Consider the following 72089-nt stretch of genomic DNA (forward strand, 5'->3'; position numbering starts at 1 on the left):
CGACTCTTGAAAGGTCAAAGAGCTAATACGCCAATTATGAATTTTACAGGAGAACCGTTTAAAGTTTGAAATTTTAGAAAAAAATTCATAATTTTTGTTGTATCTTGACAAATCTTAGGAATATAAATGTTATTTAGTAGAATGCTTTCAGGGTCTAAATTTCTAAAAGAAATATTATCTAGTTTTAAAATTAATGGCGCATTATACAAAGTTATTCTTGAATGCAAACAGGAGAAATGTAATATAAGCATAATGCATTATATAAATACTCTGGGCTAATTAGCAAAATACAAGGAAAAGTTATTTACCAGCAATTTTATTGCTGGAATCGAATCTTATTATTGTACGTATTAATAATATAGGTATGCAAAGTCCGCAGATAGTGTGCTATTATAAACAAAATGGCGCTCGAAAATCGTGTTTTTTTCAATTTTTGCTCTATAACTCCAAAGATTTTAACTTTACACCAAAAACACTTAAATAAAAGTTCACCGCAATTAAATTCTGCATAGAGACCTGTTTTTCCCGATTCATTTTGACGAAAACTTTCCCCGGAAAAAGCGGGGTTTTCCAACAAAATCTTTAATTTTCAACTAAAATTTTAGATAAGTAATTGTTAATTAATAATTAAATAACTTGGTAATGTAAAAGCCCACTTCATATAGATTATAATTCCAGAAGCCGATGGAAAGTGAATGAACAGTTTACCAACAATTGAATTGCTACTTAAAAATTTACGGTCGCTATAATAACGACAATAATTATGGTGCATAAGAATAACTATGATTTTTTCATAAAAATGCACTATACCTATCTAATGTACTTTACAGAATTAAATGTAGAATATTTAAGCGGCCTCAGGAATATTTTAAAATTATAAACAATTTTTTGGCTTATAAACAAATAGAATATCTCGGAAAATATTAAACTGAACTAAACTATGAAAACGGCATTCGAAAATCAGGGCAGGACGCTTCTTTTAAAAGAAAAAACGTTTAATTATTACGAGTGGTTCCTGAGATACAACCGGTCAAAGTTGACCGGAATTTACGGCAAAGATATAGATAATAGGATCATAATTTTTAAACCATCACCTTTTTATTTTGGTCCTCTTTCTCCACACCAACTTTCATATCTTTAAAATACTTATAACATATATTATTATAATAAAAACTATCGATAATACGTGTGAAAATTGCCAAAAATAGCAAAATTCCAATCAAAAATTAGGTTGGAGAAAATGTAATCCTCAAAGTTCAAAATCGGTATACGTTAAAAAAATGCATTTTTTAGGCTGCCCATGGAGCAATTTCCTTCATTCTTTTTTTGTTCCCTAATAACTCGAGTAGAGCCATAGAACTAACTCATTATTAAATGTCAAACTTGCTTTTGTTTTGTTATAATAGATTAATTTATTTATAAGAACAGAAAACTACATATTTTTTCCAGTTGTAGGCTTTTTTTTTAGATAAACTTACTACAAGTGTACCTTTTAAAGTTAAAAACATAAATATTCTCGTTTGAAAGCTGTATAATCATTTAAACAATTTTTATTTTAACAAATTAAAATTTTGTGTTATAATAAATAAATTAATTTATTATAACAAAACAAAAGCAAGTTTACTACTCGAGTTACTTGGGAACAAAAAAAGAATGAAGGAAATTGCTCACTGGGAAGCCGAGAAAATGCATTTTTTTAACGTATACCGATTTTGAACTTTGAGTGTTACATTTTCTCCAACCTAATTTTTGATTGTAATTTTGCTATTTTTGGCAATTCTCACACGTATTATCGATAGTTTTTATTATAATTATATATGTTATAAGTATTTTAAAGATATGAAAATTGGTGTGGAAAAAAAGGACAAAAACAAAAATATGATGGTTTAAAAATTATGATCTTATTGTTTATATCTTTGTCGTAAATTCCGGTCAAATTTGTCCGGTCGTATCTCAGGAACTACTCATCATAATTAAACGTTTTTCTTTTAGAAGAAGCACTCTGCCGCTGTTTTTCGAAAACCGTTCTTACAATTTAATTTAGTTTAATATTTCACGAGATATTTTATTTGTTTATAAGCCAAACAATTATTTATAACTTTAAAATATTCCTGAGGCCGCTTAGATAGTCCAATTTCAATTCTGTAAAGTACATTAGATAGGTATAGTCTCTTTTTATGAAAAAATCATAGTTATTCTTATGCACTATAATTATTGTCGTTATTATAGCGACCGTAAATTTTTAATTAATAATTCAATTGTTGCTAAACGGTTCATTCAATTTCCATAGACTTCTGGAATTATAATCTATATGAAGTGGGCTTTTACATTACCAAGTAATTTAATTATTGATTAACAATTACTTATCTAAAATGTTAGTTGAAAATTAAAGATTTTGTTGGAAAAACCTGCTTTTTCCGGGGAAAGTTTTCATCGAAGTGAATCGGGAAAAACACGTCTCTATGCAGAATTTAATTGCGGCGAATTTTTATTTGAGTTTTTTTTGTGTAGAATTAAAATCTTCGGAGTTATAGAGCAATAATTGAAAAAAATACGATTTGTCGGCGCCATTTTGTTTATAAAAAAAGTAGCACACTATCTGCGAACTTTGCATACCTATATTATTAATATATACCATCATAAGATTCGATTCCAGCAATAAAATTGCTGGTAAATAACTTTTCCCAAAAATGGCCTATTCTCCGATAATCAGCCCAGACTATTATATAACCATAGGTAACTCAAAACGGCTAATTCACCAAATATGAGCAATTTTATGAGAAGCTGAAATGATTTATTATGTATTTATCTTATAAGAGTATGTATGCTATTAGAAATGTCTTTCGTGAAAATTACAAGATTATAAGTCATTCTTGGTTCTAAATTCTAATATTATTTTATTATATTTATTGAATCATTACTAGATATTATAGACATTTTACATCAAAAAAACAAAAAGAAATAGTTCAAGTTACTGGAAAATACTTTATTTCTACGAAAAAACAAGTGAGGTTTATGACAAAAACAATAAAAAACACATCAGCAATATCAAACTTGAACTCCACCTTCTTCGTCAGTTTCTAAAAGGACATAATTTACAGTATTACCTCTAGGTAGATTTGAATATTCATTAAATCATTATGATATTGCAAGGGTATGACATTCGAATGGCACAATTTATTCAGATCGTTATATTTTTCTTTGGAAATTGACATAGGGGTTGGATATAATTGGAAATTTGGCGGATTCTTTATTTTACCGCTGATTTGTATGATCTCTTCTTGAGCATCTGAAGCCATCGAAAACTTTGCATACATCTTTGGATGTTGGATCACACTTCCTAAATGTAGCGGCTCTAATTTTACTTATCTTTCCTGCAAGATTTCCTTTAAACTATTTGTCTGATATATCATCCCATGACGTGAAATCTTTATGAAGCATGGGGTGAGCTGCATAAAGTTCAGGAATGTTACGAGCTAATTCAAAAACAGTTTAATCTTTGGGAAAACCGTCTTCAAAGGGATAGTGTAGCAAGCGTGATATTATTTTAAACAGATAAAATGTATAATACGCCACCTGTACCCGTAACTGATGCAAACAAAACTGTTTTAAGCACCACTATGCAAAAATATATAAGTCATATGATATGACTAACACGGCTTTAAGGCTCTAAGACCTGAAGGTAAAATTGACTTACTTGCTAGAAGCAGACTTAGTGAGTGTATTATACGACAGATAACAGCCTAAATCTCCTTTTTACATACATAGAAAAATTCACTGAATCGAATGGTATATAAAGTCTATTTTACAAAAAGTGGCGTTTTATACATTTTACCTTTCAAGCGTCGATGCAGTAGTGCCAATAACAAGATTGAATCATAACGAATATATTTGGTATATATTAGAGCCAAAAAGGGGTTACACATGGAGGTCGCCTTTAAACCACGACAAATTTGAAACAGTCTCTATACAAAATAAAGATCAAAAGTTTCTACTTTTACTAGAATCTATGAAAATGAATAAATTATAAAATTCAGGTAGGTACTAAAATTCTGAGTGACCAACTTGAGAACAACTACAGTGAAATTAAATTGTAATTAATTTTCTGAAAGAATTAGAAACAAAATTATTGTTCAGTGTGTTATCCTTAGATACAATGAACTGCCATGAATGAAGTAAGTTTCGAATCCAGCACGTTTATAAATGTTTTTTATTATCACCATTTCTCTCATCCTATTTTTTGATATCTTTCCGCTATTTGTATAACTTACCCTGTAATGATCGAAGTTAGTGGCAACATAGGCACAGCTTCCTAGTGTAAGTATCCAACTTTTGGAAAGAACCACTCCAGCACATTGTGGATAACATACTGGAAAATTGCATGATTCTACTGCTACGATCAATGGATATTCATTTTGATCAGCGTCTCGACCCAAGGTTGGAGGAAAGGCTAAATATTATAATTGAAAATAAAACACTAAAATAGCAATTACTTATATAAAGAAGATAGAAAAAATAAATAAGAAAATATAGAAAATAGAGTTTTTCTATGAATGCTATACAATACGCAACTTCTCTCACTACTTACATACATACATTCAAAACGAATAATTCCTCACGCAGTGAGAAAAGTTGCCCATTGCAGTAAGAAATATTTTTTCTCACGGGTTCTCCTCGTTCTCCTACGGTCTTCCATACTATGGTCGCCGTTTCCATGGTAACATGCACAATACAAACACAATTACAGTCGGAAAAATTAAAGAATACCCATGAACGATCATATCAAGCACATATTTTGAATTTGCTGCCTTTGTCTATAAATAACAAACGAGAGAGATGGATTATTAAGTGTTGTCTACAAAGCAAAAAGGTTATCCACGACATACGCAGTTACATATTTATAATTGACAGAGTGAGACGGCGATACAATAATTGGTTAACGTAGTTATATTAATTTAGTAGGAAATTTAAACTCACACTTGACTATTTCTATACTTCTAATGCAGCGTTTCTCAACCGGTGGGGCGCGCCCCCCTAGGGGGGCGCGCTTTTAGTAATGGGGGGGCGTGAGCATATAAAAAAATACACTATCATTAACTAATTTACTAAAATCGAAGCAAAACAAAACTCTGACAAAATAAAAAATAAAATACACATGAACACTGAATAGGAGTTATAATCTTAAAGAGCGCTCAATACTAAAAAGTAAGATTTTACTGTTTTTTGTCAAAATTATTGAACGAGGGGGGGCGCGGCGAAAATAATTATGGAATATTGGGTCGCAAAGGGTAAAACGTTGAGAAACGCTGTTCTAATGCCATTCTTAGAAAAACATTCAGCATGAGTAGAGATAATGATTGTATAAACTATTATTCGAGTAATCGTGCTGGTCAACTATAATCTGACTGATTCGTTTTCTGTCAATTTGACAGTGAAACTGGGTTAGGTTCGGTAGAGTTTATAAATTTTAATAATCAATCATATTTACTTGAATAAATTCAGTTTTTTGAATTTACACTTCTTTAGACACGGGTGAATTTTTATTTTGCCGGGCGCATGCGCACACCGACAGTATGTGGTATTAGTCGCTCAAACGTTATACGGGATCTGATTGGGTGTTAAAATCATCTGTCAATATTTGTTCAAATGGATATTATGCATAAACAAATGTTGTGTATAATAGATTTTATTTTTGTGAGGACCAGGGACGCGCCAAGTAACTTCGGCGCCGTCGTGCAAAATATTGATAAGCGCCTTGATCAAAATTACCAGGGTAGAAATATCAATCACTCCTTCACATTTCAACGTGGAAAACTATGAAATTTTTCTACGTCTACCCAGATTTTTTTTTAAGGAAATAATAAGTACACAGTACTGTTATAAAAAATAATATATTCTTCTTCCTTCTTGTATGGAGACTTTAAAGCATGTTTATTCTTCAATATTTGCCTCCTAAATTGTTTAGATTATCGCACCATCTTTTTCTTGGTCTGCCAATAATTCTTCGTCAATTTGGTGACTTATCTCGTGCTATTCGTACTATCCTATCCTCTGCTATTCTACTAATGTGTTCGTTTCACTCCTGTTTCCGTTTTGTCACCCATCCATTTTATGTCTTCTACATTGCATGATCTTCTTAGGTTTTCGCTTCTCTCCCTATCCAACAGACTTTTGCCTGATATTCGTCGAAGTATTTTCATCTCTGTTGTTTCTAGTAGTCTAGTAGTTGTTAAAAATAATTTTTTAAAACTATATTGCATAATAAAAGAGAACAGAATAAAAACTATGTTAAAGTTATACAGCATTACTTAAAATTATTAAAAAAGATTGAAGATCAAAAAACGAAACATATTTATATTGCGATTTTTTAAACAAATGTACTTATTATGATGAAAACCAGCGGATATTTCTTATAGAAATTTAACTTTACTTGTTTACCTTTGACAAATTCATTAATTAGATTTTCATTATTCAGGTCGTTTAAAAACTCAGATTCTGTAGAAATAATAGTAAGATTTTCTAGCCGTTCCTGACCTATTCTAGATCTTAAGTAATTGAAGCGTTTATTTGAAACACAACACTTTGTCCAAAAATGAAAATTTTGGAAAATCAAGTAAAACTGCCCAGCTTTAATTTATTTCAAATCTTACTTTTATTAAGACATTCATTGGAAGGAATGTGAATATCAAAATAATTGTACAAACTTACCAAAATATATTCGAAAATAGAGAGGTATTGTGTTGTACATATAGTTTCTGTTATGCTGAACTATTTCTAATACAAAAGAAACAAACATCACATTATTACTATCAAAGAATGCACACAACTAATAAATTTAAGGATAAGATCATACACACTTACAACTACCGTTGACTAGGATGGGACAAGTGTTGTTTTTACAAAAAAACGCATGGACATCTGTTGTTTTTCTAAAACTTTCAAAATTTTCTATGCAATGTGAACCAAATGTGTGAACTGGAGAAATAAACTACTATTCTATAAGAACAACAAATAAAGTCGAATTTTCGAAAAATGGAATATGTTGTTTTTCAAATAAACGCTTAGCTAGAACGGCTGAAGCTACAGAAATCGGTACCTATAGTTAATAATATACGTAACGAAATAGTAATATTTGGAAATGAGTGGACGAAGTTATTTTTTGCAATGTTTTTTTTGCTTCAAAAAATATTTAGTTTTGAATTGGATATTTATTTAACTTTCCCGAGTCAAAGGGCGCCTTTAACGCCTTGGCGCCATCGTGCACCGCACGACCTTGCCCATATGGACGGCGCGTCCCTGGTGAGGACAGAGACAAAAAGCAAGTTTTTAATTATTGCAGTGACTTTTTAAATAGTTTTTAAAGCAACAGGTACGTACCTTATTGTAAACGTTTCAGTATTGTAATAAAAAATTACAAATTAAATACAAATTTGGAAAATATACCTACCTAGCTAACCTAGCTACTTACCTACCTAGGTAATGCTTTGATTTATCAACAAAAATTTCCATCTAATATATTGCTTTTTTAGTCTATATTTTGTTGTATTTTAATTCCACAAAGTACAAACTTATTTGATTAAACTAAGAGAATAAGCAACTGTCAAAAATTTTTAAAACGTTTAGATGCTATATCTTCCCATTTCATTCACGTGTATCGGTAGTTAAATTCTGCGTGGGGTGAGTTCAAAATAATCTAACAACCTGATAGACGCAGGTTCAATTCCCAATGCAAATTATTTTTTTTATACATTTTATGATTCTAAGTATATTTATTATATTTTTTTTCAGAAAATAACTATTTAGTTAAAATTTTCTCAACAATTGTTCAGAAATCATTTCTTTGTTTCATGTTTCAATGTGTTTGCGTGTGTTTTATTCTTTTATTTTTTAATTTTTGGTAGGTACTGTTTTAATAAAAAAATTTGGAAAGTAGTATTAAAATAAGCTTAATATTTAAATAAAATATAAATAAACTGTTTAAAGTATATTGGTTTCGTTGAAATCATATAATAGAAGTATAACTTCTTACGTGCGTACAAAGTACACACACTACATTATTTTTGTAAGAGCTATTTTGATATTATATTTTATTATTGGTTTGGTAAGTATTTATTTAATTAAAATACGTCAATAAAATTTGTAAGTAATCATCTGTCAATATTGTTAACTTCTGTCTATGACAGTGGCGGTTATCCCTTTAGGTCAATTGGTCAATGACTTCCATGTAATAATTGTACAATGAAACGATTATAATGTAATTATTTCCTTAAAAAAAGAAAATTTTCTGTATTAAAAATGTTCGGAATACAATAGTATCGTTCAAAGTTAAATTTTGCTTTTATTGTGTTGACTTTTTAGTCATTTTGTTGTTGTAAAATATAGCGACAAAGGTGCCGCCAAAAGATTACCGATAAATAAACATGAAATACGAGCTGTTTGACGGTACCGAATAGCCAAATTTATCTTTGACTGAAACTACCGCAATATTACTCTTAAACAGCTAAATACGAACATTCACGATGGTCAAGAAATTTATTTGACCTCACTGTGAGAATACAGCACTTTGAATCCGAACGTTCACGAAAATACGCACTTATATGCAAGTTGGTACTAAATCGTGGTCATTGACCGTAGACCGTAGGTATCGTTTTCGTTGTTGAGCGGTAGGTATTCGAACGATCACAAATTTCAACGAGCAAGTGATCGATCATTTCTCAAAATCTAAGGCCAGAAGAATCGATTTACTTTTTAAATCCGCATAAAAATGTAAGTTTTTATTTATTTTAGGTTTTGATTTTAAGTAGTTTGTTGATATTCTGGCTGTTATAATTACGTATTATATCATACTATTTATCTGATTTATTTGACAATTAGTAATGAAGACTTGTTCCTTTTACTTATTTCATATTTACTTGTCAAATAAAGATCCGATTAAATTTAAACAACATATTGCAAAATAAGTTATAAGAAACTAATACAGATGATGGAATAAGAAATTATTTAAAATGGGATTTGTAGGTCTTGTTTTTCCAAAAAAATCTTGAACCTCTGGATATGACATCCCCCTTCACTTACAGACCAGCCGCCACTGGTCTATGAGTTCGCCAAACGTGTACGTACATATTACTCTGACTTTTCAATCATAGTGTATAAAATTACAGATTAGTATATTTTTACGAATGTACAGTTATTTGCAGATAATGTCTGGAAAATGATCTAGATATCTAATGATCTGAATTCATTAAGTTAACTTTAATTTTATTCACTTAATGCAGCTGACATAAACGACAGTTTTTAAATTCCTGTTACTATTCACGTCCATTATAGCTTGTTCTTTAACCAAGAGGAGTCATTCAAATTTACCGCGCCGTAATGCTTGTTTCTAATTGGTCCAACCACAGGCAAGTTTACTCCCAGAGATATGTCAAGAATAGATCTGGCTAGGGATATGCTAAACAATGCATCGGGGTGTAACGTCGATATCAAGTATGGTGGTCTAGCTATCTTTGTCTGTCGTGTGAGTGTGAACGTCAGGCGGCAGCCATCATATGCTAGAGAGAGAAAGCTAAGTGCCAGTAGAGAGAGATAGATAGACCACCGACCCGAACTGCTCCGCGTTACGCTATTTTTCGGAGTTGGCCAAATCTATGTGTATAAGATCTTTGTTTACTTCACTGTTATTTAATTTTGACACTAATGACATTTATGAAATTTTGGCACTTCTGTCATTTTATAGGTTAATTAAGTATATCAGCGATTTTTGTGTTTTCTGCATTATTCCTTTCATTTCTAGATTTTTAGTCTACTTTTATATAAAAACAGTCGTTTTTAGAACTCTTTAGCGATGTGTTAGTATAATATATTATGTATGGATTATCATCGAAAGCTGATATGATCAACGAAAAAAGAAGATGAATTTGGTGACTTTTCTAGTAACTTTCTTGGGTGTATCTGTCTTTTTAGTTTACTCATCTTGGTTAAAAAATCAACTATAGCAACTTTAATATGGAGAAATTGATAATACTATATTTGCTTACTCATTATTTTTGTATTATTAATCTATATCAAATAATTAATTACTGTAATAATAGTAACATTTATCACCAATAAATATATGTATATTTTCAGAAGAAGAATAACATCACAAAAATTTTTTGAGGCATTCTTACGTAGCGAAAAATCGTACGGTTGGGTAGTAGTCACATCCGTTTATTTTCAGTATTAACTTAGCTTAGACTTTGTTTTGACTAGAAATTTCTGATTTAATTCGTATGCATATCAGGGCTTTGCATGGATTGTCATTTGTTTCGAGCTTGTGTCATGTGTCAAATAATATTAATATATCTACGTCAAACGCCTTTGGTTTGTATCATTGGTTATATCAATAACGTATGACGTAGATATATTAGTATTATATGACACATGACAGAAGCTCGAAACAAATGACTGTGAATGAAAAGACCTATTGATAACGCATGGGTATTCTTTCATTTTTCCGACGGTAATGTTGTCAAATAAATGTGTTAAAGCAAAACTTACCAGGAATTACCTTTCAAAACTGTTCAAAAATAACTGTTAGTTACAATTTTAAAAGATAAGGTATGTAAATTTTAAGACCATTAAATACCTACATGTATATGTATTTTATTTTAATTTATGCATATAATATACCTAAAAGCACCTAAATTATTTAATTTTGAAGTTTGCACTCTTACATCCATAGAAAAAGTACAGTGTACAACACATGAGAAAATGACATATTTCTCCCTCGCTTGATTTGCGGCCTTGAGACATCTGCGCTCGTGAGGAATATGTCTTTTTTCTCACTTGTTTTACAATATACTATTTCTATATGCCAATCCGTTAAAAATGTTATTAATCTATGTAAAACAATTAAAATATAGTAAGCTAGTTATTATTAATTTTATGTACAACTTACTTAAAGTTTGTAGAAGTAAACACAAGAATATGAAGGCGAACATGTTGTATACTGGCAAGGTATAAAACCAATACGTTGCTGTTTGGAATTTATATAAATATTAATCTAGAGTGGAATATGTTTTTACTATTGATAAGATTTTATAAACACCTTAAAAAAAGTACACTTTTAAATATCTGGAGGATGCATGTGATATTTTTAAATTAGATTTAGAAATTTTTACAATATAGGTCTGGATCCCGCGTATGAAAAAAAAGGAATGTGTGTGTACTTTGTACGCACGTAAGAAGTTATACTTCTATTATATAATTTTAACGAAGTAATTGTATTCTATTTAAATATTAAACTATCTTATCTACCACTTTCAAAAAATTTTTATTAAAACAACTAAAAAAAAATGAATCGTAGAGGATTGGAATCCGGGACGTTTCGAACTCTGACCGAACGCTCAACAACTAGACCACCGAGGTCATGTGATTGACACGTACGTTTCGGATATAATTATGAGTGCAGCTGATCTCACTACTACCAACTTTGTTAAATTTCGAAACAGTAATTTCACTTTTATTTAATAATGGTACGGTAAACAATCCTCATTTTTTAAAATGTTATTCCTTACAAAAATACCTTTAATTTAAGCACAAATAATTAAAAATCGTAAAATTGGGTCAAAAGTTATTAACTTTTTAAGAATTCGCATAAGAGCCCATGATAAAACTTAACTTTGACCCTTAATAGTAATTAAACGGCACGGTAAAACATTTTTTTTAAAATCAAGTCTTAGTTTTTTTAAGTAAACTATAACATACTAAAATTTCATGCAAATCCTTAATTCTTTGCCGAAGGTGTAGAACGTCATTAAACTTGTGATATTTTGAAAATTGATCAAATTATTTTAATTTTGAATTGAAATGATTTAAGTGCACTTTACATCAACAATAAATTGAACAAGAAATTGTCAAAGTTATTCAAGGCCAAATTTGACGAGTACAAAATGTATGGTTTGTAAAAGAAAATGAAGGAATTTGATGAAATAGAACAATTGGATATGTTTTATTTTGTCAAATTTCTTTATGTTCTTTTTATTCACGGCAAAATTGGATGTAGAATTGTGTTTTGTATAAGCCAAATTTGACCTTGAATAACTTGTTGTCAATTTCTTATTCAATTATTGTTGATGTAAAGTGGACTTTAGAATTGAAAAAAAAATACAACAAAACATATAGTAAGAAAACAATATATTAGGTGAATGTTGATGGTAATCAAATTATATAAATAAAAGTATTACATTATTACATACTATGTATTTTGGCAGATCAAACAGGTAGGTTTATACTCATGATACATTAACAATTATTACGTACCTGTTGCTTTTAAAAACTATTTAAAAGTCACTACAATATTATAAACTGTTTTGTTTCTGTCCTCACAACAATAAAACTAATATATTATACATTTGTTTACCTTTACCTTTTCCTCCAAACCACAACTGTCCTACAGCTGCCATATTGGACAATTTTTGACATGTCATTTGAACATCCAATCAGAACAAAGTTATAATGCGCGTATGCGCCTGGGTGATGCGTATGCGCCTGGTTTTAACATATAAAAATTCACCCTCATCGCGCGTAAAGAAGTATAACTTCAAAAAGTTGATTAATAGCAAGCTGAAAATTTGTTAATAGCTTAAGGGTGTCTAGTCGGACAAACTTTGATATATGAGAACCTGGAACAGGGGAAGTTTTAATTGTGGAACAGGTTAAAAATTTGGAACGGTCAGACCACGAAAACGGCACATGTATTTTGTCTGACAGAACAGATTTAAAATCTTCGAACAGAGATTAAACTCTCATGCAAAAATCAGACTGCTATTTATCACCAAATGGGCGTTTTATTGAGTGGAACATGTAGAATATGTCAAACTACAGGAATAATGACAGGTGATAAATAGCAGTCTGATTTTTGCATGAGAGTTTAATCTCTGTTCGGAAAGTTTTTAGTCTGTTCTGTCGGACAAAATAAATGTGCCGTTTTCGTGGTCTGACCGTTCCAAATTTTTAACCTGTTCCACAATTAAGACTGCCCCTGTTACAGTGTTCCCATATATCAAAGTTTATCCGACTAGACACCCTTAAGCTATTAACAAATTTTCAGCTTGCTATTAATCAACTTTTTTTTCATACGCGGGATCCAGACCTAATAGCAAAGAAAAACATAAAAAATCTTGGTAACCGAAAGCTCTCTCCTCATATCCACGAAAAATGGAGTCGACACGAACTCAGAAAACTGGCGGAACATAACAGTATTACACTAGTATTGGTTTCAGGTCATCGTGGTTTATCCGGCAACGAAGGAACTGATGCACTTGCCAGGAGAGTATCAGCTACAAAATGCTGGATCCAGATCCGGCCATGAGAGCTCCAAAGACGGAAAACCGCCTGGATCTGAAGCCAAATACAACTCACACTGGGAGTGCCTTCTTCTTTAAGCGCCGTCCCCTAGTCGGAGGTTGTATATCATCATCACTATCTTTACTCTATCTACCGCTGCTCTAAAGAGTTCTATAAAACTGCATTTAAATCAGCCCTTTAAATTCTTCAACCACGACACTCTTCTTCTTCCTATACTCCTTCTGCCTCTTATTATCAGTCTTAGCATTTCATATCGCTGTCCCCTCATTACGTGTCCCAGATATTGTAACTTTCTTATCTTTATTGTGTTTATTATTTCGCATTTTTTACCCATTTCTCGCAATACTTCTGCGTTCGTTTTGGTCTTTGTCCATGCTATTCTAAGCATTTTTCTGTAACTTCTTATTCACGTGCCGTATCAGAATTATCCGACGTTGGCCATCACCATTGCGAAGGCTTCTCGATCTTCTGCAATATGGAATAGTTGTCCTGCATTTGATATCTGAGTCCATTGACGAATGTTTGTTAACCAAGAAACTTGTTTTCTTCCTACACCTCTACGACCCTCTATTTTGCCTTTAGAGACAAGGCGAAAACGGCTGGTTCGTTGGGAAAAATATTCCCATGAGATTTTTCTGCATAATTACATTCGTGAGACATTCCAGAATAAGGTTCAAGAAGTCGCCCACGCGAAAAGTGGTCCAAATTTTTTTAAAAAATTTTTTTTAATCAAATTGCAAAAATCAATATTTTTATCCCGGACAGTTTCTGTGGGTTTTTTGGACCATTCTGGATAAAAAAGTTCTCTTATTAATTATTCTCTAAAGTTGATCGTTTTCGAGTTATAAGCAATTTAAAATTGAAAAAAAAAACGAAAAATGGCGATTTTCAAGGCTTAATAACTCGGTTAAAAGTTATTATTATGAAAGTCAGAAAGTGACTAAATCAAAGTTTAATGCCCCCCCCCCCCCACAAGATCTCGAACAAATTTTTGTCACTATTTTATTACTAAGCTGTTATTTTTTAAGTAATAATATTGAGCGCCATGCACGTGGTAGGCGGCCGTAAATGTGAGTGCAAGTAAGATGCACAATTGGACTGCCTGAGTGGCATCTCTCTCGCACTCAGCATTTACGGCCGGCTACCACGTGCATGGCGCTCAATATTATTACATAAAAATAACAGCTTAGTAATAAAATAATGACAAAAATTTCTTCGGGATATTGTAGGGGGGGGGCTGAAACTTTGATTTAGTCTCTTTCTGACTTTCATATAAATAACTTTTAACCCAGTTATTAAGCCTTGAAAATCGCCATTTTTTTTTTCAATGTTAAATTGCTTATAACTCGAAAACGGTCAACTTTAGGGAAAAATTTATAAGAGACCTTTTTTATCCAGAATGGTTCAGAAAACCTAGAAAAACATTGTGTGGGCCAAAAATATTGATTTTTTCAATTTGATTAAAAAAAAAATTATGGCCTGCCCATCTTAGTCGCTCTGATTTAATTTCTTGGACAATATCGGTGTCTGACGTTTTCTTCGTTTGAATTGGTCATGGTCCACTTTTCACATCCATAATATGTTAATACAGGCCTGGGATCCCTGACTATTATTGCCGATTATACACAAATAAAATTAAATCAAATGAAATAAATAATGCCTATACAGTTTTATAGTTTTACCAAAATATCAGAAAATTTATTTCTACAAAATAAACAACATACCATTATTAAATTTTTTATTTAACATTTGCAAATACAACATTCTTAAGCTAGTTTTATTTCTTCATCAATATTTTCCTGAATCCACGATACGTAGGGTCCAGTCTTGAGAGATAACATAGCTGATCCCATCACTCCACAACCCAAGCTTCTATAGTAGTAAATACCTACTACGACACCACCTTGGACGGTTGGAGATCCGTCATTAACAAAACATAAATCTTCGCGTCCAGTAAAATCTCCAGTGCATAACAATGTTTGGGCAAAATCAGGGAATTTGTAATCCATCGATGGTTCTACTACGGCCATGCACTCTGAAATAAAGAAAAACTATAATTAATTTGATAAGAACTGAATATCAAATGTCGGAGAAAATAGAAATTCTTCGGGGTGCAAGACAAGGCTGTATATTGTCTCCACTGCTGTTTAATATATAGCGAAGCCGTCTTCCAAGAAGCGGTAGGAGAGTGTAAGGATGGGATGATCATAAATGGTGAAATCCTTTTACGTAGCTGTCATATTCACTTCAACTTTGCAAAGCCTGACAAGCATACTGGAACTGCTAAATGAAAGGTTTAGCTTACCACATATGATATTAAAATGAACTTAAAGAAAACAAAAATTTATGGTCATTATGACACATTCATAACATAACTAGACATTCCAAATTAATAATATTCAGATGATGTAGTTACGTGGCTAAAGGTTCTGAACCAAGGCCAGAATAAAAAATAAAATATAAAAAAAAAATACTCAGATAGAAAGGGTAGCTAAATACAAATATCTAGGAATATTGGTTAGTCAAAACCCAGAACAAACATAGGAGATTAAGATTAAGCCGTATAGAAATAGCAAGAGCCAAAGAATCCTAAGAATCTTAGCATCCTAAACATGGATATATGGATAAGGTTGTTATGCTGCTACAGTTTTACCACTTTTCTCTATGGATCTAAGGACTTACCATTATAATCAATCATAGCGGTTTCTGCAGTCTCTAAGTTTTGCACGCTGATTGGTCTGTCATATTGACCTCTATTAACAAACCATCCCAGTTGCGTTACATTGCCTAGAGGTATATCTGATCCTTGCTTTGGTAGTACTCCTGGTTGAACCGAGTTTCCCAAATCTAGAGGTGTCTTTAATTTCAGTAGACCAATGTTGTTTAGGGAAAAGGGTCTAAAACAATATTTGTTTACAATATGAATTATTAAATATAAAATCGGATAAATAAAAAAGTGCAAATTAGTATATAACTTAACGTACTGCCAATAGTCAAATTCTGGATGCAGTACTGATTTTTCGATATCTCGGAGTTGTGCATCTTCACTGGTGAGGTTGACTACTCCTGCATTTATCTGTAAACATAAAAACTTAAATTTTTACAGTACTAAGGTTTAATCATAACGAATACTTGCTACACGTTACCGCCAGTGGCGGTTATCCCTTTAGGTCAATTGGCCAATGACCTCCCTGTAATAATTGTACAATCAATCAAACGATTATAGTGTAATTATTTCCTTAAAAAAAGAAAATTTTCTGTAATAAAAATGTTCGGAATTCAATAGTATCGTTCAAAGTTAAATTTTGCTTTTATTGCATTGAATTTTCAGTCATTTTGTTGTTGTAAAATATAGCGACAAAGATGCGGCCAAAAGATTACCGATAAATAAACATGAAATACGAGCTGTTTGCCGTTACCGAAAAGCCAAATTTATCTTTGACTGAAACTACCGCAATATTACTCTTAAACAGCTAAATACGAACATTCACGATGGTCAAGAAATTTATTTGACCTCACTGTGAGAATACAGCACTGGAAATCCGGACGTTCACGAAAATTCGCACTTATATGCAAGTTGGTACCAACTCGTGGTTATTTACCGTAGACCGTAGGTATCGTTTTAGTTGTTGAGCGGTAGGTATTCGAACGATCACAAATTTCAACGAGCAAGTGATCGATCATTTCGCAAAATCTAAGGCCAGAAGAATCGATTTACTTTTTAAATCCGCATAAAAATGTAAGTTTTTATTTATTTTAGGTTTTGAGTTTAAGTAGTTTGTTGATATTCTGGCTGTTATAATTACATATTATATCATACTATTTATCTGATTTATTTGACAATTAGTAATGAAGACTTGTTCCTTTTACTTATTTCATATTTACTTGTCAAGTAAAGATCCGCTTAAATTTAAACAACATATTGCAAAATAAGTTATAAGAAACCAATACAAATGATGGAATAAGAAATTATTTAAAATGGGATTTGTAGGTCTTGTTTTTCCAAAAAAATCTTGAACCACCGGATATGACCTCCCCCTTCACTTACAGACCAGCCACCACTGGTTACCGCCAAAATCGTTTCACACGTGGAGGTCGCCTTTAGACCATGAACAATTTAAAATAATCTATATTTATTCAAAATAAATGCCAACAGCCTCTACTTTTATCCGAACATATGAGACAACTCATATAAAAGTCTAGAGAATTTCAAGTACCTATGATTATATGCTACGTTGAGCACCAAAAGGCATTTGATTCTGTAAGCTGGATAAATCTGCGCTCCATTCTAATAGAAATGGGCACGCCAACGCACCTGGTGACATTTATTAAAAATCTGTATATATATATTAGGGTGGGCCGAAAAACAAAAATGTTTCATTTTTTAATCGCTATACCGCGGAAAACTTGCCTTTGGGGTATATAAGTAAAATGAAAAGTAAAATAAAGTTATATATTGAACCCCCAGCTAGCGCATCACACTTAAAATTTAGTTTTTTTTCAGAAATCAAGACATTTTTCAGTTATTTTTACAATCTTTAGCCAATAATATTTGAACGTGCTATAGTCAAAACTGTTTAGTTAGTAGTTTAAAAAATAGGAAATAAATTTGAAACAGACAATATCTTTTAATTTGCAGTAGCGCAAAATACTCAAAAATTGTTAAAATTCACATATTAGCACCTTAAAAGAAGGTGTGGTCTAGTATGTTGTGTTGGGTGTTATTAGCACAATCCATTTTTTGTTCTTTTACTTTACACTCCATTTAAATGGAATATAATTATTATAGTGTGTTTAAAGTTATAAAGGATATAAAATAGTTATAAAACAAGTTATAATTTTAAAACATGTTTAATTGAAACAAAAAAGAAACCAAATTATAGCCAAACAATATCAACAAATTAAATGAAATTCTGACTTTAGAAAGAGTCTTTTACTCACTATTTCTGAGTGGGTACGTTGAAGCTGCACTTGCTGTCAAACTTTGGCATCGAAGCTCTGGATGCTACGGCAGATCTTATGAAACCATCTCATTACTTAGCCCCGACGACTTTTTTAGATGCTTCAGTCACTAACTTGACACAGCGTTCCACGGCTTGAGTATGACATGGAAATTTTTCAACGTTCCAATCCTCGGGTGTTTCACCAGCAGTGATTTTAGCCCAAACTTCATCATCAGATACTCTCCTTAACAGTGATGGTGGTGTAATTTCAGTGGTGTTCCAATCAAATAGTTCAGCAGTCAGTCGCATGAAAGGTGATTTTTGGAGGTCGAAAAACCCTAATTGTTTCTGTTTCTGTAGCTAACATCCTTGCTTTGATTATTCTTCGGAATCCTAATTCTCTTATGTGTTTCCTTTCATCCACTATCATCCTCAGTAGCAAATTTTCTGGGTGGGAAAAATGCATTTCTTTCGATTACAGGATCAACTACTTTAATCAAATTTTCTGGCAGAAATCTGGTTGATTTGATAGCCGCAAAAACGTGTTCAGGTCCATCTGTTATGTATTTGCTGTACTTTATTTTGAACCATACATGCATGTATGATTTAAAAATGAAGGATACTAACAATTTATGTTTAACTGAAGACATTTCCATACTTACACACAGTCTCAAAACTCTGATAGCTGTAGTCAACCATCGAGAGTGGGAAAGTGGACCCGGTTCCCGAACAAATAAGTCCACAGGGCAGTTGCCTGACCTTATCGCACAACTTATGTCTAGAAGATAAAGATACCATTCAGCTTTACTCAAAAGATTGCGATTAACTAGTCCTCCTAGTGGTTAGGAACGAGATGGTTTCATAAGATCTGCCGTAGCATCCAGAGCTGCGATGCCAAAGTTTGACAGCAAGCGCAGCTTCAACGTACTCACTGAGAAATAATGAGTAAAAGACTCTTACTAAAGTCAAAATTTCATTTAATTTGTTGACATTGTTTGGCTACAATTTGGTTTGTTTCTTTTTTGTTTCAATTAAACATGTTATTAAAATTATGTTGTTTTATTTATATCCTTTATAACTTTAAACACACTATAATAATTATATTCCAATTAAATGGGGTGTAAAGTAAAAGAACAAAAGATGGATTGTGCTATTAACACCCAACACAACATACTAGACCACACCTTCTTTTAAGGTGCTAATATGTGAATTTTAACAATTTTTTAGTATTTTGCGCTAACGCAAATTAAAAGATATTGTCTGTTTCAAATTTATTTCCTATTTATTAAACTATTAACTAAATAGTTTTCACTATAGCACGTTCAAATATTATTGGCTAAAGATTGTAAAAATAATTGAAAAATGTCTTCATTTCTGAAAAAAAAAACTAAATTTTAAGTATGATGCGCTAGCTGAAGGTTCAATATATAACTTTATTTTACTTTGCATTTTACTTATATACCCCAAAGACAAGTTTTCCGCGGTATAGCGATTAAAAAATGAAACATTATTGTTTTTCGACCCACCCTAATATATATATAACCGGTTCTATAGCGTTCTACGCCTTCCGGTACCCAATCGCCAAGCCTGTCGATCTAGCCAGTCATTTTCTTGAAGATTTCTTTCTGACATGGCTTTTGTAATTCCTTGTTTCCAGGAGGTCGGTGGCCTGCCTCTTTTCCGTTTTTCTATTAGATTAAAATTTAGATTAAAAATCTGTACCAGTCCAATATAGTAGAGTCACTGAAGGTGGATATGAGCTATTACCTCCGATTTCGTTGAACCTCTATCGATTTGTATAAAAATTGGTGAGTGGTACGAGGATCTCTCAAGGAACAAAGGTGACATGGTGCCAACTTGCGCTTTTACCCTGGGGGTGGATGCAACCCCTTCTCGGGGGTAAAAATTATTTTATTAAAAATAACCCCATAATTCGATAGGGGGACAATTTTCAAGCAAAATTTTTTACATAAAGTTATTAACATAAATCAAAACTTTTTGAGTTATTAAACATCAAAAATTTTAATTTTTCTTGAGAAAAATGCATGTTTTTAACCAATTTTTCATCAATAACTCAAAAAGTGTAAGTTTTTACAAAAAGTTATAATTACCAAAATTGAAGCTAATAAAAAATGAAATAAACTCCCTACTAGAAAAACCTTTTAGTGTTAACTTAAAGTGAGTTATAGGTAATTGAATATATATTTTTTTCAGCGAGTAAAAAACTCTTAAGTATTCAAGCTGAAATAACAGGAAATTGATGCATTTTATAACATAAACTTATTAAAAATTTGTCAAAGTACTTAAAAATATCTATTAAATGAGCCCCGAGCATGTTGATAGCGTTAAAATTTATGCTCCAAAATTTTTTCAAAACTTATCTTTTAAAAATTTTTACAAAAAATGTTATGGTTTTTTTTAATAACTCCGTTCGTGTTTAAGATATCAGGTTTATATAAAAACTGTTTGACAGTTAATTCCAAGTGCTATTTAAGAACATTAAACGTAATCTTTAAACACCTTACTTTTTTTAAAAATAAAAGGTGAAATGTCCCCGGTTGCATGGTTCCCACAGCAAAATTTAAGATTTAAACGTTTCTATTTCGGTTATTTTTACCCTATAGAAATAGTAAAACAGGTAAAATATTTGGCACAGAAAAACTAAAATTGGGTTATATATAATTTTTTAAGCATATTGAGTATTTTTGGAGTTATTATCAAAAGAATATGAGAATTACAATAATTTTAAAAATTATGATTTTTTTAAATTGTACCTTTTTTTCAAAAATATGCATTCTAAACCGGTAAAAATTATCAAAAACATTACTTAGGCTAACATAAAAAAGTTCTTGTAAGGATTACTATAAATTTTAATTTTTGTGGAAATGGCGTATGTTTTATTTTTCACTTTTTCCTAAAAAATTCGAAACGGTTCTTTTATTGTCACTATAACTTGCTTAATTTTGACGCCATTACCTTGTTCCGAAGCTCATTTGATAGGCATTCCGAAGTACTTTGACAAATGTTTAGCAGGAATATTTTATACATTGCATCGTTTTCCCGTTATCTAAGCTTGAATACTTAGATTTGAGTACTCGTCGAAAAAAATACACATTCAATTGCCAATAACTCACTTTGAACTAACATTAATTAATTCTTTATATGAGGAATGCATTCGATTTTTACTATCTTCAATTTCAGTAATTATAACTTTTTTGTAAAAGCTTATAATTTTTGAGTTATACGTGAAAAACCGATTTAAAACATGCATTTGTTTACGAAAAAATAAAATATTTGGTCTTTAATAACTCAAAAAGTGTTGATTTATTTTAATAACTTTATATAACAAATTTTACTTATAATTTGTCCCTCTATCGACTTATGGTATTATTTTTAATAAAATAATTTTCACCCACGAGAAGGGGTGGCATCCACCCTCAGGGTAAAAGCGCAAGTTGTCATCATGCCACCTTTGTTTCTTGAGGTATCCTGTAATTACTCACCAATTTTCATGAAAATCGATGGAGGTTCAACGAAATCGGAGGTGAAAACCTTCAATGACTGCACTAATATAGCAACAGTACGACTAGATCAGAAGTTCTCAAACCAATTTAAGACCGAGAGAGGTGTTAGACAAGGATGCGTGTTGTCACCTGACTTATTCAACATTTATGGTGAACATGTCATGAGTATGGCTTTAGAAGCATGGCCGGTGGAGTAACAGTAGCTGGTATGAAAATCTACAATTTAAGATTTGCTGATGACACTACAGCAGCAAATGAGCAAGACATGTTTGATCTGCTGTGAAGAGTGGAGTACGAGAGCAATATAGTGGGTCTGAAAATCAATAAAGCTAAGACAAAAATAATGGTGGTCGAGAGATTCGACAAGACTCAACTGACTAACATATTACAGGAATACCAGATAGTAAACACCTTTGTCTATTTTGGGTCTAGTATAACTAACGTTGGTAACTGTGAAGCAAAAGTTCAGAGACGTATTGGTATGGCAAAAAATGCGATGTATCCCCTAACTAAAGTTTGGAAAGACAGATATATCCCTCAAAATATCAAAGTGAGACTGATGGATGCCCTGGTATTCTCAATGTTTCTACACGGGGCAGAGACTTCGTCTCTTCGCGCACGCGAGCGTCAAAAAATTGACTCCTTTGATGTCTGGTGCTGAAGAAGAATGCTTCACATACCTTGGACAGCTCGTGGGATGAACATTTCGATTCTAAACTAACAAGAGGTTGAAAAAAGTCAGTCGACAATATGTCTGCAACTAATTGTGCAATTTTTCGGTCACGTAATTCGCAGAGGTGACCATACTTTGGAGAGATTAACTGTTTCTGGAAACGTTCTGGGGAGAAGATCAAGAAGGCGATCACCAACTAGATGGTCCGACCAAATTAAAAATTCAGCTCTAAACTTATTTGAAGCACTCAGAGCAGCTGAAGATAGAGACCGATGGAATAAGATTATTAGGAATATTGAAAGGAATAACGATCCTCAGTAATGTAAAAACAACAAGAGAAAGAGAGAGAGAGAGAGAGAGAAATAGAGAGAGAGAGAGAGAGAAAAAAAAGAGAGAGAGAGAGAGAGAGAGAGAGAGAGAGAGATAGAGAGAGATAATTCTGAATGACCAATTTCAGAACAGTTATAGTTAAAATAAATTATTGTACTAAATAAATTTTGTGGAAGGGTAGAAAACAAAATTGCTCAGTGTGTTACTCTTTAGTAAAAAGAACTGCCATGGAGTAACGTTCGAATCCAGCACGTTTATAAATGTTTTCTATTATCACTATTTTTCTCGCCGTATCATTATTTATTTGTATTATTTGAATGTAGAAACTATAGGGGAATACTCATCCTTAAAACTGCTTACGAAATATATTCGAGTATCTTATATGGTCGCCTAATTGCATATTAAGAGAAGCTTCTTGTAGAATATCAAAGAGGTTTTAGGCATGGTCGATCAACAACAGACCAGATCATTGTGCTAAGACAAATACTAAAAAAAAACAATGAATTCAGTGTCGACACATCATCTCTTCTTTTCGTAGATTTTAAATAGGTCTATGATAGCGTGCTAAGAAATAAATTGTATGAAGCCATGGACGAATTTCACATCCCTGATAAACTGATAAGATTGGTTAAGGCTACAATGCGTAAAGTCGTTTGCAAAGACAAAATACAGGGCGAACAATCACAGGCGTTTAAAACGCCTGTTGGCCTGTGACAGGGAGATGCGCTCGCGTGTCTCCTTTTCAACATATCCCGAAAAGGCGATTAGAGATGCCGGAGTAGATAAGAGCGGAAATAATATTTGTAATAAATCATCAACGGATCTACGGAGAACTACTTAATGTGATAAAATAAGTAATTCTGTCAGATAACATTGAAGGTCTCCAAATTCTGCTTGATCGTATTCACTAGGTAGGAGAGGAAATGGGCATTAAAATAAACTCAAACAAAACCAAATTTTTAGTGTTTAGTCGTGACACACATCCCGATGCAAAGCTTCAATTAAACGGAGTCCAAGTTGAGAAAGTTCACAAAATGACATATCTGGGAACTGTGATGACGGACCAACTAGATCCAGACATAGAAATAAAACGTAGAATAGCAATGACTAAAACCACTTTTACGAAAATGAAGTCATTTCTTTGCAATAATCATCTCAGTTTAGAACTAAGACAAAGAATGGTCAAGTGCTATGTTTGGTCCGTACTTTTGTATAGTGCAGAAGTGTGAACGGTAAAAGTATCGATTATGAACAGAATTGAAGCATTGGAAATGTGGATTCATAGACGGATGCTGAAGATACCCTGGACAGCAAGAAAAACTAATGAAGAAGTACTAAGGAAGGTCAACAAAGATAGAGAACTGCTTAAAATATATACTGTTAAACATATCTTAACTATGATAAAGACTGTTAAAAATCGAAAAATGTCTTATCTGGGACATATAGTGGGGGGAAGTCGATATAAAATATTACAACTGATCCTTAAAGGCAAAATAGAGGGCCGTAGAGGTGTAGGAAGAAAACAAGTTTCTTGGTTAACAAACATTCGTGAATGGACTCAGATATCAAATGCAGGACAACTATTCCATATTGCAGAAGATCGAGAAGCCTTCGCAATGGTGATCGCCAACGTCGGATAATTCTGATATGGCACGTGAAGAAGAAGAAGAATAAGTCATCCCCAATTTTGGCATATGCAGTTGCCCGCAAAACACGCAAGCTAGAAGAAATGTATGCCACCTTCTCAAATGCCACAAAAAGTATTGGCCTACTAGTAAACGAGGAGAAAACTAAAATGGTGGCTTTAACATCCAACTATAGAGCCAGAAACATCGGTCATTAATTCACGGTTGATAACTCTACCTTAGAAGTGGGGAACAAAATCACATACTTAGGTTTCCTGATCAGCAAGGAGAACGTCATGACGGAAGAAATCAAGCAAAGGGTAATCCTAGCAAACAAATGCTATTTTGAACTGAGCAGATATATGAGAAGCAGAAACTTAAGCCAAAAAACAAATATAACCATATACAAAACCCTTGTAGATTGTAGATTGTAGATTGCAAAAGGGGTCGATTGGCGGAATTAACCTTACTACACTGCGACCTATAAGATTTTTGTGTATACTCTACATCTATATTTTAGTCCAAAAGGTCTAGGCTTCTAAGAAAGTCCATTATCCGTTTTGGAGCTAGGTTTGTAATCTGATCAGGATCAAGGAATACCTGTTCCAGATATTTATGGCGTTGCCGAACAATTACTCTGCAATTGCAGATAATATGTTCTGACGTCTCATCTGCCTCATCGCAGAATCTACATGTCCCACTGTCCAGTATGCCCATTTTACAGAGATGGTATCTGAGTGAGCAGTGTCCAGTGAGAATTCCTGTGATTACTCTGAGATCAGATTTCTGAAGCTCTAAGAGTAATTTCGTGTAGCGGGCAATAATAACCTTTTTGTCTGTCTTTAACCTGGAACATTTTTCCAGTAGACTGCACTGAGTTCCTTTTCATATTTTCGAACTTCTTCCATTATGCGGCTTTTTGGTATGCCACAAAATGGTTCAGGTCCGATGAAAGGAGTACAAGCTCCTTCCTTTGCGAGACTATCGGCAATCTCATTTCCGACAATTCCTTTATGCCCTGGCACCCGTAGCAACGTTAGTTTGTTGCGACTAGCCAGTTGTTTAAGGGATTGTTTGCAATTTCAGGCTATTTTTGACTCGTAAGTTGTGGACTTCAGAGCCTTTAAAGCAGCGTGACTATCAGATGCAATAAATATTCTTGCTGAGTTGAGGCCTTTCTATACAAAACCTTTATACAACCAGTGTTGACATATGGATCAGAGAAATGGACCATCTCCAAGGCAGATTAAAACCTTCAGATTATATTTGAACGTAGGATCCCGAGAGGAATATACGGTGGCAACTGTGAAAATGGTGTTTGGAAGAGGAGGTATAACTCCGAGGTATACCGCAGTTATAAACATATAATTGGTGGTAAATAACTATTATCTCTTATAAGAATAGGAAGACGAAGATGAGAAGGACATTCTTCTAGAAGAATCCTTATGTCACAACCTGTGGGAAGTAGAAATAGGGGTAGGGCAAAACTCAGAGAGAAGGATGGTGTATATGAGGATGGGAGAAAATAGGCGCAGCAAACTGGCAACGGACTGACTGGCGTAATAGACTTAGGAAGGTCGAGGCTCTTTCATAGGGCTATAGCACCATTGATGATGATAATGATTATGAGAATTATTTACTTGATATCTTTCCACTACTTGTATAACTTACCCTGAAATGATCGTAGTCCGCAATATAGGCACAGCTACCAAGTGTGAGGATCCAACTCTTGGAAATAACGACCCCAGCACATTGTGGATAACATATTGGATAACCGCATGTTTCCACTGCTACGATAAATGGATATTCATTTTGATCAGCGTCTCGACTCAAGGTTGGAGAAGAGGCTAAATAATTGAAAATTATAAACATTGAAATAGCAATTATTTATATATTCACAGGTGATACGCAGCTCTACTGAGGAAGTCTGTAAGACAGAAACAGCAGTCTAGTCATTGTGCATCGCCTCTGAATTGAAAGGAAACACAAACAGTCTTTTTCATTTCTATGTATTAGGAACTTTCTTTCGGACCTTTTCCTAGACTGAGACAAAAGAAAGCAGAATGTGACTGCATACTGTAGAGTTCTTTTCGCTTTCTTTATTCGTCGTCTCTTGTTGTTATAAATTGTAAAAGGCAGAGATTAAGGATATACTAGAAAAAAGTTCCAACAAGAAAAGTCTTCAGATTTAAATAAATATTTACTACGTTAATTTTTATTTTAATGGTGAATTTTTTATCTGAGACTTTTCGCTTTCCAATAATAGATGTCGCTGCAGTGTCCCAAAAGTGGATTTTAAACAATTTTTAAAATTCCACATAAATAGACAGTTTGGTTTTGTTTTGCTTCAGAGGTGTGCACGCAGCTCTACTGAGGAAGTCGTAAGACACAAACAGCTTTCTAGAGATTGTGCATCACCTCTGAATCAAAAGGAAACGCAAACTGTCCTTTTTGTATTTATATAAAGTAGAGAGAGGATAGCAAATGTGTTAGGGCGGTATGCCAGGTATCTGAACGAGTCATAATGATTCAGTTAAACGCGAAACCTAGAAACGTAAATTTAATACAAGCGTATGCACCGACAGCGGAAAGTAAACTGGAAGAACTTGACAAGTTCTACGCCGATGTAAAAACTGTTACCGACCAACTCAAGACTAGAGATCTCACCATTCTGATGGGTGACCTTAATGCTAAGATAAGAAAAGGCAGACAAATATTACTGGATGTTATGGACTGGGCGATAGTAATGAAAGGGGAGACTATGCAGATTTTTGCAAAGAACATAATCTATGTTTTATGAATCCCTTTTTCAAATTACCTAAACGGAGATTATTTATATACGTGGAAATCTCCAGCAGATATCCCCATAATATCGTAAGGAACCAAATTGACTACATAACCATCAGTGAGCGTTACAGAAATGCAGTAAAGTTTGTAAAAACCTATCCTGGTGCCGATGTGCCATCTGATCACAATCTATTGTTAGCCGAATTAAAATTAAAATTTAAACGGATATAACAACAACGATCCTCTAACAAACTGAATACCGATTTCATTAGAAACAACAGTCAGGGGATTGCAAATAATTTAGAGAGCAATTTTGAGAACAGCGAACAACAAGAATCCATCGAGGATCATTGGACCCAAATCAAAACGATTATAAGCAACTCAACTCCAAACTTCAAAGAGAAAAATCAAAAGAAGCAACAGTGGATGAACGATGAGATTTTGATATTGATGGAAAAAGACGCAAATTTAAGCACCAAAACATCGAAATTTATAAACGCATTAGTAAAGAGATAAGGACTAAAATAAGAGCAGCAAAAGAAACATACTTTGAAGACAAATGTTTAGCAATTAAAGAGTTGCACAGAAAACATGATTCATTTAATATGTTGTATAAAAAAATAAAAGAACTCACCGGTCAGAACAAAAAACATGCAAATAACATCGTTGATAGAGACAGAAAACTGATTATTACTGATTTGGATAAAATAGACAGATGGAAAGACTACATTAAGGAACTGTTTAATGATGAAAGGCCCGAGCTTGAAATTAACGAAGTAGTTACAGGACCTGACATAACTATGGACGAAATTGAACAACCAATAAGGTTAGCAAAGTCCAGAAAAGCGACTGGACCAGACGAAATACCGAGTGAAATAATAAAGCTCTTCGAAAGTTCAGGTAAAAGATCTTTCCTTCATCTTTTTAATAAAGTTTATGAAAACTGGCTATATACCAACGGATTGGCTGCTGTCGACTTTTGTGACGATACCTAAAAAGGCAAACGCGAACAGATGTAGTGACTACCTTGATAAGTCATGTTTTAAAGATATTTCTACGAATTTTGCACTCTAGGATGTACCAAAAAATAGAAGAACAGCTTGGTGATACACAGTTTGGATTCCGCAATAACCTTGGGACCAGAGAAGCACTGTTTAGTCACGCTTAGTATTCAGGTTATGGTACAGAAAAGCAGAGATGTCGGACATCCCGTTTATATGTGTTTCATTGACTTTGAGAAGGCCTTTGATCGGGTAAAACATACTGAAATGATTGCGATTCTTCAGAAAGTGGTTATTGATGATAAAGACCTACGCATTATCAAAAATCTTTACTGGCATCAACGTGCAAACATCAGGATTGGCCGGGACACGCCTGAAGAACTTCAAATACAAAAAGGAAAAAGGCAGGGTTGCATTTTGTCCCCTGATATTTAACATCTATTCTGAGTTTGTTTTCAGTAAAGCAGTGGATAATGCTCAATGTGGTATCAAAATGAATGGCGTCAATATTAATAATTTGAGATATGCGGATGACACGGTGTTAATTGCGAGCAATTATGAAGAACCTGAACATCTGATTAATAGGATTACCACAAGGTGTGATGAATATGGACTCAAGCTAAACACCGCAAAGACCAAGGTGATGGTTGTCAGTAAGACGCCAATACAACCACGGTTGTAATCTAAATGAGAACTGGACATGAGCAAAGAAATTAGAATACCTATAGAGAAGACCAGAGCTGCATTCTTTAAGATAAAAAACTTTTATGTGGAAACAACATTACTTTGAATCTTAAAATTAGATTAGTGGGGTGTTATGTGTTCTCTACTCTTTTCTACGGTGTCGAAGGTTGGACTTTAACAGATACTCTCAGATACTCTCTCAAATTTGGGTATACCGAAGAATCCAATGAATAAGTTGGGTGGATAGAGTTCGTAACGAAGTTGTTTTGCACCGGATGGGAAAAGTCGCGGAAGTCGTCAGGACAGTTAAAAATCGAAAACTTTAATATTTTGGCCATGTTATGCGACACCCAGAGATATATAATATACTTCATTTAATAATACACGGCAAGGTAGACGGAAGAAGAGGGCCAGGTCGAAGAAGAACGTCATAGCTTAAAAACCTGAGAGAATGGTATAACAGATCCTCTGCATCCCTTCTCCGAGCTGCCGTTAACAAAATTGCTGTAGCCAATTTGATAGCCAACGTTCGATAATCGAGCAGGGCAGATGAAGAAGATGAAAATTTAGTAGAATATTTACTATTATTTTTTTTACAACTCACCTAAAGTTTGAAGAACTAAACACAAAAATAGGAAGGCAATCATATTGTATGGTTTTGTGGCAAGGTACAAAACCAATATGTTGCAGTGTGAAATATTTATAGAAATATTAAATCTAAAGTGGTGTAGTTTTTTTTACTATTGATAAGATTTTATAAGTACTGTAAACACAACTAAAATTATAAACATCAGGAGGATGTGATATTTTTAAATTGGAATACAAAATTTATACAATAGTGGAGGAAAATATAAAAAATCGTGGTACCTAACACATTACTATCTCCTAATGACTATCAGCAATGGAGGTGGTTCCAAACTTAAAGAAACCCGTTATAACTTTTAGAATGCATACCAGACTCTCTACTAAAATTTTCATAAGTAGTCGCTTCTTGAGAGGAGAAGAACTGCCATCTGATGTTATCTGAATGATAAATGAAGTACCAGAAATCTCTAAAAAAAAAAAGAAATACTGCACATACTTGCACCATTATACTGTATACACATGCAACGGTGGAAAATAGTATCGCGCACGCTTGATTATCAATTAAAAAACAAAGGAGTTTTGAATACTGTATTGCAAAAAACTCTTCGGGGTTTCATTAATTGATGTTTAAAGAATATCTATCTACCTTGGTAACATTCTAATTTTTAGTTTTTCACATAGTTTTTGAGGGTTAAAAATGGCCGATTTCGCAATTTTTCAATTTTTAATTGCTTATATGTCAAAAACTATCAACTTTACAGAAAAGTCACTAAAGACCTTTTCTGTTTGGAATGATCCAAATAACCTAAAAAAAACTTTGTTCCGTGCAAAAAAAATAATTTTAGGAAAAAAACAAAAACAAAAAAACGTTTAAAAAATTTTTGACCCCCTTTTGGTCCTGGCAACATGCAAATTTGTTAAAAGGGGTACTTTTTGAGTAAGATTGTGCAAAAAATTCGAATTGGAATCTTTTTCCTAGCGGATGCGCAGTGGCTTCCTGGACTAATTTTGGTCATCAATATTAATGAAATACTAAGTTATCTTACGCACATATCCTACTGTTGCCATGTAGTTATTGCTGAGTTGCGATTATGTTTTTGTTTATATTATCCAGCTTGCGGTCACAATTTTATCTTCAGTCTTCAGTAATCTTAAACAATAGTTCTATTACATTGATATTAAAAAAAGGTGTATATTAAGAGTAAAAATGAATAATTCAGCCAGTTTAAATTGTAAAAATTATGAGTATCTAGAAGAAGTCAGTATTTAATTTATTTAGCGAACAAAAATAATACTGATTCTGAGTTCTTATCTGGAATTTATCAAGCACAGGAAAAAGGTAAGTTAAATTCATGATAAATTCCCCTTTAGAAATTTCGGGCTGATTAAAGAAAATGCAATAAGTTTTTACGGGTGAAGTCGAGTTCGCTCCGCTTCGTTCAGGTATATTTTAGAAGGGTACGAATTGGCTCCCGCATGAATGCGGGTAGGCTCTCATATAATCGCGGAAACATTAGACATTGTTGCCAAATCGTGTAATACTTATACTGCTTAGGAAATTAACATAGTGATATAGACTTTTTATAGGAAAGTTATACTTTTAGACAAATACTTTTAGAGTTTGTTTTAGTTCAACATTGGCATATGTGGCAATTTTAACACAAATTATCGGTGTCGGCCGGTATGCGCTCGACCGTTTTGCGCTCTTACCTGAAATCGGCCGGTTTGCGCTCTACACTCTAATACCCGAAAGTTAAGTTAGGACCGAAGGGTTAGGTCTTCCTCCTTTCCCATAGATATTTCTAGGAATGTACAAAAAGAGAAAACTGTGTTTCTAACAAAAAGAGAAAATTTGAAAGAAGTGGCAACGCTGGGTGATATTTTCGACATGTTTAGGTAAAATAATTTTTGTCTATGGGAGCCAATTCGGACTCTACCTTTTTTAGTTCAGGTAAAATTCTTACCATTGGGAGCGAACTCGACCCCGTCCGTTTTTACTTTCACAACTTTCAGCATCCGCTACTACCAAAACTGTGTAAAATGTGTAAAATTTTAAACAAAACTTTAGTGCAAAACAAGTTTAAAACAGAAATTTACGGATATCGTTAAAAACGGGCAAATCTTTTAGGGTAACAGTAGGACAACTAACTTTTTTCCAATTATTTTTCACTTTTTTGTGAATTAATATAAATTGTTGTGTGACTGATGTAAAGTTAGGTACTCAAACAAAATTCCATGTAAATCCATTCAAATATAAAAAAATTAATTACTGAGCTTTTGTAAACTTTTCAATTGCGGTTTTCTCGAAACTACAATCTACTGTTGCTTTGAGGCGACAATATATGGTAGAGGTACATTTTCAGGTTACAAGGTTTCTCCCCATGTAATAGTCTGACACGCTCGAGTAACTGCAAAAATCCCCACTTGGGCTACCCTACAGTTTTCTCAGGATTTAAAAAAAATTATCGCATTTAAAACACATTGGCACGAAATTGTGCGCCTACGCAATTTTATCATAGTAGGTATCACTAAATGTATTTGTGTAACACTCAAATCAATTTAAATTGCACTAAATTTAAACCAATTTTTAAAAACTTTGTTACAGCATCACCTCGCAGGAGTCCCAGCTCGGCTGTGTAGGTTTTCCAGCACTGAGTCTATATTCATTAATAGTTTTACATCTCTTTAAATTTGTATCATCCATAACACATTACATGTTAGCCAAGCTCATTTGAGGTCAATTGTTTCACAGCTGGACTTAATTAAAACTTATATATACCCTTTTTTGGAATTTTAATATTTCATTAACACCATATATTTAGATGGCCCTAGCTGTTTTCATTTGATCTTGGATTATGCTTGACACTTCAATCTTGTATTCCGATCATTGACTTCAAGTTTGACTCAACAGTGGTATAATATTTCATATTTCATTAAGTTTTCTAAATCTCAAATTTTACTCAGTCCATTTCAATAAGTCAATTTCAAAAAATTTTTCAACAGCTGACACTTAATTAGTACTACAGAGTATGCAACACACTAATCTTCATATTTCAACCAGTGCCACATCCAATCTCTATGTCTAGAAACATTGTCGCCAACCAACATCTTAGCCCACCTCTGACAAGATTGAATGTGGTAACTGGCTTTCACTTTTAACTACAAATAAATAATATTTTAACAAAACATTTTAATAACCTCTCATTTCACCGTTTGCTACTGATACTGTTTTGTCTTGCTTGAGGCCTTTGATCGTTTACAGTTTTTTGAATGTACAGCCCAATGTGTAGTGACTGTACATACATATTACACAATCATAGTCTCACCAAGTTGTCATCTGTCAGCCATCACTTGATCATTTACGTCAAGAAAAAGTAACACTTCATTGCTTCATTCTTCGTTCTGCCTCCATATTTAAAATGTAGAACCTACTGGCAATTTAATTTATATGTTTGTCCCTTGTTCAGTGTGTAGTTAGTTGTTAATTTAAGTTTGCCACCAAAATGATCTATAATAATTAAATGACATTCGAGGATACCTTCTTTTTATTGACGAAGTAAGTCTAGAAACGTTTTTGTATTTTTTATTATATCACCTTCGATTTTTTGTCGAAGTCTGTAACTTTTTTCCTCTTCTACAATGGCGTTTTCTTTACTTATTTCAGATGCCCCTGAGGATGCTCTTCTGAGCGAAAGTATACTTGGGCAAGATTTAATTAAATTCAGTGCTCGATATCTGCCTTTTGACTTTAAAATTAAAATAATAATAACAGAGCATTTATTATAGGTCTGAATCCCGCGTATGAAAAAAAAGTTGATTAATAGCAAGCTGAAAATTTGTTAATAGCTTAAGGGTGTCTAGTCGGATAAACTTTGATATATGGGAACACTATAACAGGGAAAGTTTTAATTGTGGAGCAGGTTAAAAATTTGGAACCGTCAGACCACGAAAACGGCACATTTATTTTTTCCGACAGAACAGACTTAGACTCTCCGAACAGAAATTAAACTCTCATGCAAAAATCAGACTGCTATTTATCACCTCATAATTCCTGTCATTTGACATATTCTACATGTTCCACTCATTAAAACGCCCATTCGGTGATAAATAGCAGTCTGATTTTTGCATGAGAGTTTAATCTCTGTTCGGAGAGTGTAAGTCTGTTCTGTCGGACAAAATACATGTGCCGTTTTCGTGGTCTGACTGTTCCAAATTTTTAACCTGTTCCACAATTAAAACTTAACCTGTTCCAGTGTTCCCATATATCAAAGTTTGTCCGACTAGACACCCTTAAGCTATTAACAAATTTTCAGCTTGCTATTAATCAACTTTTTTTTCATACGCGGGATCCAGACCTATTACTTTTTATTAAAAATTTGTAAGTAAAATATTATTACGCAAGTTTTATTTCTTCGTCAATATTTTCCTGAATCCACGAAACGTAAGGTTCAGTCTTGATAGACAACAGTGCTGATCCCATCACTCCACATGTCAAGGATGTAAAGTCGTAAAGACCTACTACGACTCCATTTTGAAGAGTTGGGGTTCCGGAATTAATAAAACATATATCTTCGCGTCCAGTAAAATCTCCAGTGCATAACAATGTTTGACCAAAGTCAGGAAGTTTGTATTCCAGGGATGGTTCCACTACGGCCATACACACTAAAAGAAAGAAATACTATAATTAATGTAGACCACTTTAATCATACCATAGTTGAATGCTTCAAAGTATCTGCAGGTAACTGCAACAGCAGATGTTCAAGATATACAAAATTTATACAACACGAATCCTTAGCAAAATGGGTTGTCCCTTTTACAACAAGGAGTTCCTAAGGAATTCCTACTGCGAAGTATGGCCTATGAAGGAAACATCGAAACAAATGTTAGAGCTCACCTAAATGGATTTTTGGAGAAGAGCTGCAGGAAGATCAAGAAGAGGACATGTCACTGTGACACTATTTAGTCCGCTCACAGATTGGCCTATTTCTTCCCGAAGCTTCTCGGCGTTACGAGACAATACCATTCCTATCCACAGCGTTCGAGACGACCGCTGCCGAAGTATATATTATAGAACCGAGATTCGAGCACAGGTCAGTCATTCATTCATCGAAGCGCGTCGCGTAATTTAATGTATTCGAATCGAAGATATCAAATGTATTTATTAGTTATCGGAATTATTATGTTTAGTTAATTAAATCATAAATTTGAGTTTGTAAATAAATTAGATGTGTTAGTTGTTGTTATTTGTAATTATTAAAATAAATAAGTGATGTAAATAAAATAATATAAGTAAGTCTTCCTTTATTTAAATTAAACTTAGTGCCTAAAGATACAAATAAATAAAATAGTAGAGTCAACCGCGTAAAAAAAGACAATTACAACACAGTGGTGTCAGAAGTGGGATGCCGCCAATTAGACTGGAGAGTTATCCGAAATATGGTAGAAGAAATTTTTAAAGACACCGAGGTCCGGGTGTTAGTCTGTTGCAATCCGCATAGTTACTGGTGCGGAGCGAAGACCGTCCCCTGCCACTTTTTTACAACTGGGAGTTGTAAAAGAGGGTCCAGTTGCAGATACCAGCATCCAGCTCAAGTCCCGACAAGGTTCCAGGAGGAACCATCTTTTAAGGAGGGGGCAATGTGACACTATTTAGCCCGCTCACAGATTGGCCTATTTCTTCCCGAAGAAATAGGCCAATCTGTGAGCGGACTAAATAGTGTCACATTACAAGGTAGACATGATCACACACTTTATTTATTACAATTTATATTTTATTTATTTTTAAAGGTTCCACACTCTATTTAAACCGAAAATTTACGTTGAATTTATTTATTTCAAGTATCCTCACTTCTGCACCACTGTGATGTAATAGTTCACGAAAACAATTACATCACATCACCAATGAAAGGATACGAGAAATAATTAAGGTAACACATACAATTGTAGCAGATGGATTTCCGCTATAATGTTTTGTAAATAGTATCCGTTAATTTTATATCCTATCCCAAGAAAAATATCTATTTTTCTAATTTATTGTGCGAGTTATATATCATTAAAATTTCTAACCCGCCGCTGAACTGTTTCACAATATTAAATACCCTGTTATATTCTAAGAAGAAATGCGTGTTTTGGAAATAGAGGTAATTTTCCATGCGTTCTTCTTGTAGCGAAGGTTGCGTTTTTGTCATTAGAATATTCTAGTGTGACAGAATTAGAAAGCAGTCATTGGCCTATTCAAATGTCAAGTAAAAATCGTTAGTCATGATTGGCTATGACGAACGAATACCCGAAGTTGGTACGACTTGGTACGACATGGATAGGAAGATTTAGGAAGAAAAACAGTCAGTTCTAAAAGTATGTTTGAAGGTTGAACATCTTTTTGGGTAGAACTCAACAGACTCGCAGAAAAGTCTTTCCTGTCTTTTCCTGTTTTTATGATAATGTTATGGATTTGTTCCTGTTCCCGTAAGAATTCCTGTATTGAAGTACCCCGATGATATGTTATTTGGTATCAACTGTTTCCTGTTTGGTTAAAATTGAATGTCTTCCCACCCCGCCCTTCTTGAATGGAAAATTTTGGTGACGATTGGATTTTGTTTTAAAAATAAAGGTATTAAATAATGTTTATTTTAATTAAATTCCAAGTGGATATAAATTTGGTAAAGGTTTTAAATATTTAAATAGTTTGTTTTCAACATGGTAACTAATGGAAAGTTTTATGTAAAGTAAATAAAATGGCAGTGACTTTTGACAGCCATAAGTCAAATTTTTGTTTAGAGATACACTGCTAAAAATAAGGTTAAGAATTGTAAAATCATATATTTGTTTTATTTATTCATTTCTTGTTTGAGAATAGGTTTATTCTCAAAGTAAAAATAATAAGGTCTAAAGGTTTGAATAAACATTGTAAAATGTACCTATTTTTATTTCTGTAACCTTTTTTTTTGGAAAATTATTAACCAGATGTCTAATACAAACGAAATAAGTTTTAGAGTAGATAAAAAGAAATGGCATAGAAGCCATAGGATGGTAAATAATAGCCCAGTTTAACTCAAACGAGGAATCTAAGATGAATGTCCCTAATTTGGTTCCCATAAGTACGGAATATGTCCAGTAAGTACTCGATATGTGAATTTGAGGATTTTTCAAACGGCGTCCAAATTTCTTTAAATAGTAGGAAAGTCCTCAAGTCTGTGTAAGTATCCTTTGCTTATTATGGTTATGGTAGTTAGTCTTCCTTAAACCCTCTTACCCCCCCTAACGATTCCACGACCTGCCATCGCACAAAAAATGAGCTGCCGTATGCATGAAGCTTTGTGTGTCTGTTCCTTCTACTAGCCGCATTTCGACCCAAAGTATCTATATAGTTAATCTTATCCTTGATCCCATTAGAGCAGACATGTAAAACGCATCACAATAGATGACAAGACGGTTTGGTCACGTACAAATAATGTATGAAGACAGAATCTCAAAACAGTACAAAAAGTCGAAACCGCTAGGCAGAATGAGAAGATGTACGTACACCGAGGAAAAGTTGGTTGGCAGACAGGAATAAACCATGGATGAATAAGCCATGGATGAAAAAGGTCTGCAAGTATATGTGTGCGGACATAGAGAAATGGCGAATGGGTATCGGAAGACGGAGAACGTTGTAAACCTATAGTATAGTTCCGAAGGAGTTATATGGATGTTTGTTCCAATGGTGTAAAATCAGATAGTGTCATAACTAGAGAGCGGAATATAGGCAACACAACATTACCAAAATATGCGCATATATATGCATTACTTTTACTACAAATATGCAGATATTTTTTCTAAATTTGTCTAAATATGCAAATGCATATTAAAAATAATCAAAAATAAAACAATATATTAAATATAAACATTTATGTTTAAAAAATTCAACCTACATTTATGTTTAATACATATTTATTTTTCACATAAAAACAAATGAAATGACACACAAAAACTGATATTATAATTAAAGTCCGTCTTTATAGAAGTAAAAGCGAATTTGTCGAATGAAAACACTCTTTCCAGAAAAATTTCTTTTGTGGGACATGATGCTTTTGTTTGTCAGTTCTTCATTTAAAAAATGAAATGTGAAAATGAATGTAACTTACGATTTTGGAACAGGCCTTGCAAAATACTTTGTCTCCACTTAGCTTTAACTCGGGAAAACACTTTATCCAAGCATTTTTTTGAATGGTAGACATATTTAAATTTAATATATACCAATCACTTCAAAAACACTAAATACGATACAACGTTTACTTTAAACAAATGTTGGCCGGAAACTGACAAAATAAATATTAGACCCTTAAAAGCAGGTAGGTACCTACAACTTGCTACGCTAATAAAATAATATTTTTCTGGGAACACCCATAATTGTTAAATTCAGGTAGTAATGGGAAAGTCCAGATAGATAATAATGAGCGATAGATAGATAAATAACGAGCTCGTTCATATCGAAGTTATAAAATTCCAACTAAGAGAGGAAAATTTTAAACTTTTATGTAATTTATTTTTAAAATATGCAAAATAAATCGTGTTTAGCTTAAATATGCAATGTTGTGTTTGTTGTCTGAAAATATGCAATATATGCATCTATATGCACTTTGCATATATTCCGCTCTCTAGTCATAACTGAAGATGTTCATCTTTTAAGGAATGGTTTGGAATAAGACCATAATACGTACTATAATGGACGCAAACAAAAAGATTAGTAAATAAATGGCTGCTGTGAGAACGTAACATCCTTCGAAGGATATATTATGACCCTTGCATAGATAGCGTGACAAATGAATGGAGATGCAGACACAACGAGTTAGAGTCTCTCTTAGTAAAGAAAAATCTAGTCAGATATATAAAGGATAATAGACCGAGATGGGTAGGACATGTGATACGAAGTAACGATAATCGCCTTATCAATAATGTGCTTTGGAAGAGACCTGATGGGAGAAAACCTGTAAGATGGTCTAGAAAAAAGAGGAGAGGTGCAGTTAGAGAGGAGGATATAGAGAAAATAGGAGTGAGACAGTGGAAAATACTAGCATAGGACCGACCAACATGAGTCAATAGTAAACATGGCAAAAACTCACAGAGGGTTTTAACGCCATTACCATTGATGATGATAATGATGGATGGTTTGGAAGCATACTCACCATCATAATCAACAATACCGGTGTCTACAGTCTCTAAGTTTTCCACACTTATTGGAGTGCCGCGTCCATCTTTATTAATAAACCATCCCAGTTGTGTTACTTTTTCTAATGGTACGTCTGATCCCTGCTTTGGCAGTACACCTGGTTGAACGGAGTCTCCCAAATCTAGAGGTGTTTTTAGTTTCAGTAGACCGATGTTATTTGGGGAATATGGCCTAAAAAAAGATATTAAAAAGTGGTACATTAGACGGTACTGTAGAATAGAGCGAAACTTCACACTAGCTTGACTTTATTTTAGAATTTAAAATAATATTATTGTAGAGATTGTAATACGTCCCTTTCGCTGCAGATGACTTGAAGGCGTCGTTCACTTGACGATATACTAAAGTAAGTTATGTGTCGTCACATCAACACGTCACACTTGAAGGACGTTATCCGTCTATTACATAAAAAACGAATGACGTCTTTCGACGTTATCCGCAGCGAAAGAGATATAACTCTTGGTGGCACTATACACACTTTTGTGATGCTACTTCCGTTACGCTCGCCTCAGCCGTTTAGTGTAGAGAAAAAGCATTAGAGAGCTAGTATACAAAATTTGCTTCAAAAGTGGAACATTTCGTTGTAATCATGACAAATATAACTCTTCGCTATAACTGTTCCCATGCGGTACGATTCATTTTCAATCAAATTAAGTCAAAACATAAATTGAAACGAACGTCGATGTGTATATACATTTTATATACTGTATACTATATACTACACACATCGCCGTACGTTTCACTTTCTGTTTTGACTTAATTTGATTGAAAATGAATCGTACCGCATGGGAAAAGTTATAGCGGATGGACTATAATGATTATAATATTAATTATAAATCCCGATATACATACAGCACTATTTGTAAAGTCGTCAAAAAATGTGGGTTAAGGACGTAGGTATAGGACAGGACATAATAAAAAAATCGGCCCCTACACACTTGCTGCTGAGATCATTGAAAAAAAGCTAATTCGCGATAATAAATCATTGACTGTCAATTTTAGATGTAACTATATACGGTAAGGATTGTTATTTGTAAGCTTTCCTTTTTATTATTCTTTATTTTTAAGTGTGTACTGGACAATTTTGTATGAACGAATAATAATTTTATATGTAATTACGTGGCTAAAGGTTCTAAACCAAGGCCAGAATCAAAACAAAAAAAATATACGGTAAGGAGGCATTATATACAGTTGAGTCCGCGAATGTTTACCCGTGCGTCATCATTTAAAGCGTACGAAATAAGTCGATGATAAGTAGGAAATTGAAATTTACTAAATGCAACAGCAAGTGACAGTAAGTGACTTGCTGTTGCGTTTATAGTTTATAGTCCAGAAAGCCACTGCGCATCCGCTAGGAAAAATATTCTAACTCGGATTTTTGCACAATCTTACTCAAAAAGGACTCCTTTTAAAAAATTTGTATGTTGCCAGGACCAAAAGGTGGTCAAAAATTTTTTAAACGTTTTTTTTTTAAGATGAACTGCCTACGGAGAACAAGCCTACGTTCTTCCCGATGAGGCTCCAATAAGAGCCGAAAATCGCGATTCAAGGGACTGGACTGCGCTCCGTATTCTAATTGAAAAGTAAGATTGTTTTGCCTTCGCATTGCAACTGAATTAAAAATAAAATTCCTCAAAAACTATGTGAAAAACTGAAAATTTGAATGTTGCCAAGGTAAGTAGATATTCTTTAAACATCGATTGATGAGATCCCGAAAAGTTTTTTGCAATACGATATTCAAAACTCCTTTGTTTTTTAATTGCTAATCAAGCGTGCGCGACACTATTTTCCACCGACAGTATGGTGCAAATGAAAGGAATAAATTCGTTATTTCGTAAACCGGCGACTTTAAGGAAAAATCCCGAAACAGGTCAATTTTTATTTTTAAGTTATGATATTGTGGCATATATGGTATACTAGTGACGTCATCCATCTGGACGTGATGACGTAATCGATGATTTTTTAAATAAGAATAGGGGTCGTGTGCTAGCTCATTTGATAGGTTCTTCAATTATCTATTCAGTAATATAAACATTTACATAATTATTTATACAGGGTGTCCAAAAAATTTTTAATAAATTAAATTATTTGACAAAAAAGAAGTAGAAGGACACCCTGTATAAATAATTATGTAAATGTTTACATTACTGAATAGATAATTGAAGAACCTTTCAAATGAGCCACCACACGACCCCTATTCTCATTGAAAAAATCATCCATTACGTCATCACGCCCCGACGGATGACGTCACTAGTATACCATATATGCCACAATATCATAATTTAAAAATAAAAATCGACCTGTTTCGGGATTTTTCCTGAAAGTCGCCGGTTTACGCAATAACGAATTTATTCCTTTCATTTGCACCATACTGTCGGTGGAAAATAGTGTCGCTCACGCTTGATTAGCAATTAAAAAACAAAGGAGTTTTGAATATTGTATTGCAAAAAACTCTTTGGGATTTCATCAATCGATGTTTAAAGAATATCTACCTACCTTGGCGACATTCAAATTTTCAGTTTTTCACATAGTTTTTGAGGGTTAAAATGGCCGATTTCGCAATTTTTCAATTTTTAATCGCTTATTTGTCAAAAACTATCATTTTTAGAGAAAAGTCACTCAAGACCTTTTCTGTTTGGAATGATCCAAAAAACCTAAAAAAACTTTCTTCCATGCAAAAAACATAATTTTAGGAAAAAAAAAGTAAACTTTAAAAAATTTTTGACCACCTTTTGGTCCTGGCAACATGCAAATTTGTTAAAAGGAGTCCTTTTTGAGTAAGATTGTGCAAAAAATCCGAATCAGAAAATTTTTCCTAGCGGATGCGCAGTGGCTTTCTGGACTATTCTTCTTCTTCAGGTGCCATCTCCGCTACGGAGGTTGGCAATCATCATAGCTATTTTAATTTTTGAGGCAGTAGCTCTAAATAGTTGTTTTGAGCTGCATCCAAACCATTCTATGAGGTTCTTCAGCCATGAAATTCGTCTTCTGCCGATGCTTCTTCTGGACTATTAGTAAATTTCAATTTCCGACTTATCATCGACTTATTTCGTATGCTTTAAATGATGACGCACGGGTAAAGATTCGCGGATTCAACTGTATTTAGGGTGATTTTTTGCTGCCAATAATGGTTTGACTAATGTCATGTTGACGTGAAATTTCACAAGTGCTTTTATGGAAATTCTCAGTAGCTACGTCATATTCCTGTGTGTCGAACTTCTTCCTAATACCCAGATCATCATCATCATTTTACTTTCGCTTGTCCACTGCTGAACACAGATCTCCCTCATAATTTTCTATCTGTTTCGGATCTTGTTCCTCTTGCATCTAATTCCTATGACAAAGTTTTAGATCATCAGTCCGTATTGGTGGACGACCTCTGCTTCAGTGGACATTATCTCTTGGTCTCCATTCCTTTGTCGATGTGTTATTTGTTATTCGAGCCAGGTAATCTCTCCTGTTCCATTTCAATATTGCTATTCTCTGTAGGTACTGCATCAGCCACTCGTGATCTTCGTCGTAGCGGGCGGTTTGGGCTTGGGATAGCTTTCTCGCAGTGAAACATAGCATGCTCCATCGCCTTTTGAGACACACGGATCTTTTGCAGTGTTCTCCTTTGAGAGATATAACAAGAGAGAGAGATACCCAGATCATATCTTTTAATCCTTCTATAGAAAAATTCATTTTAAAATTAAAGACAAACAACACAGATCATTTATAGTCTAGGGCGCATCTGTTTTGAGATGGACGTTGAGAGGTGACTCAAATTTTTTTGCAGAAATTGCTTAAAAATAACTCAAATAATAATATTTGAGTTATCCTTCCACTAAAAATGGTCCGGAACATTGTTTAAATAATCAAAATGTCAAAATATGAAGGAAAAATTTGATTTTTTTATTGGTTTTTTGATTATAACTTTAAAACTGTTCATTTCTGATAGAAACTGTACTGACATAAAAGTTGCGTAATTAAATTTCGTACAAAATAAAATTGTTTAAAGATTTAAAAAATAGTCACATTTGTTTCAGAATAGCAATAATTTCGAAAAAAAAACATACAAAAATAAGTATTCGCATTTTACGTTTTTGAACCATTTATGCTACACTTAGGACCTTCATATTTGACCCAGAAAATCTTTATGATACAGTAAAACAATACTGTAGATTTCATTAAGATCGGTTTAACAGATTTTGCAAAATAAATTTTGCAATCCAGCTTTCGCAAAAAAATTCATTTTTTCAAAATGTTACAGGACTGAAAATAAAGCAGATAGCAAGTTGAAATTTTTTTGCTTATAGAAGTGTACTGTACCTTTCATTTGCAATTTGCAAAATTATAGTACATTGTTTACCGGGTAGGAAAAGCTTAACATTCCTCAACGACTGTGAAGATTGCTAAGTCGAGGCGCAAGTCGAGACTTAGTAACACAGAGTCCAGGAATGTGGCTTTTCCTACGAGGTAAACATACTATTTTTCCGCAAATCGTTTAAAATTCGACAGATATTGATTGATTTAAAAAAAACGCGATAATTTTATTCCCAAATAAATGGTGCTTTGAAATTCCTAATAAAATTACTTGGGTTACTATGGAAATGTATTGAGGTTGAATTGTCAAACTTGACGCTTATAAATTTAATTGCTGGTGTTCTCGAAAGTAAAATGATAAGTGATGATGAAATTTCCATTCCTGGGACTCCTCCAGAGCTGGTTGAGGTAGTGAATACTGCTTCATTAGAATTATTGCCAAAGAAATCAAGAGAAAAGTACGAAAATGCATACAGACGTTTTATGGATTATTATTATCTTTTCTATCATTTATGTAGAACACTAACAACTGTACGGAAATATCATTTCCTTACAGTGAGGAAATGACATTTCCTTACAGTAAGGAAGTCCTGACTTTTTCTTCAAGAAATTTTGACAGAAATGTCAAAATTTCCTGGCGATTTGCGGAAAAAATAGATTAATTACCACGGCGTCAGGAAATTTTTTAAATTAACATTAATTTTTGGAGCTACGCGCAGGACAGCGGTGTTCGATTCACACAAGTTGATTTTTACCAAAAATTTTTCGTATCTTTATCTAATATATTATTTTCTTACTCTATATTTTGTTGTATTTTAATATTTTAATTTCACAAACATCAAACTAATTTTATTGTTGTTTGTGAAATATTGTTTAAACAATTGCATATGTTTAAAAATAATAAACTTATAAGTATTCTCTAAGTTAAAACATCTGAACAAAGAAAGTTTTTGCTAAAAAAGTGTTATTTCAAAGGGTAGAGTAGGTGTTTTTATTTTGCAATAAACAAATTTATTTACTTATATCGAAATGTAATAAAAATTAAAATGTATCAATCATTATCAAAGGTCCTGATATTTTTACAGATGCGCCCTGGTCTATTAATAAGGTAACAATATAAGAACTTTGAAAGGGCTAAATATTTTCACAGAATGATCGGGATGTTATTGGCGAAAAGAGAAAAATAAACAAAACTTGTTTTTTACGAAATAAAAGGCAGATATCGAGCATTGAATTTTATTCTTGCAAAAGAATACTTTTCCTCCTAGAGCATCTTCAGGGACATATAAAATTAGTTAAGAAAAAACGCCATTGTAAAGCAAGAAAAAGTTGGAAAACTTTGACAAAAAATCGAAGATAATGTGTATAAAAATTTCAGTAACGTCTTACACTTACTTCGTCAAGAAAAGGAAGGTATCCTCGAATGTGATTTATTCATATAATATTATGATTGGTGGCTACTTAAATTAACATAAAATATCTAATACACTACACTACACAAAGGACAAACAGATAAATTTGAGTGCCGGTATTTCCACATTTTAAAGATGGAGCTACAATGAAGCATTCCTTATTTAACGGAAGTGTTTAAGTGATAATTAACAGATGACAACTGATAAGACTATTGACAAAAAATTTAACTTACTGAGAATAATTGAATTCTGGATGTAGTATAGCTTTTTCGACCTCTCGAATTTGTGCGTCTGGACTGCTTAAGTCTACTACTCCTGCATTTACCTATAAACAGATCCATTTAGAAAAAGTACTTATTTATTGACTTTCCATTTTTCAGTAGTACATACATTTAATGTAGACACTGCTAATGTATATTATAATTTAGCATCTGTTTATCTTTAAAAAAAAATTAAGCTGTTGATAACATTAAGTTAGATAGAATATGGGGTTGGTAGAGCTTTACTATCATCAAAAACAATAAAATAAATAATAATAATAAAAAAGCTGAAGCATCCAAAAGCAATTTTATCGGGGGTAACCAGTGTCATGCGATTTTTGATTTAAAATATAAGAAGCAATCAGAAGAGAATATAAAGCAGACAACAGAAGAAAAATAATTATGTAGTACCCTAAATTTTTGAATAAGGATTAGCAAAGAAAGAAAGGAAGCAAAAAAGGAAGCGAAAGTAGCAGTAGCAAAAACAAAAGCAGAAGGGTATTCAAACCTATACGATCAACTTGATACAAGGAAAGGCGAAGCAAAGATATATAAAATAGCCAAACAGAGAGCAAAGAAAGCAAGAGATTTTAATCAGATTAGATGTATCCGAGATGAAAATAATAAAATACTAATTCACGAAAAGGAAGTCAAAAAGAGGTGGAGAAAGTATTTTGACAGTTTATTAAATAAAGAATTTGACAGACAGAGTGTGGAATTAACGAAGACAGTAACAGCAATGGTTACCAGAATAACAAACGAGGAAGTGGCTCAAGCGCTTCAAAAAATAGAGAAAGGAAAAGCAGTCGGACCAGATGATATTCCTGAGGAAGTATGGAGAGCATTGGGAGAGATAGGAATAAGTTGGCTAGCAGGTCTATTTAATAGAATTATGGAAGTTGGACAAGTGCCAGACGAATGGAGAAACAGTATATTAGTACCTGTCTACAAAAACAAGGGAGACATACAACAATGTACAAACTACAGGGCTATAGCCACATCATGAAAATATGGGAGAGAGTAATTGACAGACGGATGATACGTGAAGAAACCGAAATATCCGATAATCAATTTGGCTTTATGCAGGGCAGATCAACAACAGATGCAATTTTTACTGTAAGGCAACTGATGGAAAAATACAGGAATAAAGAGACCAACGCTCATATGGTATTAATTGATCTTGAGAAAGTATATGATAGAGTTCCTCGAGAGATTCTGTGGTGGGCACTCAATAAGAAAAGAGTCCCTGGTGAATATGTAAAGATTGTGAGAGATATGTATGAGGGAGTAATGACCAGTGTTAGGACAGGTGTGGGAGAGACTGATAAATTTCAGGTGAAAGTAGGACTGCACCAAGGCTCAGTGCTTAGTCCGTATTTATTCTCATTAGTTTTTGACCAGATAACAGCGAAACTACAGGGTAGCGTTTCATGGTGCCTAATGTATGCTGATGATGTAGTGGAAATAGGAAATAGTGAAAGAGACTTAGAACAAAAACTAGAACAGTGGAGACAAGCTCTGGAGGAAAAGGTTTAAAATTTAGTAGGACAAAAACAGAGTATTTGGAATGTTCATTTAAAGATGGAGTTACTACAAATAAAATGGTATCTTTGGATGGTGAAATTATTGTGAAAAGCAATAGTTTTATGTACCTAGGATCGGTATTACAGATTAATGGAGAAATAGATGGAGATACATGCAGTAGAATTAGGGCTGGATGGATGAAGTGGAAAGAAGCGAGTGGTGTGTTGTGTGACAGAAAAATTCCAATTAAGCTGAAGGGAAAATTCTATAAAACAGCCATAAGACCGGCTGTGATGTACGGAACTGAATGTTGGGCAGTGAAAAGGAAAGGGAAGCAACGAATGCATGTGGCGGAAATGAGAATGCTTGGATGGATGAGTGGAGTGACAAAGAACGATAAAATTAGAAATGAGTATATTAGGGGAAGTCTATGTGTGGCACCAATAATTTATGCCAAAATGAGAGAGCATAGGTTAAGATGGTTTGGTCATGTTCAACGTCGAGACGTTAATCACCCAATACGAAGAAAAGCTTATGTTCAGATTCCTGGAAGGAGTAGGAGAGGAAGACCAAAGAAGACCTAGGGGGAAACGATAAGGCAGGACATGGTGGTAAAGGGGATTTACATTGATATGATCCAAGATAGAATTGTGTGGAGAAATTCAATTAGGGAAGCCGACCTTGCATAGGGATAAGGCAAAAATAATGATGATGATACTACAATCACAATAAAGATGCACGAGAAATAAACAATCCAAGAGACGTTGAAAGACCAGTTCTAACATATGGTTGAGAAACTTGGTCACTTACATATTAATGACCAAAAACTGCTCAAAGGTTTTGAGCGTACAATCCTAAGAAGAATGTAATGGAGGGCTAAAAAAACAAGGTTTGTGGCGTAGGCGTTACAACTTTGGGTTGTACAGAAGTTTTAGAAAACCTGGCGTTTTAAAATTCATTAAGGTAACACGCCTTAGATGAATAGGGCATGCAATCAGGGGAGAGCATGAATATTGGAATTGGAGCATGGAGAAGAATTACCAGAGACAGAGGCGAATGGAGGATTGTTCTGAAGAAGGCTTTGGCTTATAAAGAGCTGTAACGCCACTGATGATAATGATGATACATTGTAAACCCCAAATCATGATTTAAAAATTTTAGACATTGTGAGTCATGATTCGGGACTAGCGTTACCAGGTGTCACGATTTGCGCGGGACGTCCCGATTTTCAGGGGTCTGGGGACGCGTACCGATTTGTACCTGATCGGGACACTAAATGTCCCGATTTTCACCCACGAAAACCAATTTCAGGAGGACTTGCAGTGAATTTTATAACTATGTTATAAAAACAAAGCACTCCTATAAAAGCGGCAAAATCGAATTAAAAAATATAATTTTAATAAAAGATAAATAATTTACTTAATCTACTATTTTTTTTTTTGTAATTTCGTCTGATTATTATTATTATGTACGATTAAATACAGATTATAGAAACACCTTGTAGTCCAGTAAATGAACGGAAAATACGGCGATACCGTGTAATTTTCAGAATCAACTCCGAATTGCATAAAAATTTGGACGGCTTGTGCCATTGGTTGCTTTTACTCGGGGGGCGACATTCACCCCTAGTTGGGGGGTGAAAAACCGCGCTTTTATAATAAGTCCGGAGATGGATAAATTGACTAATTCTAAGCTATTTTAGTTCTATAAAATTTTAACTTGGTTAATACTTTTCGAGTTATTTACGATAGAAAATGTTTATTTTTCGACAAAAAAATCACGTTTTCAGACGATTTTCAAAAAGTAAGTATTTGATAGAAAAAATATTTTTAGCAAAAATGTAGCATAATATAAAAAAATAAAAAAAATTGTGAACTCGTAAAGTCTATAGACCCAGGAAAAGCAGTAGCTCACGAAAAATACGTTCTTATTCTTCAAATTCCAAATCAAATATTTCAATGTCAAATAACCAAGAAATGAAGCGCTTTTCGGGAAAAACCAATTAAAACTTTTTTAATAAAGCTTTATTTTTATGTTTTAAAAAAGTTTGTAACATCAAAACCAAGCGATGAGCTCAGCTCAAAATCAAGTTCAAAATCAAGTTGACTCCTTTTTTTTGGTAAAAAAAATCGTGAAAATCTCCCACTACTTAGCATCCCAAATTATATTAATCGTTATTGCTTTACAAACAATTTACTTTACAGTTATGTATTTTTTTACATGACTGAAAGGGCCTGAACTAATCACTAATCACGAGTGTATGCAAAATATGAACATGAACAGCCATATTTTAACCAATTTTTCTTAAAACGAAATGAAGTTATCATATTTATAAAAGCAAAACCTACCTACTTTTTACTCCTTGAGATTTTTAGTATCACTAATAATTTTTAAGATATTTTGAAAAAATGGCATTTTTCAATATTTTAGGAAATTCTTTTTTTACTCTAAAACCAATTTTTTTCAAAACTAAGCACTCCCAACCGGTAAACCTTACAGATCGTATAAATAATACACATATAAAGTAAACGGTAAAGCGGTAACGATTAATTTTATTTACGGTGCTGAATAGGAGGAGATTTTTACGATTTTTTTTACCAAAAAAAAAGGGGCCAACTTTATTTTGAGCGTAACTCGCTTAGTTTTAATGCTAAAGACTTTTATATAAAACAAAATTAAAGATTTTTGTTAATAGGTTTTGCCCGAAAATTGCTTAATTTTTTGGTTATTTCAAATTGAAAAATTCGATTTCGAATTTGACGAATAAGAACGTATTTTTGATGAGGTGCAACTTTGCTTTTACTGGTTTAATAGACTTTCTGAACATACAATTTTTTTGCTTTTTTAAAAGCTACATTTTTGCTAAGACTAAGAATATTTGTTTCGATAAAATTACCCGAAAAGTATTGACTTAGTTTAAAAATTATATAAAACAAAAGTTTTTTAGATTTAGTCAGTTGATCCATTTTGGGACTTACTTTAAACGCGTGTTTTTTTACCCCCGAGAAGGGGTAACTGTAAAACCAGCTTTTCATGCAATTCTAAGTTGACTCTGAAAATTCCACTCCAAAACGGTCATTTACTGGCTATTGTTGTTTATTTGTCCCGATCTGCAACCCTAAATCCCGATTTGTTTTTGTTTATGTACCGATTAAAAACAAATCGGACCTGGCAACACTATTCGGGACTGCTCCTCGTAACATTCAACGTGTCTTGGTTTGTTTAATTTTAGTGCATCTTTATTGTAATTTTAGTATAGTAACCAATACATCTAAAAGCAACTAAATAGAGAGATCAAAAATATTTACTAATATTTATTTAAATGCCAATGGCCATTAGTGGTCGAGTACTAAGGTAAAATATTATACTCTTTATATTCTTCTCACCCTATTACTTTCTCACCTTTACTCCTTTGTCGGTAACTTACCCTCACATTTCCACGATATATACAGCTACTAAGTGTTAGAATCCAACTCTTGGAAAGAACCACTCCACCGCATTGTGGAAAGCATGGCACTGGTTTTTGGCATGTTTCAAGTGCTACCAAAAATGGATATTCATTTTGATCAGCGTCTCGACCCAAGACTGGTGAAAATGCTAAAGAGTTACAGAATATTAAATATTAAAATAGTTATAATAGCAACCAAAATAATAAGGAATGAGACATGCGCATTTGTAAGGAGAATTAAAATGAGCACTGGAAACGATTCCAAAAGAACTAGAAGTACAAGACCAGTAAATATGTACGCATCGAAAACAAAACCCAATATAGCCAAAATAGAGAGAATGCTGAAAACAACAGAGATAAGAATACTCAGAAGAATTACAGTAAACAGGGTCGCAGACTGAATAAGAAGTGACGAGATCAGAACAAAATGTAATGTACACAGTAGGAAGGAGAGGACACTAAATAGAAAAAAGAATGGGGCAATATTACCAGAATGATATTATCATATGGAAGACCCAAGATTCATTCAAATAGCAATGGGTAAATCACCACGTGTTAGTACAAGTATCGGCCAACAGCGCAAGAAATGAAGTGACATTCCATAAAGGCAACAATCTGCCAATGATCAAGCAAAGGAAGAAGAAGAAGAAATTAGCAATTACTTAGATAACATAGGCAGAACCAAATATATAAGAAAATAGATTTTTTTGTTTTCCAATTATATTATAACTATGACGCACAATTTAAACCATCAAAATATCATAGTATGGTATACTTAGACCCAAACCCAGACATCCAAAGTGAAAGTTATCCTTCAACACCAAATTGTTCTATATGGTCCACATAATGTTCAGAAAAAAGTCACACCATTTTGAGCGTCGGGTTTGGGGGGGAGAGGGGGGAGAAATCTTTAAATTCGTAGTTTTTTAAGTTTTTCATCAATATTTCTAAAACTAAGCGGTTTAGCATGAACAACCCTCTACACAAAATTGCTCTACATTAAATTTGAAATAAAAAAGGCCCGATGCATAACCCTTCTAAAATGAACGGTTCCAAAGTTACGGAGGTAGTATAGTATAATTGGTCCAAAAAAGGCCTAACCCAGACATCCAAAGGAAAAGTTTTCCTTCAACACCAAATTGTTCTATATGGTCCACATATTGTTCAGTAAAAAGTTACACCATTTTGAGCGTCCGGTTTGGGGGGGAGATGGGGGAGAAATCGGTAAATTAGTAGTTTTTTTACGTTTTTCGTCAATATCTCTAAAACTATGCTTTAGCGTAAGGAATATTCTATATAAAAATGTTTTACATAAAATTTAAAACAAAAAAGGTTCGATACATAATTGTTATAAAATCAACAGTTCCAGAGTTACGGAGGTCGAAAAGTGGAGGTTTTCGATACTTTTTATATATACCGATTTCTCCCCCTCTCCCCCCCAAACCCGACGCTCAAAATTGTGTAACTTTTTTCTGAACATTATGTGGACCATATAGAACAATTTGGTGTTGGAGGATAACTTTCACTTTGGATGTCTGGGTTATTGGTATAGTTGTATCATAAATATTGCCCAAAAAATATAAAAAGTATCGAAAACCTCGACTTTTCACCCTCCGTAAATCTGGAACCGTTGATTTTATAACAATTATGTATAGAACATTTTTTGTTTTAAATTCCATGTAGAACATTTTTGTATATAACATTGTTTACGCTAAAGCATAGTTTTAGAAATATTGCCGAAAAACCTAAAAAAACTACTAATTTACCGGCTTCTCTCCCATCTCCCTCCCAAACCGGACGCTCAAAATGGTGTAACTTTTTATTGAACAATATGTGGACCATATAGAACATTTTGGTGCTGGAGGAAAACTGTTACTTTGGATGTTTGGGTTATGCCTTTTTTTGGACCAGTTATACTATACTACCTCCATAACTTTGGAACCATTCATTTTAGAAACATTATGCATAAGACCTTTTTTATTTCAAATTTAATGTAGAACAATTTTGTATAGAAGGTTGTCCATGCTAAACCGCATAGTTTTAGAAATATTGGTGAAAAACTTAAAAAACTAAGAATTTACGAATTTACCGATTTCTACCCCTCTCCCCCCAAACCCGGCGCTTAAAATGGTGTGACTTTTTTCTGGACATTGTGTGGACCATATAGAATAATTTGGTGTTGAAGGATAACTTTCACTTTGGATGTCTGGGTTATGCCATCTTTTGGATCAACTATACTATACTATCATAGATTATTTGTTATTTTATATATGTAAGTTAAAAATATACAATTAAAAAACTTCGGTATGAGATTTATAAAATCCAAAAGATATACTCTAGGTTTCATACCTATTAAAATAATTATTTTAAGGCTTAAAATTCGTATCCCTATTTAAAATTAAAATTTATATTATAGTTTTATATTATAATAATTATCCTTTTGTTGTTTAGAGATTACTAGAATGTCATAACTGGCTGTATGGCGCTACCTATGCCAATATATTAAAAAAATATTGTCCCTAAATATTATTCTCAACTCACCCAAAATTGGCAGAACTAAACAAAAAAATATGAAGGCAATCATATTGTAAGGTGGAAAAGTACAAAACCAATACTTTGCAGTTTAAGATATTTTTTATACAAAGATTAAATAATCTAAAGTGGCTCTTTTATTATTAGATAAGATTTTGTAAGTACCTCACCAAAAGTACAATTTTAAATAACTGAAAGATACGTTATACTTAAATTGAATTTAAAAAATATACAATGTTATAGGAAAATATAAAAAAATCGTAGGAACATACTACTACCTCCCGACGACGATGAAAAATTGACAATAAAGTCCTCCTCATAACAATTATGAATTATGAGCATATAACTTTTATCATAATCATTATATTATATTGCATCCTGAACTTGTTTTTGATTTTAATTGGTTCTTGAGAGTCGAAGCAGTCTATTTTTTATCATCATAATTTATCCTTTATCGTGTATTAAAAAAACTATTAGATGATAATAACTAGGGAGCGGATTTATATGCGATCAATTTTGGTGAAATATGCGCATAATATATGCAGTAAAAAATTACGAAATATGCGCAAGATATGCACAAAAATTAAAAAAATGCGCATTTCGAGCAACCACAAATTTTCTGTTCTATTCTATTCTAGGGGGTTCTTTTATAGGGGGGTGGGCAGCAATCTTATTTATTATCTTTCAAATAAAATCATTATTTTTTATATATGCAATTTATTCACATTTTTTACAAAAACTGATTCCAATAGTTACCTATTTAAAATAAAACAACAATATCACTATACATAGGTATCTTCGATTATAATTCACTACAATGTGTTTTTCCAAATTTTTTACGAGGAAACATTTTCTTTGATCAGATAAAATATTTTTAAAACTTGAAAAAATCCTTTCAACATCAACAGAAGTAATTGGGGTGTATTTAAAATAACTTGTTAAAGCCGAAAATTCTGCACCAAATCAATTTCAAAATTTCCATTAAAAATTTCGCATATGTCCTCCAAAGTTTTAAAGCCGTTTAAAGACGGGATCTGATCTAAAGCATGAATATTTCAATTTCCATTAGAAAATCGTAAAACTATGGTTAAAGGTGTAAATTCTCTTAACAATAGAATAGGGGATTTAAAGAATCACCAGAGTTATAGGTACCTACTAAATATAATAAAAGTAAATAAAATTCGGATTTCCCGGTAAACCATCCTTCATCATTTTAACATCCTACAATCATGTTATAACAGCAGCACTATAAATACTTTGTGTAAAGATCGGGTATTTTCTAAGAAAAAATGAAAAGGCACTGAAGCAGCCGTCTCTCTTCAGGTAGTTCTCGAATTAACCTTCCGATGACCAACCTTTTTTGTTACACGGATGACCAGTGTACAAGTTTTGTTACAGGTCAAAAATGACCATTAACAAAAAAATAAAGTTTTTTTTTAATTTTTAATTTTTTTTTGGCATGGACTTTATGTCATTCAGCCAGTCACAACATGAGTATGAGGATATCTAGAATGATATTAAAGTCAAATAGAAAAATAATGAGTTAAAAATTAAAAATACTTTTGAATTTATTAAAGAAAAACATACGCTGGGGTCACAATTTCCCCCGCTTGGTATCCGAAGATACGACAGCCTGTGCGGGGAAATATTTTGTGTCGAATTAAAAAATAAATTTTTTTTTGGACTTAAATGTTTTTAAATAGGCACAAAATATGCATTTTTCTTAAAAAATATGCAAAATTTAGTAAAGTTCTCAAATATGCGAAATATGCATGCAATATGCATTTAGCATAAAATCCGCTCCCTAATAATAACAATATACAGAGAGGGGCTAAATTATGGAATAAATTAATTTTATCTAAAATGGACCACTTTGGAGAAAAATCGCGAAACAGGTCGATTTTTATTTTTAAATTACAATTTTTTTGCATATATTTCATACTAGTGACGTCATCCATCTGGGCGTGATGACGTAATCAATGATTTTTTTAAATAGGAATAGGGGTCGTGTGGCACCTCATTTGAAACGGTCTTCAATTCTCTATTCAGTAATATAAATAATAATATCATTATTTATAGAGGGTGACCAAAAAAATAATTTTTGAATTAAATTAATTGACGCAAAAAGAAGAATGTATGTAATTTATTTAACTAAAAATACATTGTATTGCTGTCAGTAAATAGAAAAAATGCTTATTTCACAAATAAACATTTCTTTTCGCTTAAATTAAATCACAAACAGCCTCCCACCTACCACTTGGCAGTTTGAACATTTAATTTAAGCGAAAAGCAATGCTTATTTGCCAAATAAACATTATTTCCTATTTTCTGAAAGTGATATAATGTATTTTGAGTTAAATAAATTGCATACATTCTTCTTTTTTCGTCAATTAATTTAATTTAAAAATTTATTTTTTGGCCACCCTGTATAAATAATGATATTAATGTTTATATTATTGAATAGAGAATTGAACACCCTTTCAAATGAGGTGCCGCACGGCACCTATTCTCATTTAAAAAAAATCATCGATTACGTCATCACGCCCAGATGAATGACGTCACTAGTATGAAATATCTGCCAAAAAATTGTAATTTAAAAATCAAAATCGACCTGTTTCGGGATTTTTCTCCAAAGTCGTCCATTTTAGAGAAAATTAATTTATTCCATAATTTAGCCCTTCTCTGTAGAGTAAAGAATAGAGCATTAACCCTTAAAATCCTGAATTAATTTATTTAGAAATTTTTTTTTATTTTTGTGTATTCAGCAGTAGGTTTTAAAACAAAAAACATACATTTTTTTCCTTAATTATTTTTGATTTTTTAGAAAAGTGCCGTCGTCTAAAGTTTCAACGACACCAATCATCTCCAGCACTTCTTGAAGGGAAAACCCTTTTCTGAAAAAACTGATACGTTACAATTCCAAAAGTTCCGATTCTTGCTTCCATATGTTCCTAGCGTTACATATATATCACACCAAAACTTAAAGGCATTTTTTACAGAACCAGGATAAAATTTCTAAAAATTTATATGTATTATCAAGAAAAGACATTAATTTATTCTCAATTGAAAACACTTTAAACAAAAGACATACTGCGACCAAGCTACGTGCGATCGCTGGCGTTTCAGCAGTACATGAGTTGAATTTTATCACTGCACACTCAAGCTCAGCCGTGGAGTGCAAGCTGCTTGCAAGTGACTTGCAAGCCGCGGGGACCTAGTGCACGCCGCTTGAAAATAAGTCAGGCGGTTTGGCAGCCTGTGATGGGCAATCATTCAGTACACGTTGACTGTGCGCTTGATTTCAATGTATTGACCCCGAAAAACCACTCAAATGTGTGTTGATGAGAAACTTGGCTTGAAAGCAAGCAGCTTGGTCGCAGCTGGAAAACAGGCAAATACGCATCGAGCCTAGATTAATTTTCAGCTTGCCACAAAGGATTAGTACGTGGATTGCAAACATAAGAATCAAAAATTATGGTGCAACGTGAGACTCTAACAACGGCCCTATTCATAAGCTGAGCTGGGCTAAGCTGGAGCTGCAAGCAGGCATTAGTTACTTAATGAATTAAAAAAATTACAAAAAAATAATTATTTACCTCATCATCATCATCCAGCCTTCTGCATCCGAAGTTGAACATAGGGCTCCCCTAATTTCTTCCAGTTTGGTCGATCTTGGGCTTTCTGCAACCAATTTCCAGCAATCCATTTTGGCCAATGACTTTTGGATTTTCGCTTGGTGCCAGGTTTGTTACGTATTGTGTTTTTCCAAAATTTATGTTTAAACCAACTTTTTTACAGGTGGCATCTAACTCAGTAAGCATAGTTCTAATCTCTTTTAAGTTGTCTGTTATAAGAACTACGTCGTCTGCGAATCGTAGGTGGGAGAGCCTTTCACCGTCGATATTTATTCCTTTGGCGTCCCACTCCAATTGTTTGAAAGCATGTTCAAGTACTGTCGTAAAGAGTTTTGGAGATAACGTGTCTCCCTGTCTAATTCCTCTTTTGATTTTTATAGATTTGGTATCTTTGTGCAGTCGGAAGGTCATGGTTGCATTATTGTATATGTTCGCTATCAGTTTGGAGTACCGATAATCTATACGACTTTCCTCCAATGCTCTCATTATGCTGTTAATTTCTTTTTTACAGGTGGCATCTAACTCAGTAAGCATAGTTATAATCTCTTTTAAGTTGTCTGTTATAAGAACTACGTCGTCTGCGAATCGTAGGTGGGAGAGCCTTTCACCGTCGACATTTATTCTTTTGGCGTCCCACTCCAATTGTTTGAAAGCATGTTCAAGTACTGTCGTAAAGAATTTGGGATATAACGTGTCTCCCTGTCTAATTCCTCTTTTGATTTTTATAGATTTGGTATCTTTGTGTAGTCGGACGGTCATGGTTGCATTATTGTATATGTTCGCTATCAGTTTGGAGTACCAATAATCTATACGATTTTCCTCCAATGCTCTCATTATGCTGTTAATTTCTATCGTATCAAATGCCTTGCGAAAGTCTACGAAAGCCAGAACCAATGGTCGGTTGTATTCGATAGATTTTTCTATAACTCCTTTTTTGCAGTGTAGGTGGTCGTTAGTGCCAAAGGTTTTTCTAAAACCCGCCTGTTTTCTAGGTTGGTAAAAATCCAATCTTCCAGTATATTTGTTATTATTCTTGTGAATAACGTGTAGAGGTGGTCTAATAGGCTTATGGGACGGTAATTTTCGAGGTCTGTTGGATCGCCCTTTTTCTGTAACAAGATGGTAAGTGCACTGTGCCATCTTGTAGGTGTTTCACTTTGGTGCAGACATAAGTTGAAAAATTCCTTTATGTTGTTTAAAAGTTTGTCTCCTCCAATCTTTACGGCTTCTATAACGACATTGTCTTCTCCCGGGGCTTTATTTCTTTTCATTTTTCTCAATGCTTTCCTGATTTCGTCTGTTGATATATCACATATAAATTCCGATCCTTGGTTGACTAACCTTTTTCCTGAATCTTCTAGTGGCTCATCATGGTTTTGTTGGCTGTTGTATAGTTCTGTATAGAAGTCTTCTACTTGCCTTCGTAGAACTTTGAGGCTCTTGTTATCTTCAATTGTTTGTTGAATTTGTTCGTTTTTATATTTTCGGTTGTCCGTCCTAATAGATTTTTGTATTCTTCTACTTATCTCTCTAAGTTTATGGTGTTATTTACTTCCAATAGTTTGCGTTTTTCTCCGCTCTTGTATTAATGCTTGTGTTTGGGGGCTTATTCTTTTGTTATGTGATGTCTTGTGGCAGTGTATCTTCTGGCTCTCTTCTATAGCTTCTATTATAATGTCATTATAATTATTAAGGGTGTTATCATGTGAAAATTATTTACATATAATTAATAAATATGATGTGATGTGTATAGCTTACTGTTGAACAACGCAAAAACACACTATGTGAACTATTGTTTAATACTCAACAAATTGTACTTTCCAATTTTCCTCCGTTCCGACATAGAAACCCATAAAGCGCCTCAAATTGCTTATGACAGTAATTCCACACCTAGACTACGTCCATCGCGTGCATTAAATGCTGCGATTATGGCATTATAAATTTGATAAACTCGCAGAATGAACCGCTTATCTCTCCGATTTTTCTCCATTTCTGGCTCAATATTGTCGAAGGAGAATGATTTACTTATCACGGGCGCATCGATGGGCCTCTGCAGGGTCGGGCTCGAACAATAAACTGCCATTTGCAGTGGTAGTTTACGATTGTGCATCGTTTATTGTGAGGATTCGTATAAAAGAAGACGATTCGATGGAAATAGAAAATAAAATTGTTTTGACAATTATTATTTATCATCTCTTGTTGTTTTTTTAAACTGTCTAATAAAGTAGACAACTCTATTAACCATTTTTCTCTATTTTAATTAATACATTTATCATTCGATATTATGTGGATACCTGTGTCTATCTGCAATATACGTTCATGTTCATGCAGAAATGACCAAATACAAATGATAGGAAGGAGCAAAACACAAATGATATGGATAATATTAATTAATATAAATATTATTATAGATATTAATAATATAAATCGAAAACCTACGTATGACCAGGAAATACCTAAACAAATACAGAGATGGTCCCCTTCACCAGAAAAAGAAGGATCACGGGCTTGATACCCCAAAGATTCTATGCACTCTAAATTTCTCTGAAGAGGTGAAATAACTTGGTATTGCCCTTGAGAGTAAGTTAACATGGAACTCTAACTTAGATAGAGCATATTTTGCCTACGAACGTTTCCGCGAACGGTCGGATGCACTTGGATTTCGCCTAGGGTAGTCGCCTGGATCTACACTGTCATTAGGCCAATGCTAACTTACGAAGCTATGGCTTGGGTACCAAAATTGCTACAGGCAACAGCGAATAACAAATTAACCGTATTAAGCGGATGATGTGCCTAAATATAACAGGTGCCATGAACACAACACCAACTGCAACAATGGAGTTTGATGATGATGCCAATGCTCATTGGCATCACTCCTTTAGAGATATATATCAAAGAGGTGGCGCTGATAACGATGATGCGATTGCGCTCAGCGGATGTAAACCTTGATGTAGAAATGGAACAATTGAGATGCCGTTTCTGGCGGGGTGAGCTGGAGTCACTACCCCTGCTACATGAAAGCCATGGAGGCGACTCAATTAAACCTACGTTTGCCTTCGACAAACCCTACAAAACCGAAACAAAACAAAATAGGGAGTCAAACGTGGCAAATGCGAATTACATTTACACCGATGGCTCCAAAATGGAAGAAGGCTCAGGTTGCGGGATATACTAAAGATCACCGAACCTTAGTATACAGTGGGGTATAGGCAGAAACGCCAGCGTAGTTCAGATTGAACTGGCTGGTATCTCCATAACTGCAAAAGAGATAACCCGGAAAAGTATAGCCGGTAAAACCAGTCGTCAGCCCTGACCCTGCCTTCCACTGGGATTGGTTACCCAATCTCCAGCAGGGTTGCTCAGGTTTTCCAGGGTTCACCCGTGCAGCCTAAGACGCACTTCGTGGAGATGAGGATAGGAATTGAGTAGGAGAGTCTAGGAATGGAGGAATAGGAATGGAGTATCGTGAGTGACTAGTCCAAGCTTCGGATGGTTACAACATCATCGTGGGGTGGGCTAAAGGACACAATGGAAACCAGATAGCTAGGAAGGCAGTAGATCTAAGAATCTTAGGAGCTGGTGATCTTTTTGACCGACCAACTGCAACAAATGCGGAAATTGCCAAATGTCACTTCCACACGCAAACCGTGCAAAGATAGAAATAAGGGCCAGGATGTAGACTTGCAAACTTAACACTACCTAAGGAATCTTGGGAAGTCAGCGTCAGAAAAGTACTTGAGAATGACCAGGAAAAACCTACGCTTGACAGTTGGTTTTTTAACTGGCCATTGTCAACTAAACAAACACATCCACACACTGGGTCTAGTAGACACACATCTGTGCATGAAGTCTGAACGAGATGAGGAAACTATCGAGCATCTTCTATGTGAACGTTCGGAGTTATCATAAATACCAGAGTACGGTGAGCCTTGGCTTATATCTCCTGACATAGGGGAGGTGTTCCCTGGCGATTTGTCCGGACCTACCTGGAAATGCCCACAAATCGCTAATGTCACGCTTAAGCTTAAACGTATTAGAAAACCCCAAAGAACTCCAAAAATATAGATGTTAGAAAACTGAAAGAAGTTGATATATAAAACAAACTTCAACAGAAAATATACGAAAACTTTGATAAATTAGGTACTAACACCTACGAGATAAACCATCAATGGGAAACATTAAAAAACTGCCTACTTGTTACATGCAAAGAGATATTAAAAGAACCGATAAGAAAGAGAGACAACTGGATGACCGACGAGATACTCAGCATGATGGACCAACGAAGACAAGCCAAGAACAAAGACAATCACAATTACAAAATAATTCACAATGAAATCAGAAAAAAGATAAGAGAGACAAAACAAACTTACTATGAGGAAAAATGTAAAGAGATAGAAGATCTTCAGAACAAATACGATCTATTCAACCTGCATAAAAAAGTTAAAGAAATGGCAGGCTGCAAAAAAGAAACCACAACACAAATCTTTTAGACAAAAATGGAAACACTATTATAACGACTGACGAAAACTAAAACGATGGAAAGAATATATGGAAGAGATTTTCGACGACGAAAGAGGAAACCTACAAGACATATCTTTCGAAAACAGAGAAACAAGTGCAGAAATTACAAAGGAAGAAATATTGTATGCACTAAAAAACACCAGTAACGGAAAAAGCCCAGGGCCAGATCAACTACCTATTGATATCGTTAAAATAATAGAAAATGAGTATATATATATACCCAATGAATGGTTGACCTCAACATTTGTCTCCCAAAAAAGAGAAATGCTAGAAAATGCACCGACCACCGCACCATAAGCCGGATGTCTCACACACTTAAAAGGTTGTTAAAGATAATTCATAAACGCATTTACCAAACACTTGATAAGGATATTGAAGAAACCCAATTTGGATTCCGTATAGGCGTAGGTACCCGTAAAGCTCTCTTTGTATTTAACGTACTAATCCAGAGATGCTTGGACGTGCACCAGGATATGTAGGTCTGTTTCATAGATTACAACAAGGCTTTCGATAAAGTCCGCCACAAACAGCTAGTGGACGTTCTCAAAGCAAAACAATTACAATACAATGACCTTCGAATTATAACAAATCTATATTATAAACATCAAGCACACATACGCATTAACGAACACAAAAGCCTGGCATTTAAAGGTAAAACTTTGGAAAAAGTAGAACATTACAACTACCTTGGCACAATAATTAATCACACAAACGATTACTCCAAAGAAATCAAAGTTCGAATAGAGAAAGCAAGAACAAACTTCAATAAAATGAGAAAGGTACTTTGTGCAATTTTCTCTTTCTTTAGATAGATGTCGCTAACGCGTCCGTACGCACATAATATTTTATTATTTTTCTTAGTGGGAGAGCCAGAGTTAGTTCGTTTCGGAATACACCACAAGCAGCTCTGAAGACTTTGAAAAGAAGAAACCTAGGTCAACCGATGGTGGTGAGTCTCGAATCAAATTAAATCTAATGGTGTCTTTCCTTATTTTATTTTACTCATATTTGAGTATCTACTAAGAATGCAAAATTATGTTGGAATTTTATATAGATTTGTCTGCTACTTATCGGCCTGGGTCCTTTAAAAATTGTAAAGAGATCAGGCAAGAGATAGTCGCCAAGAATTTTGCATTCCAACCAATAGAAAATTTTCTCTCTATCTTAAATATAATCCTTTCCTCCCGTTCTTCTTTCTTGCTTTTATTGTCTATAAAATATAGTGTCAAGTATCCACATCTGCTTCCATTTGTGTCTCGTAAATCTAAAAAAAACAGACATGAGCCGGTCCTGCTTCTGTATCGCCACGATCCACGATCTGCCTTCTTGATAAGTCTAGCACGGTTTTGCTTTCCAGGTCCAATGGAGGTCTGCCCGTCGTGATTTATTATGTACCCAAAACTACCGCAGGCACAAATCAAACTCTCCAGATTTATGTTTCCAATAACGTATATCATCATTACGTGCACTGCCATTCCTTCAACCAACTTTTTGAGTATTTCAATACCTCTCTAGACGTACATTTTTGTTACGACAAACTTATTGAAAAGTTATTTCCAACATTTCGGCTTTAATTCATAAAGAAAGTTATTTGAGGTAAAAGTTTTATTCTACAATTTAGGTAACTAAGTGACTGTTTATGTAGCTAAAAATTGTAGGGGTTATAGAAAAATCTCCAACAGATTACATTTCAAGAAATATACGGCGCCATCGGAGAAAAACTAGTATTAAATTTTAATTTTAATATTCACAATTAACTAGTCAAAGAACTATGAACGAACGCAAAGTGCAGGTAGGCCAATGATCAGTTTGCAAATATCTTGAGATCTATTTTAAAATCCTGGTTTTATTGCGGTGACGAGTTTGTGCTATCTGCGAGTGCATTTACTGCACTCAAAATAGGGATGGGAAAAACCTACCGGTTATAACCTAAAACCAGTTTTTTTACTCCGCAATAATCGGTTTTTCCGGTTGTTTTTTGCCCCGGTTATAACCGGTTTTTTTAAGTGGACCGCGTTATGTAATAGCGGATTAAGCGCCAAAATGTAGTTTTGAGATAAATCGGTTTAAAGATTTTAAATTTGTTTTTGGTGCTATTTCTAAAATATAGTACTGACATGTTTCATATTTAATATATTAATGCAAATGTAAATAGACTTTTACATGGGTTTAAAATTTTTTAAAAATAATTTATATTTTAAAAGTTATTCGATCAAATGTCGCTTAATTCGTTAATGATTTTTTAAGATATGCATGAGTTAAGATCCGAATACCGGATTAAGAGACATATTTGGCGCTTAATCTGATGTTACCTGACAAAGGATGTCTTTTAATTCGATATCTTAAACGTTAGTAAATATGTTATGTTTTGTAATAAAGAATTAACCGACTATTCGTGGCGCTTGATTCGTTATTACACTTACAAAGATACGGATTTTTGTTTATGACAATGGATTATGTACCATTATTGGCGTTTAGTTCGATATTACAAATCCTAGTGCGAGATTTTTTTTAATAAAATAAAAAATGTCGCTTAATACAGGCATTTAAAAACAGCTTTTTTTTAATTTTTTTACAAAAAACATATTTTTATACATAGATTTGCACCCTAGCTGTAAGATGGCACTAATATCTCGATTTTGGACTTTTGGCGGTTAATCCGTTATTACATAATGCGGTCCAAGTAATAACCGGTGAAAAACGGATAAGTTACTTCTGAAAAAAATAATAAATTTAAATAAAAATTTGGGAAGTTTTTTTATATTTCATGGTGTCTATTATGGGGTTACACGTCTATAAGCTAATATAAAACATTTATTAGCTAGATAGCTAATACATATATTTCGTGTTATTCCTCAAACCCATGTTTAGCTGGACGATAAACACGGATTTTAGTACAATAGATCGACTGTCTTTCTATAAGTGTGACAAAATTATTGTGGATTACTGTAAATATATTTATTTAATATATATAGTTAATCGTGAATTTTGAACAAAGATATATGCAGAACATTGGTAGCATTTGAGATGTTGCTATATCGAAAAATGCGGAAACAGAGGTCCTTAGAAGAATATACAGTGCGGTGGAATAAATGTTGCCCCCCCTGTTAACTTGTTTATTTTAAGAACATAAGAAAAACGCTCGGATAGGTCGATTTTTAAACTAACCATAGTATATTATAGCATCAACGTTTCGAACTTTACGCGATCCCTCTTCAGGTGACAGCCATAACTTTGATTTTTTTAAATGGGAAAGTACATCACGTGACACCTCATTTAAAAGCTCTTAAAATACTGATTTCAAAAATGTATAATACTTTAATCCTTTTTGAGATCGCAGGCGCAAAATTTCGGTCGAACTCTTTTTAAACGCGTTTATTTTTTTCGAATTCTGAGAAAACTAATAAGTATTTTTGAAAAATTTAAACGCGGAATGAAAGATTAGATTATTACCGAGGGCTGACAGTCCCTTAGAATAAACAGAAAGTTTCTTTTGAATGATATATTTGAAATTAAAGATCACACTAAATTTTCTCTTTTTTTCGCAACTGTGACTTATTAAAATAAACATTATAGGAGTTCTCAGGGGTTTTTGGACCATCGATAATACTGTGATATTTCATTCTGCGTTTAAATTTTTCAAAAATATTTATTAGTTTTTTCAGGATTCGAAAAAAATAATTGCATTTAGAAAGAATTCGACCGAAATTTTGCGCCTACGATCTCAAAAAGGATTAAAGTAATATACATTTTTGAAATCAGTATTTTAAGAGCTTTTAAATGAGGTGTCACATTATGTACTTTCCCATTTAAAAAAATCAAAGGTATGGCTGTCACCTGAAGAGGGATCGCGTAAAGTTCGAAACGTTGATGCTATAATATACTATGGTTAGTTTAAAAATCGACCTGTCCGAGCGTTCTTCTTATATTCTTAAAATAAACAAGTTAACAGGGGGGGGGGCAACACTTATTCCACCGCACTGTAGAATAAGCGAGACCACCATCAAATCTCGAAATCTACAATATTTCGGACACATTATGACAAATGAATTCAGATCTACTACAGGCCATCCTGAACTTTTATATATCGATTATCGGTTATCTTGGTATCGACATATTTTTTCAATAGTATCGATATCGATAATATTGATACCGATTTGAATGTAGTATCGCAAACTAAAATGCAATGTAGATGTTACATTGTAACCTAACAACTATTGATTAAAAAACCGAACACCGGTTTTTGGAATAACCGGTTTTTCCGACCGGTTATAACCGCCAAGTTAAACCGTAAGTAAAAAAAACGGTAATACCGAAAACCGGTGTTTTGTCAAAGACCGTCATCCCTAACGCAAAAGTCACAATGGATCAAACTCAGACATGTGTACGAATATAAAACGGACAGACAGAAAAAATCTCGTAGGGACTGAAACAAGGAGATGGGCTGCCCCAGTGGCGGCTCGTGATTTTTACAATAGGGGAGGCTATACCTAACTGTAAAATATCTAGACAAATTTGCACTAGCAAAAAAATCCGCCAAAAAAATCTAATTTAAGGCCCCATTTTATTGATCATATTTTATTTACATTTTATAATATCATCATAATTCATAAATTCATAATATTATATCATGTTAAAAATAGTTAGTTTAATTGTAAAAGTGTATTACCAAAGTTTGTGTCATTTATTTGTTAACAATTCTATCTCTGCAAGTAGATATGCATATCAAAATAAATACAGATTAGAAGTTTTGCATTCCATACAGGTTGAAGGTTCACATTTTTTAAGATACTCAACAAAATTTTTTTAATTCTGAATGCGGGCAACTGCGAATCCAAAAGCACGGTAAATTACCGATATTTTGCTTTGCATACAGATATCGGAAAAACTTATTTGAACAAGTTGTTCCAAATATTATTCTAATCCCACATACCAAATTTCATCACAAAATTCGCACTTTTGGTTTTTTGATTATTTGTAGTCAGGATCCTAAAATCGGAGAGTTTAGACCGGGTCTCCTTAAACGTTGCTGGGCTGCGCGGAGCATTAGCCAGTGAGATATTCCGGCCAGGAGCCTCCGCTCCAATTTTAGGATCCTGACTACAAAATAATGAAAAGACTAAAAGCGCGAATGTTGTGATGAAATTTGGTATGTGGGGTTAGAACATTATTTGGAACAACTTGTTCAAATAACTTTTTCCGATATCTCCAAAGCGAAACAAAATAGCAAAGTAAACAAAACAGTGTAGCATGTGTAAAAAATTTATGGTGAGGCTAAGCCTCCCTTGCCTCCTCTGACCAGCCGCCACTGGGCTGCCCCAACATTGTTTAACCTGGAACTGGACTATGCGGTTAGGAGAATCCAAACTGGACTAGGAAACCTACTGACTGACCAACAGAACGGTTCAACTGGCCGCTTATGCCGATGATATTAATATTATGAATACAACATCAACAGGAGCACAGGAAACATACGCAGAGTTAAAAACGCAAATGAAGAGGTCTAGAAATAAAAAAAGAAAAAAACAAAAATAATGATACAGACGAGAAGAATAGTCCTACATAAAGATAACATGGAAACGGTTGGAAAGTTTACATACCTACCTGGGAATAGAAATATATGCCAACGCATCAGAAGATGGAGAAATACGGAAGAGAATAACGGAGGCAAACAGAGCTTAGTTTGCCCTCTCCTATATATTTTGTCTAAAAGTATTCACCGAAATACATGAGAATCTATAAAACCTTAATTCGACCAATAGCATGCTATGACAGTGAAGTATGAATTCCGAAAGGAACATTCAAAAACAAACTCAACATATTAAGGTCGAGAGGTTAAGAACTAGATGGAACTAAAAAGTACTGAGAAGAATACTAGGACCTGTACCTAGGGGTGAGGGAAGAGGGAATCTTAATAATTGGATACAACAACAAGCTTTATCAACTTTATAAGGAAACACCCCTCTCAGACTTCATTAGAATACAAAGATTGCAATGGGCCAGACAAGTGATACGAATGGGAGAGGATAGGCTACCAAAAAGAGCAGTAAACGCCAGAACGTAGGAAAAGAGACCAGTTGGAAAACCAAGAAAGCGCTGGAAAGACATAGTAAGCAGCGACGCACAAGCAATTTTAGGAGTCCGTGTATGGAGAAGAGCAGCCACAGACAAACAAGGGTTGAGGCACAAAATAAAGAAGGTCAGGCTGAATTTGGCGGTAGTGCCTTAGAAGAAGAAGACGACGAGTGAATTTATGCTAGTTGATGATGAGTTTACGTGTACCCATAATTTGGAAAGTATTAATCTGTTAGGTTGGTTTTGAGTGCATATTATACAGGAAGATGAAAATAAGTTTTATCTTTTTTAAAACCTGTTCATTTTTATAAATATTAAAATGACGTATATAAGCCGTATTAGCGTTTGCTAAGTCATTTCCAAATGAAGTAAAAGTCAGACTTACTCTCAATCTTGATCTCAAGATTGAGAGTAAGTCTGACTTTTACTTCATTTAAAATGAACTCTCACATGCAACCCATTCAAGATTTTAAGTCATTTCCCTTTAGTAAATTTCAATATTAAAAGAGATAATATTGACATTGGTTTTTGTATTAACCCTTAAACGCCCAATCTTTTTTAGGTTCCATGTACGCCCAAAGGTGGGTAAAAAATGTCCACCTCGAAAATAGCTAATATATTTATTGAGAGTTGTTGAAAATGGATTAAACTTAAGAATCTTATGCTTAATAAACACAGCATCTTCTAAAATATTAATATAAACAATTTACAAACCTTACAACAAAATTACAATGTACATCAAAATTAACATACCAGTAAAAGCCAGTAATTCAGATTTGTCGATTTTCTCCATATTCTTTCTTTCAGCCTCCTCATTGGAGGATAATTATGTAGATTCTGTAATTATACATGGATAATTATATGGATTATCTTCCTACCAACGAGAAATTATATAGAAACCTTTAGTAACAAGTTTTGCCAAGGGTGTACTTTTTATGCCCAGCCATATTTAACTCAAGATGCTGCTTTTATTTTCAAAAATATTTGTAGAACCAAATTAACATTCGATAATGGGTTGTCTTTTTAACAATAAATAATTTTTTAAAAAAATTTAAACACGTAATAAATATGTTACAAGGGAATACGCATTAGGTGGACATTTTTTACCCACCCTTGGGCGTTTAAGGGTTAAAGAACAGCTCAAACAAAAATACTACCAATTAGATAAATTAAGTGAATTGAAATTAAAATAAATTACAATAGATACGGCAGCGACTCAAGGTGTTTAATAAAAATACCACAAATTAATTGATAAGATAATTACGGATCAATAAGATCAATTCACAGAACCAATAATAGATTAGGTATATGAGTTGATGACAGGATATGTACAATACACAAACTGATTGAAACAGACCGGTTACAGCTCTTTAGTTTATTTAGTACTTGACTTAAGTGGGATAATCCAATAGAATAATGAAAAACAATTTAACATTTGAAGTAATATACAAAAAGTTACCTTATGTACAATTTGGTGGAAACCTTTGAAGAAACTTGAAATTAATTTCTTTCTCTGTTAATAAACTTTTTACCGTAATATCGTAGCATCATATTATTTCGAATAATACAAGACTCCGCTTATAGACCAGGGAGCATCTGTTTTGAGATGGAATTTGAGAGGTGACTCATATTTTTTTGCAGAAATTGCTTGGAATTAGCTCATATAATAATAATTAAATTATCCTCCCACTCAAAAAGGTCCGGAACATTGTTTAAATAATCAAAATATCAAAAAATGAAGGAAAAGTTCGATTATTTCTTCTTTTTTTGATTATAACTTTAAAAGAATTCATTTTCGAGAAACGCTGCACCGACATAAAAGTTGCTCCATTGAATTTCCTACAGTATAGGATTGGTTAAAAATTTTAAAAATTGTCACCTTTCTTGCAATAAACGAACACGTTTTTCAACCATTTCTTCTACCTTTAGTACCTTTATATTTAACACAGAAAAACTTTATGACATAATAAAACAATACTGTAAATTTCGTTGATATCGATTCAATAGATTTTGCAAAATAAATTTTGCAATCCAGCTTTCGCCAAAAAAAATGCATTTTTTCAAAATGTTGCAGGACTGAAAATAAAGCACACAGTAAGTTGATTTTTTTTTAATATAGAAGAATACTGCACCTCTCATATGCAATTCGCAAAAATTAAAATCGGTTAACTACCGCGGTGTCAGGAATTTTTTTGAAAAAACACTAATTTTGGGTGCCACGCTCAGGACAGCAGACACGTATGCTCGAATGACCTGTCAAAAATTATCGAATATTGCGGCTACCAATGTTTATCAAATATATTATTTTCTTACTCTATATTTTGTGGTATTTTAATATTTTAATTCCACAAAAATCAAACTAATTTGATTATTGTTTGTGAAATAATGTTTAAACATTTGCATACGTTTAAAAATAATAAACTTTCATACAACACAAAATATGCTCATATGGTAAAAACCGAATCATGAGAATGAATATGCATTGATATAATTTAATTGTAATAATGACGGGGTTTAAATGTGAGAACTGAAATTAAGTGATGAAATGTTAAGTGGAGAGGTAAAATATATTTTTAACTAGTCAAAGACAAAAAGTAAAGGACTGTGGTGTAAGGTATAGGGCAAGTGTAATAAAGGAAGAGGGGGATTGAGAGAAAAGAGAGGGTGTGAGGGTTAAACTGAATGAAGTAATGAAATGAAAGGAAAGTGAGAAGATAGTAGAGTGAACAAATTGGGTTTAGATTAATGGGGGTTCGTGTGGTTAGTAATGATTAGTATGTGTAAAGGAGTTTGGAAACTGTGAGGGAAAGAAGAAGATAGTTGAAAAGGGTGAATAGGTTATAAGAAGAGAAAGTTATAAGTAATAGGAATTATGAGAATAATTGACGGTGAATGGGGACAAGATTGCGGTTAAGGGATGTTTGTCTATTGACACAGTTGGGACTTTTCTTCAAGTCCTTGACAATTTCCAAATCCTCGTATAAATCTAAACGGAGTGTATTTATTGTTGAATATTGTGTATCAACTGGACACCTTCAGGAATCTTAAGCTCATGTTTATTGACTTTTAAATGGTGTGAAAAGACTGAAGTGGTATCTCTCTTACTGTGTTCTTCAGATCGGGTAGAAAGGGATCTGTAGGTTCTGCCGATATAGGTTCACAGTCTGAACAAGAGAGTCTATATACCCCATGGTTCATATAATGGATTGGGTCTTTGGTGTTAGTTAAGCTTTTGTTGAGAGTGTTATTGACTTTAAATGAGATTTTGATGCTGTCACAAGAATTAGAAATGATATGTTTGACTCTTTCAGATAATTTGGGGTTATTAAATGATAAGGAGGCATAAATTGGAGTAGTTGTGGATGATCCTGAGAATTATAATTATATTACTGTGGTGTCCTCTATATCCAAAATGTTCATCTTTCCACTGCTCTACTTTACCATCACTCGGAGGTGGTCAAAACGATGTTTTCCCTCTCTTCCTGAAATTGTATACAGTCCAAGCCTGGACAGATTTTGCTGTTGATTTTGCCTTCGATTATAAGTTGGAGCAGTTCATACTTTTTATTTCTTACGACGTGACCAAAATATTGTGTTTTCCGTTCTTTTATTATAAGCATAAGCTCTATTTCCTTGTTCATCCTCCGCAAGACTTCCACATTTGTCGCATGGCTGATGAAGGAGATTATGAGCCGTTCTCGGTAACACTAGAGTTCGAATGCTTGGATTCTTTTTGTGTTGCTTCTGTCATTGTCCAGGCTTCAACATCATAGAGCCAGGTGGAGAAAACATAGCACTTCTCAATGAGATACCCAGCTGACGGTTGTATAGAATTTTTGCATTTTGTAAAACACTGTACGTGACTTTTCCAGACGTGTTCTTATTAGGAATGGGAAAAACCTACTGGTTTAAACCTAAAACCGGTTTTTTTACTTCGCAATAACCGGTTTGACCGGTTGTTTTTTTGTCCCGGTTATAACCGGTTTTTTCTTTTTAAAGTAAAAACCGGTTATTAGGTTTTTACGGTGATTAGGATTAGGTTAGGTATTATTTTGGATCCCAATCATAATTATTATTCTCAAGTAATTATTCCAAACAAAACCATAGTTCAAATTTTATTTTATTTTATCAAATACAGAAGCAAACTGAAAGTGCAATCTCACATCAGCCAGAAACAATTATTAAGTTTTATTATAATTTTTCCTTGAAAAGGTATTTGTAATCATAATATTTACATAAGAAGTGATCTGGTTGAATTAGACGCAAACATCATCTATTTTTCACACTTAACTCTTGACATTGAAAGTGGGTGAATTACTTTTTCTGATTACCAAAAATAATGCTCTGACTATGAATATCGAATTACTGATTACGAATACGAATTTCCAAGAATTTCGCTACGTTTTCAAAACGATATACTCATACAGGAAGTATTAAATGAGTTAAAATGTACCTATTCTACAAATATACAAACGTGTTAAAAGTAATACATGTTCTTTCGATAGTATGTACTAATTTTGATCATATTGATATCGAGTCGAATGGAGTATCGCAAACTAAAGTGTATTGTTAATGTAACTTTGTAGCCTATTGGATTAAAAAACCGAAAACCGGTTTTTCCAAAAACCGGTTTTTTTGGCCGGTTATAACCTCTAGGTTATACCGTAAGCAAAAAACCGGTATAACCGGAAACCGGTGTTTTGTCAAAAACCGCCATCCCTAGTTCTTATCTCTAGTGAGTGGTCCCAAGTTTGATCAAGGTTGTTTCCAAGGTACGTTATTCTTGTTAATCTTTCCAGATCTGTTCCGTCGATATTGACCTTCATCCTTCTGCTTTGGTGCTGGCTGACAAACATCGTCTTTGCCTTTTTTGTATTGAATTTCGTTTCAAATTCTCTACAGGCAGTCTTTACTCCGTCCATTAGGTGTTGCTGTGCTTCAACATTATTTGCTAGAATGACCGTGTCATCAGCGTATCGCAGGTTATTTATACATTGCCCGATTATAATTATATCATCCGAGGTGCCTTCCAAAGCTTTTTTAAATATCTTCTCATAGTAAACGTTAAACAGCATAGGTTACAGTATATATCCCTGTCTTATTCCGTACTCGATATTGATTTTTCCAGACGTTTGACCTTTTTCTGATTTCAGGTATTTGGTATTGGTAGAGGTTTGAAATGATCCTTAAGTCTTTATCATCGATATTACATGAACTTAAAATATCTATTAATTTATCATGTTTCACCAGGTCAAAAATCTTCTGAAATCTAAATCTAGCTTTACCTTTTTTTGTGTTATACATGAAAGCTGTAGAATTCATATTTTTATATTATACTAACCTCTAAACATAGATATCTTTCAGTTAAGTGTATTGTAATATTGTTTTATTAGTTTTTTTGTAAACGATTTTAGCAAACCACTTTATTCCTAAGACATGCCTTAAATTCACTTATGTCACTTTTCTATTAATCCGATGAATTATAATTATATCTTTGTGGTGTCCTATATAAAATAAGTTCATCTTTCCACTGTTCACCTTTACCAACACACGGCGGCGATGATTACGATGTTTTCCATCCCTTCCTGAAATTGTATACAGCCCAAGAAACTTACGACACGTTGTAATACTTCTTTCTGCAGCCGGTGTTACGTGTCTAGAGTTGCTCCA

At 33.5% G+C, this 72089-nt stretch overlaps 3 protein-coding genes across 3 annotated transcripts in view; all 3 read right to left on the minus strand.

The window, feature by feature from the left end:
• LOC126886774 (glandular kallikrein, prostatic-like) overlaps positions 1-11396 on the minus strand; it is a 20728-nt gene extending 9332 nt beyond the window's left edge. The window contains exons 1-2 of the mRNA XM_050653802.1: positions 10940-11396; positions 4272-4450 (exon numbers count right to left, since the gene is read on the minus strand). Coding sequence (XP_050509759.1) covers positions 4272-4450; positions 10940-10982 — 222 coding nt within the window. The 5' untranslated portion in view covers positions 10983-11396. The remainder of the gene's footprint in view (positions 1-4271; positions 4451-10939) is intronic.
• Positions 11397-15074: 3678 nt separating this feature from the next.
• On the minus strand, positions 15075-29580 carry LOC126886775 (prostatic glandular kallikrein-6-like). The gene is made up of 5 exons (XM_050653803.1): positions 29522-29580; positions 26117-26292; positions 16335-16426; positions 16033-16247; positions 15075-15385 (listed from the first exon to the last, which is right to left on the minus strand). The coding sequence occupies exons 1-5, from the start codon at positions 29562-29564 to the stop codon at positions 15117-15119; spliced, it is 795 nt and encodes a 264-aa protein (XP_050509760.1). The 5' UTR covers positions 29565-29580; the 3' UTR covers positions 15075-15116.
• A 3688-nt stretch (positions 29581-33268) lies between these two features.
• LOC126886776 (prostatic glandular kallikrein-6-like) lies at positions 33269-52342 on the minus strand. The gene is made up of 5 exons (XM_050653804.1): positions 52198-52342; positions 49636-49805; positions 44658-44749; positions 38667-38881; positions 33269-34164 (listed from the first exon to the last, which is right to left on the minus strand). Exons 1-5 carry the CDS (start codon positions 52238-52240, stop codon positions 33896-33898), a joined length of 789 nt encoding a protein of 262 aa, XP_050509761.1. The 5' UTR covers positions 52241-52342; the 3' UTR covers positions 33269-33895.
• Between the last annotated feature and the right edge of the window lie 19747 nt (positions 52343-72089).

The sequence above is a fragment of the Diabrotica virgifera genome, chromosome 6, assembly GCF_917563875.1.
Source record: "Diabrotica virgifera virgifera chromosome 6, PGI_DIABVI_V3a".
Taxonomy (NCBI): domain Eukaryota; kingdom Metazoa; phylum Arthropoda; class Insecta; order Coleoptera; family Chrysomelidae; genus Diabrotica; species Diabrotica virgifera.

Coding starts and splice junctions, on each gene's coding strand:
- LOC126886775 (XM_050653803.1), bottom strand. CDS start 29,564: ATGATTGCCTTCCTATTTTTGTGTTTAGTTCTTCAAACTTTAG. Junction 26,293..29,521: donor TTTAGTTCTTCAAACTTTAG/GTGAGTTGTAAA, acceptor TCAATTATTTAG/CCTCTTCTCCAACCTTGAGT. Junction 15,386..16,032: donor CGCTATGATTGATTATAATG/GTAAGTCCTTAG, acceptor TCTTTATTTCAG/AGTGCATGGCCGTAGTAGAA.
- LOC126886776 (XM_050653804.1), bottom strand. CDS start 52,240: ATGATTGCCTTCATATTTTTTTGTTTAGTTCTGCCAATTTTGG. Junction 44,750..49,635: donor TATATCGTGGAAATGTGAGG/GTAAGTTACCGA, acceptor ATCTGTTTATAG/GTAAATGCAGGAGTAGTAGA. Junction 38,882..44,657: donor CCAGAATTCAATTATTCTCA/GTAAGTTAAATT, acceptor ATCTTTTTTTAG/GCCATATTCCCCAAATAACA.